We start from the raw sequence: 72089 nt of genomic DNA, 5'->3' as shown, positions 1-72089 counted from the left end.
AACGCCAGCCAATAGCCTATTAATGAGGGTGAATAGGTCAACTGGTCGATTATTAGCGGGATCATCAATAATAAGATAAGATGCGCAATTTGCTGCTGACCACGGCTAACTTTAATGGACCAGCTGTGTATGCAGATCAGAGATGTCTGACCCCGGCTTTAAATAGTAACTTTACTGGCATTTTGCATTATCGATATGCAACTGTTTGGCTACTGCGTTTTCATGAAAGAGAAGATAGTGCAATTCAACGTGTAACGTGACAGCAGTTGAGATGAAGCCTATAAGAGTTGAATGTCAGGTGAGAAGTAAGAAAATCGAGCTAATTGGCCGCGCGATACGAGCCGTGTAGCTAATATCTTTTATTTGGGAGATGGTGGGTTCAGACCTCACTTTAGGCATCGCAAAAGATGGTTTCCGGTTTGTAGACCAGGCAAATTCTGGGGATGTACCTCAATTAAGATGACGGTGGCTTCCTTTCAGTTCCTAGCCATGGTCATTAAAAGAATTGTCTGATCCGGCGAGACAAAAGTAGTATCAGTTAGTGAAATTGAATGATTAGCGAATATTTCGGGCACGACATTTTGTTCAATGCATTTAGGCCACCGAAATATCAGTCTCAGATATCTGGGTCAAGCCTTTTTGGTCAAAGCGCTATACGAGTCTTTACATATCGATCACAGCAATGGTCAATGTGCCGTCGTTCCCTGAACACAACATATTATTTTAATGTAACATTTATAACGGAAATGAATAATAATTATAAACAGATATTCATGACACTCTTTTACTCACACAATTTTTGATTAATCAAAATTCATTGCATGAGATTTTTGTGACTGTTAATTTTCTTCGCTGTCATCCTCATCAGTGATTTTCAGTTTGTAGGCTACTACCCGTAAGGTAATATCTATTTGATCACCGTTCCTATACTGCTAGTATTTTTATACTACGACCAACACTTAATTAATGGTCGTATCACGTTCCTCTAGCTCATCAAGCAGCCAGATTATATCTTCTTCCTTATCATGTTGTCGAGCATCAAAAAGCGGTTACAGATAGAGATGTAACGAAAGGACACAAATTTTTGACCTTTGTTATGCTTACAAAAAAGGGACATCAGAACGCACGATACACCTCAAACAGCAACACAACACTTTGATAAAAAAAAAAGCCTGACTGAAAATAGTTCGATGTTCGATTCACCAAGATGTTGCAGTCACAGAAATAACTTATGTCCAAAAACATGCGTTGCTTATAAAGAAAGACCGAATCAGCTTGTAAAGAATCGAATCAAGATAGAGAAGACCTAATTAAGGGGGTTTGCAGTTGCGATCAACGACATTCTGTAAGAAGAAAAAATATTTTTACATTGCTCTGTTTCTCGACGCAATTTTTTGTACGTGAGTGAAATCTGAGTGGACATAGGATATATTAGAATGTAACAAAAATGTTTGCACGTCGGAACAAGAGGAACTCGACTGTTGACCAACTCGATTCTGCTTATAAATCAGTTTCTGTCGTCGGCATACGAGAGTCGAATAAAGGAGAATGGGTCACATAGGAGAGTAATTGACTTGAATTTGGAGGATCAGAAAAGCAAAGGGACACCAAATCAACGATGAATAGACTCACTTTTCAATGGTTTAAAGTTGAAATGTGGCTGGAGAGTTGCTTGCAAATGGAGAAATATTCTAAACTGAGTAAATTTCTGGATTTTTCTTCCTAATTTCTCAGTTCAGAATAGGAGTTTCTCATATTAAGGTATCAATAAATATCATCACCTCGACGGGCCAAACATCGACAATCCTTGTCTCATAATGCTACTTGTTTGCGTTCCATCGTGAAAGAAGATCGTTATATGTTATATTACATTTTTCTTTACCTGCTCACTGTTAACAATCCATTGGAATAAAAGTAGTTAACTCGCGTCCTCATTTCGAGGTGGTGCAGTTCTTTCCAGCACGCCTCAATGGAGGGGAGCTGCGTGTACCATTTGAACCACATACCAGTCCTTCTGCCATTCTTTAATTTCTGGCAGAACCCGGGCCCCGATTTCGGCAGCTAATAATGAAACTAACCGTTACGCATCCATTCATCATTATACTTACAGTGCAGTGCTCTCCATAGCTGTGAGTATATTCTGACGTGTATCATACAACTAAATGTGTAAGGTGATTCTCCAGAACTGATATCACTCCACGTTATGAAGCAGAAACACCCTTAAAGTTTAATTGAAGTGATTTCTCCCATCCTAACGAAAAGGAAGCTAAACTCGCCGACAAAAGAATTTATCACCCAGAATGAATGGTACAATTTCAAAATATCGTGATTGCGCCTGTCTGTGATAAAAATGAAGCCGGGCTGAGTGGCTCATACGGTTGAGGCGCTGGTCTTCTCACCCCAGATTGGAGCCTCGATCCTGGTTCAGTCCGGTGGAATTTCAAGGTGCTCATAAACGTCAGCCTCGTATCGGTAGATTTACTGGCACTTGAAAGAGCTCCAGCGGGACTAAATACCGGTACCTCGGCGTCTCCGGAAACCATAAAGGTAGTTAGTGGGACGTAAAGCAAATAATGTTTTGAACTGTAGAATTCTTTACCGTTTGTCTATAGTAAGTACTCTTGTTCGTCGTTAGATGCCTCACCTTCAATTAAGATGTTCCTTGTTCCATCGTATGCGAACTAAACAGCAAGGTCATCAGAGGAATCAGGGACAATGCGGCAGAAGAAACATTAAATATAATGATAATGAAATGAAATGTAAAATAAAGTGCATCGAAATACCGAATGGATAGAAGAATAGAATAGAGCTGAAGATGGAAAGTGAAGTGTGTAGCACAAAAAAGTCACCTTGTTTGCTGACATGACAAAAGCCCAAAGACCTCTTGGTAGATTATAATGATGCTCTTATCCGTGATACTGTGACATTGGCCACCAACAACGGTACTAACAAACACAGAAACAAACATACAATGAAACAGAAAAACAATTCTGTTGAAGACACTTTTGCTAGCGGGACGTTAAACCACCACCACTACCACTGTCTTAGGCTCCGTAACCAAGAGAAGTCGGCGCTCTGCCGGAATCTCTTGAAAAATGAGATCGACTACTTGGTACCTTTCATTCTTCGTGATACGATTGTAAAATGGGGATAATTACAACTAATCTAGACTGCTTATTAAAAGTACGATATATTAGTGATTAAAAACACACTATTTTCAGTACCGGTCTCGATCTGTATCGATCATCCTCAGCTGCATTAAGAACATGAGAGAAAAAACATGTACAAATCATTGGACATTTCTCAGTTTAAGAATGTGATTAAAAATCATGATGAAGAAAATTAACGACAATTTAAAATAAATAAAATTTGAATTGCCTCCGTAGTTCCCTTATAGTGTCTCTTATACCTGTTGTAGTTCGGTCTTCTTCATAGTTCCCTTATAGCGTCTCTTATACCTGTTGTAGTTCGGTCTTCTTCATAGTTCCCTTATAGTGTCTCTTATACCTGTTGTAGTTCGGTCTTCTTCATAGTTCCCTTATAGCGTCTCTTATACCTGTTGTAGTTCGGTCTTCTTCATAGTTCCCTTATAGTGTCTCTTATACCTGTTGTAGTTCGGTCTTCTTCATAGTTCCCTTATAGCGTCTCTTATACCTGTTGTAGTTCGGTCGTCTTCATAGTTCCCTTATAGCGTCTCTTATACCTGTTGTAGTTCGGTCTTCTTCATAGTTCCCTTATAGTGTCTCTTATACCTGTTGTAGTTCGGTCGTCTTCATAGTTCCCTTATAGCGTCTCTTATACCTGTTGTAGTTCGGTCTTCTTCATAGTTCCCTTATAGTGTCTCTTATACCTGTTGTAGTTCGGTCGTCTTCATAGTTCCCTTATAGCGTCTCTTATACCTGTTGTAGTTCGGTCTTCTTCATAGTTCCCTTATAGCGTCTCTTATACCTGTTGTAGTTCGGTCTTCTTCATAGTTCCCTTATAGCGTCTCTTATACCTGTTGTAGTTCGGTCTTCTTCATAGTTCCCTTATAGCGTCTCTTATACCTGTTGTAGTTCGGTCGTCTTCATAGTTCCGTTATAGCGTTTCTTATACCTGTTGTAGTTCGGTCGTCTTCATAGTTCCGTTATAGCGTTTCTTATACCTGTTGTAGTTCGGTCTTCTTCATAGTTCCCTTATAGCGTCTCTTATACCTGTTGTAGTTCGGTCGTCTTCATAGTTCAGATGCACTCAAAAGTCCGGCTGTGTTGCTACTTGAACACTTCGTATCTTGTGTGATACTTATTCTGATGAGGTGCAAGCTTGTCAAATATGGTGCTAAGATATATTGCATTTTGTGCTGGCAGGCCTGTCTTGAAGTCAAAATGAGTTAAGCTGGCCTTGACTAATCTTCAAATTTGCTTGTGGAGATTGATGTCATGTTCTTTCAGTTTGTTGTACATATTGTGGAATAGGTGGAATAATCTATGGGATAGTAGTAGAGTCTAAATGGGAAATAGGAAATATTGCTGATATGCGATATGTGATTCGTAATATGTTCGGAGCTTCCTTTGCTTGAATTCGGCACAGTGCATTTTGATTAGTAACATAGTCAAACAGTAGCATTCTTAGTAAGTAATTGTTGTAAACAAGGTTGGGTTTACAAAAACACAACTTCTTTATTTGCTTCACATGTAAAATTACAATATTTACACTAACAAAACTGAAAGTTATCTCGAAGCAAAATGAACTATGAATTTGGAGAAAGAGTCTGTCTTTTGTACACTATACACGTTGGAGTATTCACATTCACTACTATCTCGGAAAGATAGTCCTTGTGACATGAAAAGTTCTTGATAGTCGAAAACTATCAGAAGCACTGACGTAAATATCTCAGAGAATCCTTCCTTGTTGAAGTGTCTGAGTTCATTAACGTAAGTTCAATGACTGAAGAGTTCCTACTTAGCGAAACTAAGTTGATAATGGGAGCTTGCATTAGCTAGGGAATGATAGTGGCATATAATGGTAAGACTGGACATGGACAGTGGAACAAGCAAGAGGAGCGGTGACCCGAGGTGAGACCTCTTACTGCCAGAAATTCAGTCCACCTGGCCGAAGCACATTTTCAAGAGGAGTAGCCTCCGTGCTCGACGTAGGGTGTATTCTGGAGCTGGACACCGGGGTCAGTGGGCCTGGACAGGCTAGGAGCTCCTTTTTATAGCACACACAACGTTCCAGGCACGCGCACTGAGGGCTGCGCGTCGAGTCTCGAAGAATAACACACTGGCACGCGTGTAGCTGGCTGGCGGATCGAGAAGGGCGCGACGGACATACAACACCCTCCCCTCCTAAATACGCCGGTACGACGGGAAACGGCGGCGGCGCTGACGGCGGCTGCGATGCTGAGCCGGAGCTGCTGATGCCTCTGTTGTATTGTCCGGAGCTGGGACTGGGCGGAGTGGCGCTGCCTCGTCCTGAAAGGAACCCATGGTTATTAAATGGTCTAAAGCTCGTTCAGCAATAGATTTATCTGGCTTAGCAATAGAATAGCAATAGCCGGCTGGACATGGGCGGTAGCGCAGACGTATCTGGTCTTGATGGCGGCAGATACGTTTCTCCGTAGTCTGTATCTCGTATAGACGATGACCCAACGATCTGCAGATGACTCCAGGTATCCAGAGTGGGTTTGACTTGAATGTTCTGGTGTAGACCTTGTCGTTGACGGAGAACTTCGTTGGTGAGGTCTGAGGCTGGGCCGGAAGAGGCTGCAACAGAGAAAGTAAAGTTCTGTGAGGTCGTTCGTGGAGCTTCTGTGCAGGAGTGATATTATCAGCGCCGGGCAGAGTTCTGTAGTTGCTTAAGAGTTGGAGCAATGCTTGGTCTTTAGTTAAGCCTGAAGAGACAGCTTTTTTCATACTTCTCTTAAATGTTTGTACAAAGCGTTCAGCTTCACCATTAGATTGAGGGTGAAAAGGCGGTGCTAGGATATGACGAATGCCATTATATGTACAAAAGTTCTTAAAAGCAGTAGCTGTAAATTGAGGTCCGTTGTCCGAAATGATTACTTGAGGTAAGCCTTCTGTAGTAAATATTTTCTGAAGAGCACGAATGGTAGCTTCTTTCGTAGTAGTCGAATGCATCTCCACTACATATGGAAAGTGCGATAATGAATCGATGACTATTAACCACATGGAACTGAGGAAAGGACCTGCGAAATCGATGTGAACTCGTTCCCATGGAGTAGTAGCAGGAGGCCATGAAGCTAGATCAGAAGACGGGGCGTTCTGATTCATTTGACATTGTTCACAATGACGGATGAGCTTTTCGATGGCGGCATCAATACCGGGCCAGTAGCAGTGTTGACGTGCTAGTTGCTTTGTTCTGTATATACCCCAATGGCTTTGGTGTAATAATTCGAGAACTTGTTTCTGTAGGCTAAGTGGGATAACCACTCGGAAGATGGTGCCCGTTTCTAGGAGTACGACTCCAGCACGAGTCGTGAGACGATGCTGCATACGATGATAAGGTGCAAGGGTGGCAGGAAGCTTGCTCGGAAGAGGCCAACCGTTGCGGATGTAAGTACGCACAGTAGCAAGTGTACTGTCCTTATCCGTAGCTTTAGCTATGCAGGTAGCATCAATAGGAAAACTGGATACAGTATCTTCAAGTTCTATGTCCAACTGAAGACATTCAGATTCTTGAGAATCGAAGGCAGTATCAGGACCAACTGGTAAGCGTGAGAGGGTATCAGCATTACAATGCTGGAATGTGGCTCGATAGACAATCTGATAGGAATAATCAGAAAGGAACATGGACCATCTTTGAAGCTTTCTGAGGGAATTCTCAGGGATCTTATTACCAGGATGGAATAAGTGTACGAGAGGCTTATGATCAGTAATGATCAGGAAATGGTTGCCATAGAGATATTCATTGAAACGGCGAATACCAAAGATGATGGCTAAAGACTCTTTCTCTATCTGTGAGTATCGACGTTGATGGTCATTAAGTGTTTTCGAAGCGAAGACGATGGGGCGTTCCTGTCCATGACGATGCTTCTGGGAGAGAACGGCACCGACACCGTAGTCTGAAGCGTCAGTAGCTAGCGTGATGATCTTGTCGGGCTGAAAATGAGTGAGTTGTATAGCTTGAATTAAGGCGTTGTTGATGGTTTTCCATGCCTGTGGGCATTGCGGAGTCCACTGAAATTTAACACCTTTTTTACGTAGAGCGTTCAATGGAGCTGCCACTGTAGCGAAGCGGGGAATGAACTTATTATAGTAGTTCGCTTTGCCTATGAATGACTGGAGCTGCTTGAGGTTCTGCGGTGCCGGCATGTTTACGATAGCTGAGACATTCTGTGCACTAGGGCGAATTCCAGTCTGATCAAGTATATGTCCTAGGTAGTGAACTTGAGGCTGAAAGAATGTACATTTAGCGAGATTCGCTCGTAGGCCATTGTCTTTCAATTTCTGGAGAAGGAGGCGTAGATTGGTTAGATGTTCCTGATGATCTTTTCCAGTAACAATAATATCATCCAGGTAGTTAGCACAACCGGGAATGGAGGCGGTGATTTGAGCTAAATAGCGCTGAAAAATAGCCGCTGAGGATGAAACACCGAATGGGAGCCGCTGGAGCTGGAGCAGTCCGAGAGGAGTGTTGAGTGTGAGAAATTTCTTAGATTCTTCGTCTAAAAGTAGCTGGAGATATGCTTCTTTAAGATCAACTCGAGAGAAGAATTGTCCACCAGAGAGACGACGGAATAAGTCTTCTGGACGTGGAATAGGAAAGATATCTGTGTCGATTTGTGCGTTGACGGTAGATCGAAAATCTCCACAAAGTCGAACATTACCATCAGGTTTCTTGATGACCACTAGTGGAGTAGCCCATTGACTAGAAGTAACTGGTACCACAATTCCAGTTTGTATCCATCTGTCTAATTCATTCGTGACCTGGTCTTGAAGTGCGAGGGGTACTGGACGTGCTTTGAGGAAGCGAGGCTTAGCTCCGGATTTCAGCTGTATGTGAGCTGTATAGGCTTTTGCTGTTCCGAGCTGAGAGTCGAAGACTTCAGGAAACTGCTCCAGGAGAGCGGTAACGTCAGAAGTAGGATGCAATGTAGATACGACGTTAATGTTGTCATGTATCCGGAAACCAAATAAGTTAAATAGATCCATGCCCATAATGTTGGATGCAGTGTAGTTGTTAACTACGAGAAGAGGAATGGCCTTCTGAATTCCTTTATAACTAGCCTGAAGCTTGATTTGACCTTTAATGTCAATTTTCCTTTTGTTAAATGTCACGAGCTGGATGTCAGCCGGAGAGCATGAAGGTGAACCTAAGTCGTGGTATGTAGCCAGGTGAATAATAGAGACAGGTGATCCAGTGTCTAATTGAAAATCGACAGATCGATCAGAGAATGAGAGAGGAACGATGATCTTGTGAGAATTCTTTGTGGGAAGAATAAGATTGATCTGATCAACTTCCATGTCTTGGCGGGGCTGTAGATGCTGCCGGCGTGCTGCAGGAGTCTTAGCAGGGCGGAGCGAACTCTGACATACAGTCTTAATGTGTCCAAGTTTATTACATCGTTCACAAGTGGCTTTGAAAAAACGACAGTCACGACGTTCATGATGCTTGAAACAGCCTCGGCAGGAAGGCAGGAGTTTCGAGTTGCTTTTAGAATTGGGTTTCCTTGTAGAATGACGAGAGGGAACCGTGCGAGAATGCTTGGTAGAGAGCGCCTTGTCTGCGCGGTTCACTGTAGCAGAGGACTTGCGGGCCTGAGTCGAGACTTGAGCAACTTCGTGTGGAGAAGCTATGGCTGCGGCAGTCTTGGTAATAAGCTCATAAACCGTAGCAATACGCTGGACGTCTTCTAAAGAAGGGTTACTCTTCTTGACAGCGTCAAAACGTATTTTGTCCTCAGGAGTATGTAAAATTACCATGTCCCGAATGAGAGAATCAGTGTAGGGTGAACCACAACCGTCCTTGGAGCATATGAACTGGCAGGGTTTAGCTAGACCACGCAATTCAGTTATCCATTCAGTATGTGTCTGATGGGGTTGCTTTCTGCTCTGAAAAAATTTATAGCGAGCAGCCACTATGTGAGGAGCTTTGGCGTAGTGTTCAGTGAGACGGGCCAAGAGCTGTGCGAATGGTACCTCAGATAGGTTTTCTTCTGGACTTAATTTACGTAGTAATTCACACGTAGCATTGCCAACCGAACTAAGAAATAGTGCTCGGCGGCGTTGATCATCTGTGACAGAATGGCAGATGAAATGCTGTTGTAAGCGGGCTAAATAAACGGACCATTCTTCCTTAGCCGGATCAAAAGCAGAGAACGGAGGAATAGCTGATGGCTGTGTAGAGACAGAAATAGCTTGAATAGCCTGAATTAATGCTGCCTGTTGTTGTTGCATAAACTGTTGTTGTTGCTGCTGTAAGGCCTGGAATACTGTAGCGAGTTGCTCAGCTGTAGCCATTGCGAGATGCGTGCAATAAAGAGCAAGTATAGCTGTGTGTCAGAACTGGTTGTAGGCGAGACCTTGACCGGTATAGCTGGGAGTGAGAGAGAGAGCAAGCAAACACACTGGAGCGTGCCACACAGGTGGAGCGCACGACAGAGAGCTGTGGAATGTCGGTTGACGTTCCGTAGTGTGAAGAAGTCTAATAGCTTCACTGGAGAAAAGCGGAGTGCTGTGATAGGCCGTACTGGTGCCAATGTGGAAGGATGATAGTTACGTAGGATAATGTCACTGCGCCCATGAGTGGACAATATCCCGCAAGCGTTTGTTGGTCTGTTGCAAATGAGTTGATAACCGAATGGACACAGGTTTGCACTTTGTGTCGACTGAGTGGGCGACACACTGAGCACTGATTGACTTCGTTGCCAATGTATAAGTGGCTGAGGGCACGGAGTTTGCTGTACCTCGTGGTGAATGAGTGGATGACGGGGCCTATAAAGTTCGTGCTGTTTCTCGTCACCACCGAATGTCGATTGGGGCAGATGAATTGCAAGTTTGTTATCCCGTCGCCACAGAGTTGGCGACTGGGGCCGATGAATTGTAGTTTTGTGTTTTTTTTTACCTCGTCGCCACATATTTGTGTTGTAAACAAGGTTTGGTTTACAAAAACACAACTTCTTTATTTGCTTCACATGTAAAATTACAATATTTACACTAACAAAACTGAAAGTTATCTCGAAGCAAAATGAACTATGAATTTGGAGAAAGAGTCTGTCTTTTGTACACTATACACGTTGGAGTATTCACATTCACTACTATCTCGGAAAGATAGTCCTTGTGACATGAAAAGTTCTTGATAGTCGAAAACTATCAGAAGCACGGACGTAAATATCTCAGAGAATCCTTCCTTGTTGAAGTGTCTGAGTTCATTAACGTAAGTTCAATGACTGAAGAGTTCCTACTTAGCGAAACTAAGTTGATAATGGGAGCTTGCATTACCTAGGGAATGATAGTGGCATATAATGGTAAGACTGGACATGGACAGTGGAACAAGCAAGAGGAGCGGTGACCCGAGGTGAGACCTCTTACTGCCAGAAATTCAGTCCACCTGGCCGAAGCACATTTTCAAGAGGAGTAGCCTCCGTGCTCGACGTAGGGTGTATTCTGGAGCTGGACACCGGGGTCAGTGGGCCTGGACAGGCTAGGAGCTCCTTTTTATAGCACATACAACGTTCCAGGCACGCGCTCTGAGGGCTGCGCGTCGAGGCTCGAAGAATAACACACTGGCACGCGTGTAGCTGGCTGGCGGATCGAGAAGGGCGCGACGGACGTACAACAGTAATGATATTTAACTTAAATAAAAGTATATTCATTTTTTTAATTGATGAGATTGTTCGAAAAGCATCTACATAAAAAACGGGACTAGGTGGCTCACATCGATTTAATTTTAAGTTAATTGTCAGGAGAAATTCTGTAGAAAAAAAAAGGTAGCAGTAAATTCAGTAAATATATTCTGAATGCCTTTCTCTTACAGCGTTCTTCAATATGGAATGATATTGTTGAAACACTGTTGTCGGATTACTGAATTTTTATTTCTCCAGGTAAAAGTACTCCGCATTATAACAAAATCAGCTCTGACTATCAACTTCAGGCCACTCTTTATAATATTGTTTGCCGTGACTGTAGTGAACACATAGTAAATTTATATCGCATTCCATACGGTATATAGACAAACCGATAAAATCACTCGAATTGATGTTCACTGACCAAGTTGATAAATATTTCTATACGCTAAAAAGAGACAATTAAAGACTAGTCATCGTTCAGGTTTAAAGCAACTACCATTCAGTAGTTCCGACGACAACTTAAAAAAGGCATGAATAATCCATTCATTTTACTCAGCGCAGAAATACTTGGAAATTAGTGATTTTCATGACATCTCAGGTATAAATGCCCTCAGAGAATTCTGCGACCAAGCGAGCTGGCCGTGCGGTTATGGTCGCGGAGCTGGGAGGTAGTGGGTTCGATTCCTACTATCGTCGGGAGCCCTGAGGATGGTTTTCCGAGGTTTATCATTTTCACACCAGGCAAATGCTGGGGTTTTACCTTGATTAAGGCCACGGCTGCTACGTTACTAATCCTAGGCATTTCCCATCCCTCCGTCGCCGAAAACCCCTTCGATGTGTTAGTGGGACGTTAAACATGTATAGCGAAAAAAACCGGAATTCTACTTTCGCTGTATCTTACCGAGTTTCGAATAAGCCTCTTCAGTATGGTCCATTTCTTCTTCTTGTTCTTCTTCTTCTAGTTTAAATCTGAGCCACCTTGACCGTCCACAATCTGTCTTCTGTGCAATCCTCTGAGCCAGGTTCCCTATCTGTCGCAACTAAGCACTGACCAAATGCTAATGTTTTATTTAGGTCACCTGTATTAGTCTCCTTTCACATTACACAGTTTCGACCGTACGGCGAAAAAACTGCACGGCTCTTTGCCATGGAGATGTTGCTTTCACACTACGATGTTTTTTTCTTTTTTGACGTGGGAAGCTCAGTGCATGTTTTGACACTAGTCATACAAGAGAGTCTTGGAATGGATCGTGAACAAATTATTGCTTTATGGATATTTGATCGTCGCCAAAAGAGATAAAAACGAAATCCTTGTCTGAGGGTGCATCCTATCAATCAGAGGAGAGAGGAAGTGGGATTATTTTACACACTTTTTGAAGATCTGAGGAATGACGAAAATGCATTTTTAACTACTGTCGTATGTCAATTGCATCCTATAACGAATTACATGGCAATGTTCTTCAACGTCAAAACACGCAATTTAGAAATTGTACAGGCCTGGCCGTAACGTTGTGGTAAGTAAAAAATCAATGTAATTAATTTGTTTAAAAAATATTTGTTTTCATTTCGTGCTCACGACATTGAGTTTCATTATATTAGTAAGTTGTGAGTAGAACATTTTTTAAATATTCGTCAATTTTAATCTGCTGTTAATATACTGTTACCATTTTGCATGTAATATAATTGCACAGGAAGTATTGATTTAGTATCCTTTTAAAGGTGTCGTGTTAAGTACCGTCGCAAAAGAAATGTAGTACTCGCACCTTCCTTAAGGCCATAAACATTGTTTCAAATCATGATAGAGACAGTGTTAGGAGATTTATGAACGACTGAGAATTGTGTAATTAACATTTTATTGGTGAATGAAACATTACAACACCAAGTGGAAACATCTGCATTTTAAAATTCGCTATTTACTTAAATTGTTTGACATTACACTGAAGAAGAAAGTAAGATGATAACGGGTGGCCAATACATTATTAATTACCGGTACGTAAGTCAATATTATCAGCATTTGAAGATTCTGCTGAAACTGTAGAACGACTGTGCAACACGTCACTGTCTGGAGAGGTGCATTGGCCGAACTGCTGGAAGTATTGCACTGTTGACAGTAGGTGTTGATTAGCATGTATCTCATTAATGCGGAATGGCATTTGGTTTGGTTGTGGTGGTGCTGCATGTTGAGTTACAATCACTGGTCGATGGGATAAGTACGAGGAAGGCTGCTTAGAGGTTGCTATTTGGGAGGGAAATGAAGGGGGTAGACCTGAACAAATTTGGTTTTGAAGGAAAAAAGTAGATGGACGATTAGAAAATTGGTAAGGTTGAGATGAAGGCTGAGTCGGAAATTGCTGATGGGCGGCCATGGGAGTTGAGTAGTGAAAAAGTGTATGAGGTTGAGCAACCATTACCTTCCTTCTTTCATTAATTCTTTCAATAACTTTAAGTACTTCTATTTGATACTGAAGAACGTCTTGTTCATCAAATGTATCCAAATGAGTCATCAGACTTCGTTAAAATGACATTTTTCTGCAAGTACTGCCTGATTATAGAGCATTCAAAACTCGCATTTCGACCTCATCTGGTTTTATGCGTTTTCTGCCTTTTATTTGAGGTAGTCGCTTTGGATTACCGGTACTCTCCTATAACGTGGAAGCTTGCTGCTCTGTACATTCTCCAGTCCTACATCATCTTCTGATTCCAAGCTACCCACCGTCTCCCGAGCATGATATAGTTTGTCTAAAAGCTGCATTTCGTCAGAAAATACATACGGTCTAAAATATTTGCCTTCGCGCCACTTTTCTTGATGTCATTAAACTTTTTTTTTGGACTTGGCAAAGGAGTCGCGGAGAGTGGTTCACCTCCGTATTACTTCTTTTCCTAAAAAGGGGAAGAAACCATTGTAACAAGGTTTATTATACTAGTTTATTACTTATTCTCTTACTTTCTTTTGGGCAGAAACTGACTTAATGATTTACTGTATTTTCAGAAATCTGGCAAGTGGTTGTACGTTTACTGACTGATCTGGTCACTTATACGAGAAGACTGCATCCCGACACACGCATCAAAGATATGGGAGTCAATCGCTTCTGGATTTGAAAATCCCGCTAACTTCCCCCACTGCTTAGGAGCAGTGGATGGCAAACATATACGTGTTAGGTATCCATTTGACAGTGGATTAATGTATTTTAATTACGAATATTATTTCTCTTTGGTTCTAATGGCTGTAGCAGACTCCAGATACCGATTTGTCTTTGTTGACGTTGGAAGCTATGGTAAAGACTGTGACTCTTCAATATTTAAGAAATCCAGGCTGTGGCAGTCAATAGAAAACAACAGTCAATAACTACCCGAAGAAAAATCTTTACCAGGAAGTCCAAACGTTCCGTACTTTTTCGTCAGAGATGAAGCATTTGGACTAACAAACATTTATTACGGCCTTTTCGGGGAACACATTCAACAGTTGAGAGAATAATATTCAGTTATCGATTGTGCAGGGCACGGCGGTATGTTGAATGCGATACTGGTAATCTCACCAATAAGTGCGTGTATTTCACCGACCTATTAATGCAGAACCAGATTTTGCCGTCATCATTGTCAACGCTTGCATTGTGTTACACAATTTTGTACGTGAAAGAGATGGATTTATAGTTTAAAATACCACATCAGTCACAGGTTTAGAAGATTTGCCACTAGAGAACGCCACAAGTGGAGGTATGGCAGCAAATAATGTTAGAAATACACTTTGTAATTATTTTGTGTCAAATGTCGGAAGCAGATATAAATTATGGGTAGGTATTAATTTCAGACAGAAAATGTAAACAAGTGTTCACTTTTGTTAACTAATGAGTATCCTGCTATTTAACATAAAAGCTTGTCTATAATAATACAAGCTGTAAAGATTGTTCATTATTTCAACTCTTTAATATTCATTTTAATAATAGGATGATTTCCTAATATTAGCATTTTGTGGCTAAAAATAAAATTGTGAAATTTTATCCTAAGTAACTTTTTTGTGAATCTGTATTGTGTAATAATACTGTATAACTGACACTACACATAACAAACACATTTTTTCTTTGTCTTCATTTACTTAAAAATCTGGTTTTAGTTCTAAGCAAACTTGACGCCAGGCTTTTCTTGTCGCATTCCGATTTTTATAAATGTCTAGAGTTTTGTCCCACAACACAGAGTAATCAGAATTTATGAATCCACGCCAGCCATTTCACAAAACCAACGTTAAATCCTACAAAGCAATGACCTTAACACTTCACCAATAAACCAGTAAACACTACGATATTAATGCGTATAAACTAAACTAGAAATAAGTTATCTCTCGCATTGTCTCCCATACAGCTGACTGACAGCAATCGTACGATTTAAAAACCGTACGGCGTGAAAGCATGCATGTAGCTGCGTGCACCACTGAGTCAACGGCAGCTGTCAATTCCAGTTGAAAGGCCCGGCCGTTACTCAGCACGGCAATGTAAAAGGTGTGATGCTCTCCTTCATGCCACCAAAGGAATGTGGCCGTACGGTTATTTTGCCGTATGGTCAAAACCGTGTAATGTGAAAGGAGCCTTAGTTTCTTTATTATCCCTCCACGTGCCCTCTCATAGTACCGGAATGATGACCCTCTTCCTACTTCCTCCTTTCTCTTACCCAAAGGTACACGTATTCCTGCCATGTATAATACCTTATCTATTTGCGCAGAAAGTATGTGCGGTCGAGTTTAAACAGTAATAAAATTTAAACCCCGTCCACCAATCTAAAATATAATCGCACCTGCGTAATATTTGCTTTATTCTGCGTTCTTTGGTAGTATGTTCATATTTTATTGTATTTCTTCTGACAGTTATATGAGGCGGAATGCAAAGAGCACCTATTTCCTTGCCTGTTTCTTCGTAAACAACAACTTTGTAGTATCATTACAGAAAATGCACTGTCCGATTTTCATGAAATTTAGGTGGATTATAGAATGCACAATTATAAATATACTTCTGAAGTTTAATTACTTAACACACTTTGGCAAGCAAGTTGTTATTGTATTTATAAACGGCTGTCCGTTTGATATTCGGTATTTAATACCGATTTTTACTTGAAAGCGAGTGACAGGCGTAGTACAACTAACAGATAAGGCCAGTTAGCGTAAGCTTGAACGTGTTCACTTATATTCCAGCGCTCACGTGTTACGTTAGCGAAAGTTTCTAATTGACATGTCGCATATTTACAGTTTTTACATTTTCCATCAGCCTTTCATATGAGGGCTTTGGACCTCCAACGGCAGCTTTGAAGGTTATTTTTTAATATATATATTTTCGTATTTTATAGATTTAGAATATTATGTACAATGTATACACAGTACTGTATAACGGTTACATCTGTAAGCATCTGTTTGCATGCCATTTATTTATCTACATCTGCCAGGCATATTTAACCATGTGATTTTGACCGCACCAAGTCTCATCTGTGTAATACACTTTTTACCCACTTTTTCTCTGAGTCGTCGTATTTTTCTTAAAAATGTATGCCGTGAAGCATCAACAGACACTGATTCCATAAGTGCATTCCATAATTCTAAATTTCATGAAAATCGTACGGTGAGTTTTCATGGAATGGTACCACAAAATTGTTGTTTACAAAAAACGGGCAAGAAAATAGGTACTTTTTGCATTCCGCCTAATTTAACTTTCATAAGAAACATCATTAAAATACCACCAAAGAAGGCAGAATGAAACAAGATTTATGATGGTGTGATTATATTTTAGAATGGTGGACTGGTTTAATTTGATTAGCGTTTAAACTCGACCGCGCCGACTGTAGATATCTTCTTGTCGTATTCTTCCTCATGTCATGACGTTTCTCACATAACTTAACTTCATTTTCCCTTCCGGTTCTTTCCTACATCAAACCCTTTCGCCGCAGAATTCTCTGGCACACAATATTCCTTGGGTGCATAATTAAATTTGAAGTGTCTGATAAATTATTTTTCACGTAGCATAATATGTGAGAGACAACTTACAAAAGTCATTCAATGCACTGGGATACTAAAATAATCCCATTAGAAACAACTTTACACAATCACAAGTTGCGATCGTTCTAAATACTATCAAGAGATATCAGGATGCTGCCAGAAGCGACGTACTGCGGTAATATGACACCCGCAATCAGTGCAAATCTGAGCTCGCTATAATGTCACTTCAACAGATCAAGGTACCTGGCTTGCGACCGCAGCACCAAAAGAGTTAAGTGAATTTTCCTTTGTCTACCTCGTTGTTTATGTAAATGCGTAAAATATAGGATTGTACGGTTTATTTTGTGTATATTTGTGTCGTTTGTAAATGTTAGTATATTTTTATCTTATATTAATGACTATTGCACCCAACACGGATCTTCCTAATTCGGCGTTATGCTGTTGCCGATCCTAAATAAATAAATAAATAAATAAATAAATAAATAAATAAATAAATAAATAAATAAATAAATAAATAAATTACATACTACTATTTGTATGTGAATGTACATTTAATGTTCTATTTTGTTTGAAAATATCCATTGTAGGTAACATAATTATGATGATTATGATGATGACGATGGTTTTCATTTTAAAGGACGTAACACGTAGTTCATCTGCCCGTAACGTATTAAATAACTGAATAATTCTATCATAATCTATTCTACGTGCGAACATACCCCGGCTTCTCCCGCGATATGTTTTCTGGCACCTCTGATACCGACAGCGATGACACAGTGCGGCAAACTATTTGTAACTTCCCTTGTGATTACCAATTTTTTTTAAACATTTCTTAAGGAAATGTGTGTCATTATCGAACTCTCTTCCAGTACCAATATGTTTGTGGTGTCTGGATGACGCTTTCGGCATGGACCTTATAGGTGTATCTCTGGTGATACATGAACGGGATGACCACGGTTTATTTTATTTATTCGTGTCGGAAGTACAAAATATGAAACATGAAAACATAAAAAAGGAGCATGAAATTGACACAAGTACACACACACACACACACACACACACACACACACACACACACACACACACACACACACACACACACACACACACACACACACACACACACACACACACGTGTTCTTCAAGTTACTTCAAACAGTTTCCGCCCAGAACTTAGCCACGTCGAGAGAACTTGAATTAGCTTTAGTCAAATCACGCGTTGTGTATCTGGATGAGCACAGTGGACAACATAAGAGATGTTGTCTTGTTCGAAATTTGCCACAACCACATACAGTACAATTGTCATGGTCGGAATATGCCACTTGTTCATGCAACTTCAGCTCACATTCTGTTCAGGGGCTTCCAAATTGGTCAGTTCTCTGTGTGGCCAGGAGGTAGAGATTCCTCCGGTTCTATCCATTCAAACAAATTAATAGTTCTCTTTCTCCACATGGCAACTCGTGTTATTCCAAATGTTGCTAAACTGTTATTTTATGATGATAATAAAATGAGGTACGGTAGGGTTGAGAGCTTCAGGTACCTCGGTGAGGTTTTCCAAATGAAAACATGTGAAAGGGAAACCAACAAGAGCAAGCGAGAAAAGAGGGTCAGTGTTTTTCGTAGAACTCACTATCTTTATAAGAAGAAAGCAATCTCAACGCAGGAGAAGATTAGATACTGAAGTACTGTAATTACAACGTAATGTCTATATGCCTCCGAATTACTAAGAGACGCTGAGAAGTTGGTCCTTAGCAAGATAATAGGTCTAGAAATTGTAAGTGGGTAATATAAGTTAAGGGGATATCAAGAACTGTATCGAGAAAGTTAACGACTCGTGGAGTCTATTAGCAAAAGAACACGGAAATTCTATGGACACCGCTTCAGAATGGATGGAAAGCGATTGACAAAACAAATCTTTCAGATACGTGATAGTAGATATTAAGTTTCTGACAAGTGGTTTCAGGAGGTGAGAAAGGACTTCAACAAGGATGTACTAAGACGAGAGGATATCTCAGATCAAGCACAGTACCACTTACATGTCAACAACTTCAAGAGCTTCCACGAAGAACAAAAACAGAACAGTGGTTGGACGATGGAAAGACGACTGGCTGCCAAGGAGAGAATGCAGCGATCCTGGGTCACAAACAAATCTTTTTATGAATTTTGGAGTCACCGATATGTCGGAATATTGTTCCCTCGGTTTTTTTACATGGCGATAAATCTGCCGACGATATCACTGGACGGAACCAGGATCGAACCTGCGAAGTCGGGCTCAGAGAGCTAGAGCTCAAGTGTTGTGTGCACGGACAGGTACCCTCTCATAGCAGTAGTGTTGCAGTGGTGAATGGGTGCAGTTTCCTGTCCGGTCACCAACTGAGGGGTGACCACGGTAAAGATCGCTTAACCCTCATTTGGTCTGGTATCCTCTGAAAGGCGAAGATAGGAGTTCCCCCATAACTTTCATGGTGTCTTACTTGAGTGGTCACGTATCTGTGCGGAGTGGAGCAAGGTGAGTGAGTGGTTCGTGAAATTCCTCGATTTAATGTTGATACTGGAATAAGTTACATTTGTCTCGGTTATTGCTTCACTACAGAACGTACACACGTTGCAATGATCTGCAACGTCTAGTACGGGCCCAAGACTGTATAGTCGGGGACATCACGACGATGAGGTTCTTATCAGCCAATTACTGAGCATTAGACAGTCAGCTGAATTTATTTTAATGCGACGATGGGAGAGGAAAGGGCCGGAGTGCGTAGGAAGTGGCCGTGGCTTTAATTAAGGTAGAGCCCCAGCGTTTGCTACTGTGAAAATGGGAAACCGTAGAAAACCATCTTCAGGGCTGCTGACAGTGGGATTCGAACAAGCTGAATTTTAGTCCATTGGTCTGTGTAAGTTTTAACTTATAATTTTCACTCGAGACAGATATTCAAGGAATTGTGCAACAGACTATACAGAGGGAATCATCAAACACTTACACTCCACGAACCTACTACGCTGATATAGCAGGGGGAGAGGTGATACTCCCACGTGGCGCATCCGAGGTAGCGGATAGGAGCTTCCAACTGCCTTGCCGGCGGACTTGAGCGAAATAAAACAACTCACGTGGACCAAATATACAACCCCACTGTGGGTGAGGGACGCAGACGAAGAATACATCTACGGTATCCTCTGCATGTCGTAAGAGGCTACTAATAGGGGCGATCAAGGGATGATCGAATTAGGCCCATGGGACTACTTGTAATTAGTACCATCTTGTGGGGAACACCATGGATCGCCTTTACTTGCGAGTAGTACCACTATGTTAGGTACAAAATGGGTTTGTGATTAGTAGCATCAGAGTGTGAATCAGGGTGGGATTTACATTACCCGTGATTAGTACCACTATATGCTGAACACCACGGGCTTACGTTGCCTGCGATTAGTACCATTATGTGAGAAACGCCACTGGTCTGGGCGTTGCCTATGATTAGTACCCACTATGTGAGGAACACCACGGGGTAGTATGAATCCTTGTCATTAGTACACCTATGTGAGGAACTCCATAGGTTTTGTTGCCTGTAAATGGCTCCGCAATGTGCGAAACACCATAGGTCTGCCTTACATGCGCGTATTACATTACCTGTGAGTTGTACCGTAATGTTTGGAATACCCCTAGTCTACGTTACTTTGGATTAGTACCTCAACATGACAAATAGTATGGTTCTACCTTAATAGCGATATGTATCATTATGAGGGACCGATGACCTGGATTTCGGACCCCTTTAAACAAAAAATATCATTGATCCGGATTGTGCTTTAGAAGCTGTCCCTTGTTCAGTAAGACTATTTCTTTACGATAGTTTCTCGGAATGTAGAGCATTGCGGGTCGGATCCACTGACTGTTTTAAATTCTTATTCACCCATTCGTTTTTCGTCATCACGTTTTGAATTCTTGTCTGTGGATGATTTTGGATTTTAAGTTGTATTAGATTTCGTCTCATTTCGTACTATTAGGGGTCGATGACCTGGATGTTAGGTACTTTATACAACAAGCATCATCATCTTCATCATTAAGACTTACACCGCATGTATATCTGAAATTGTAGGTGTTACTGATATTCTGTTTTCACAGAAATGAAGTGTGACCAAGGACTCATGCATGGATTTTAATAATTATTAGAATGTGTATTATTTTAGATAATTCCAATTTTCAAATGGAACAATACATATCAAAATTAAAAAAGAAGGAAAGGAATAATAAATCGGATTTAACATTAAAATGCAGCAAAATTCTCGTGTTCATGTATGACGAATGTTCAATATGATTTACTTTTGACACAGACTCATCTAATATCTAAATGATTTCGTGTCCGAATCATAAGTTATCACTGTCAATGGTTGCTATTACATCTCTTATCCGAACACGCAGTTCATTTAGAATTGCAGGAAGTGATATAGGGAGCAGTTTGTCTTTAAGAGAGAGAAATCCGAGGGCTTCAGAACCGCTGACCTGTTACGAAAGATTTTTTCTTTACTGTCGACAATGAGAAAACCAACGCCTAAATGGTGGTGTCACTAACAGAAGCGAACAGCCTAAATCAAATCTTGTATTCATAGTCCTAAACAAGAAATAAAATTTCAAATTATCTTCTACGCAGGGATAAAAGAACCCAGAGTAGTCGAATGAAAATGTTTCCCTTGCAAGCCAAATAACGTGACAGTCATATCTGTTTCTAAAATTATTTTCTACTTTATCGATTTCGTGGTGGAAATTCGAACCATTGTCAAGACTGAAATCTTCGTACTAAACAACAAATGACGAAGTTCACGGCGTTTTCAACCACGGGAGTACTCGCAAGTGGACATTATAAAAGAGTAGTGACACCACAGCCCATTCCGGCTTTGGACCGCCAAGACGACTGCTGCCCAGTCTGATCCCCTGCTGCTACTGTTGTGCCATGTATTCAGCCTAACGAAAACCTGAGCCGATATGTTTGGCTTTCTTGACAAGGTTCACTGCCTGTCGTATCAAGTAATTACTCAGGTGGGTCGCACGAAGCTGAGTGTGAACCTTTCCAGCCATTTATCCAGAATTGAAAATCCCTCGACTGGCCGGAAATTTAGCGAGCGACCTCACGGTAAGACTCATGCACGGTACTCCTCCTTCATCACAAGGCTAGGACACCTACGAGGATCGAAATCGCTATATTTGGATCAAAATGATGATTATTACTCGGGTGAACTACACGAGCTTTACATTCCAGGATCTATAATCATCACCATTAGTATTGTAGTCAAATCCACGAAATAAAAGATTTTGGAACAGTAAATTACTCTTCGTTTGAGTAAGAACTTGGGAAAACGCGAGGAACTCGATCAATCGAACAGAAAGTTACGAATGACGAGATGGAAATCGCCGGAAGTTGTTTTCTCCCTTAATTGAACCGTGAACAAACAGCCTTGGGGATTATCTCCCGGTTGAGGGACTAATTGCTGCTTCTGCGAGCAGATAGAATGAGGGAGTGATTGTTATTCTAAATGCGAACTAACGAAGTACTATATTCTCCTAATACACTTCGGATGGTACAGGCGTGGGTGACACACTAGCTTCTCAATCCAGTGTTTCAGATTCGATTACTGACTCTGACTGACTGTATATAATTTCACTTCCAGGCACAAGATTGGATACAAATCATTTACTTACTGGGAGTATGGTACGTACGTCATTCCTCTTTCCATTAAGCTGAAAACGGTAAAAAGTGAAGATATCATGGGATACAAGGGCAGTAGAAAAGAAAAAGCGACAGAGCCTAGGCTACAGGAAAAATGACAGTAGAAATTCATTACATTTTGAACGTACACTGCCGGAGAAAAGAACATGTAACATCCTCAAAGACAAGGTAATTTTATTCACAAGTGATGCGACAGGTAGTCTATATAAAAACAATCGTAATGGCCGTGTGTCTTTACATTGACTATTTTGGCGAAATTTTCGTACAGTTACCCGTTTCAGGTAAAAAATGACCATCTGCATATTCTTAAGCTTTGGTGTCTGTTTGTTTGTCTGTTTGTCTATAACTTGAAAACTACTAGATATATTTCTACCAAACTTCATATTTAGAATCCATCTATCCTTGGGTAGGTTTCAGCTCCAATATTGTTTCTAAATCCTCGAAAACCGAGCTCGATAGCTGCAGTCGCTTAAGTGCGGCCAGTATCCAGTAGTCGGGAGATAGTGGGTTCGAGCCCCACTGTCGGCAGGCCTGAAGACGGTTTTTCGTGGTTTCCCATTTTCACACTAGGCAAATGCGGGGGTTGTACCTTAATTAAGGCCACGGTCGCTTCCTTCAACTTCCTAGGCCTTTTCTATCCCATCTTCGCCATAAGACCTATCTGTGTCGGTGCGACGTAAAGCAAAGTAGCAAACAAAAATCCTTGAAATTACTGGGAGTTTATAAGAAATCAAAGCCGTGATTTTGCACTCCAACAAAATATACACAACCAAACTTAATGGAAATATACCTGCCTTAATGAAAATCACTTCTAAATCTTTTTTTCTCATGTGCATTATTTCAATACGAGGATTAATAAGGGAGATATCATTAACGGATCGTTTTTCGGTACAAGTCCCACCGGACCTAATTCAAGAGCGGGTGCGTGTAAAGCGTATTTCTATATAACTTGAAAACTACTGAAGATATTTCAACCAAACTTTATATTTAGCGTCCACCTGTCTAAAAGCAGATTTTAAGGTCCATACAATTTCTCATTCCTGGAATGGACTGAAAATCGACCAACTTTGATGGACATCCATTTCGAAAATCCTTTTTTTCTCATGTGCATTTTTTCGACAGGAGGATTCCTAAGGAAGATATGAACGGTCGGTTTTTGAGGCTAAGTCCAGGAGACATAGCCCAAAAGGTGTTATACGTGGAGCAAATTCCTTATCTATCCATATAAATAAAATCGTAATGACCATGTGTCTGTGCATTGACTATTTTGGCGAAATTTTCGTACAGCTATCCGTTTAAAGGGTAATAATGTCTATCTGCAAATTTTTTTAGCTATAGTTTCTTGAAAGTCCTAAATTTTACCCCACTGGCCGAAAATAAAAATTGTGGCATAATCTGCCAGATAAGCTAGAAAATTAAAATTAGGCAAAATTATACGTTTGAGCCTGTAACCGAAAAACTTCCAATATCTTTAAATTTTCACTATTTATACCCGAATAATATCGAAATGTGGAGGCAATTTTAATGACGGTCCAAACCTTCATTTTGAACATTTCGCGGCTAAACTGTAAGTCGTATCACAAAACGGATGACACAGTCTCGGTTCAATTTGAAGTGATCTACAACTTTGGTCCTATGACTTTTTGTCGTCTTTCTCTCTCTTGTAGGTAAGATTCGGCTGTATGTCTCGATTGTTCTTAAATTTTATGCTTTTTACGCGTGTAATACATAGCTTGACGCACTTATAGGGAAGATAGAGTTACGCACATTGACCAATGGCTGTACGCGAACCAAATTTCATGATTCTACATAAGTATCTGAAAAATAATATGGTATAGGGTGGTATTTATCTCTCAGTCTTATCTCATCCTGCACGATGTTACACTGTTTATTCCTATTCACCTGGAGAAGAAGGTGCGCCACACTACACGACGACCCCTCCAAAGCCGCTGTGGGAATATATCAATAAGCCAGTATATTATGATCTTCTACCAAATACGATGAGGGACATTTTTAGCCCACAGAACCGCGACCACTCAGTGAGACATCAATGCAGAAAGGTAGCAGAAGGTATCCTGGGGTATCTTATTCCACAGGTGTAACAGCGAATCTTCCTGGCGGTGTACGCGGCGATTGGGTGGTGGTGATATAGCACGAACCCGCTTCACCACGTCGAAGCAAGAATGTTCACTAGGGATCATATCTTGCCTATTTGAGGCTACTGCAATAAAGCAAATACGCTAGCATACTTTTCGAAGACCTTTACAATCCTGGGAGTGCGAAATGGCGCGTTGTCCTGCTGAATGTGGCCACCACCAACAGAGAACGGTTGAACCTGGTTCGCAGTAACGACCAAATATGGACGGCTGTAAGGGATTGGCGTAACAGAATAATCGGTTCCAATGAATCCAATAAAAACGTCCCTCAGACAATTAGACTGCCCTCACCCACCTGTCTCTGTCACGTACCATAGCCTACGATGGTAATTGGCTTACACACGCTCGGCCGTCGGTGGGTTGAATCAGGAACGTTGGGTTCATCGAACCAGGTGACCTTCCAATCACCCATATCAATTGTCGATGATTATTCCCCCACCTTATTACCTGCTCTTGGTGGAGTGCCGACAACATTGACGTACAACTAGGTATTCCACTCCGTGGTCCAATGCACAGCAGTGTTCGCTGAAGCGAGTACTGTGAAATATTGCCCTGCACCACTGTTGTATCTCCGGGCTATTTCACGAACAGATACCCCCGCAGTCACTCTGAATAATGCGCGAGACCCTCTGCTACCCTCTGGAGTCATTGAGACACAGGGCTGGACGACGTGTCGTCCCATCATCGCACCACTTTCGACACGTACTCACAACACGCACAGAGAGCAGCCAACCAACCGCACCATTTCAGAGATCCTGGTACCAAGCGCTTGTACTATCGCAAAGTGACGTCCACCGAATTCGGAGAGATCGACTCCTTTTCCCATTCTGACGCTGGAGACACCTTTAGCAGTTAGATTCTAGAAATATTCTACATATACCATACCATCCATGGAGGGTGAATCACCTAAAATTTGCACCCCAAGTATTTCGGAAAATAGAATGTTATATTTAGAAGCTATTTTCACTGAAGTTTAACCAAGGGATTATAATTGTAGCCCATACACAGATTTTAATAATTATTAGATTTTTTTACAATTGGCTTTACGTCGCACCGACAGAGATAGGTTTTACGGCGACGATGGGATAGGAAAGAGCTAGGATTTGGACGGAAGCGATCGAGGCCTTAATTAAGATACAGCCGAAGAATTTGCCTGGGGTGAAAATGGGTAACCATGGAAAACAATCTTCAGCTCTGCCAACAGTGGAGTTCGAACCACTATCTCCCGAAAGTAAGCTCACAGCTGCACGCCCCTAACCGGATACCAACTCGCTAGGATTATTAGAATGTGTATCTATTTTAGAAAGTTACATTTTCAGTGGAACAAATCCTATTGACATCAACATAATGAAACTAGAGTAAATTAGAATGCCAATGGCGTGTTTTTCAGGATTGTAGTAGAGTACAAGTTATCGTACGAGCTATCGTAGTTTGAAAATTGTAAATACTGACAGTTAGCTGCTCCATGTGTCAGCAAAAACTTAAAAAGATGTGAATAAATACATTCTTTAGATTCTGAAGAAGAAGAAGAAGAAGAAGAAGAAGGAGGAGGAGACTTTACCTTCAATGATTTTGTTCAAATTGACGACCACCACCCTCAATACAAGCTTTTCGTAAGAAATTTCACTGCAGCTAACAGTAATACTTCATCTCATAACATCTTATGTAGTCGACATGTCCCTGTAAATAGGAACTACTAGCTTTCCCCACAGAAAATATGTAAAGGGGTCAAATTAGCACTTTTCAAACTATAATAACTCGTAAATTACTTGCATTAGAAGATTATTCAGTTTGAAAAATGTAATTTTCTGAAATAATACACATAGTAAAAATACGAAGGGTTATCAAAAAGTAAGGTTACAAAGCCTGCAATGAAACGTGTACATTTTATTTTATACAACCAATACAGCCAACTGATAGCATATACATTAGTTTATTTTTTGAAATAGTCTCCATATTAGTTGAGGGACTTGTCGCTTCATGGGATGAATATCAATATTCCCGCCTGTTAAAAATCCTGTCCTTGCGTGGTCAGCCGCGTTGTCCCAATTCTGCCATCATATGCCGTGACGTGATCCTCCTGTTGTCCTGAATCAGCTCCTCCACGCGGGCTGTGATCAAATCTGTTGATACCGTGTTGGGTCGGCCACTGCGATCCTCGTCGGTGACCTTTACTCTACCGGCCACAAATTTTGGACACATTACAGTCTCTCCGTAAACCTCTACCAGCTGCTGATCAATTTCAGCCGCGGATACATGTTTCGCCCACAGAAATCACATTACTGAGCGGATTTCTTCACAAGACCATTTTCCCAACGACATGAAAGATATAGACTGCTAAACATACTCGTTACAGCGCCCCTGGTTGAAGCAGAGCGAACTGACTTTTGCCTGTAACTGTTATGGTGGCTGCCGCTTCTTGGCCCAGTTCGATGAGTTTATGAGATTATATGTTATTGCAAATTAAAGTATTATTTAGAAATAAACACGACATTTTCAAACCTTCCTAATGTTGCATTAATGTTATAATAAAATAAGCTCAGTGAATATGGTAGGTATTTGCTGGTTATAAGAAGAATCACATATGTAGAAGGATGGATAATTCGGCATCATACACTAACAATAAAGTCATGCACTACGGAAAGACATGCTATACGTACAGCAGTTCATTGAGGAATTCACACGCGTGGAGAAAGATACCACTGCCTTTTAATGACATACCGTCAGTGTCATTCTGGTATATTTTTTTTAATTTTGCTTCTTGGTCTAGTTTGTTAGGTTGTATGCGGTTTTGCTACTTATCGCTACATTCTAAGAACTGCCGTGCAATGAACAGCTCATGCTCCCGTTAGTTTGCGGCGTAGAATATCTGTACGCATCTTCTGCCTGCCGTAAGGGGCCACTAAACGGGGTAAGCCCAGATTCTAAACTTGAGACCACCGGTCTCCTAGCTGAGTATATCATTCATTCAACACACGGTATTCTACCAGCTACACCCCTTTCATATCTCTATCGGACCTCGCCTGATTTCATTCTACTGACTTCATAGCCTACATGTATTTATTTATTTATATTTAGTTAGTTTAACATCGCACGCCTTCTCAAAGACTGTACTCCATCACACAACAACTTTTCCACATCCTTTCTATGGCAGGTTCAGAGGAAATCAGCATATGTTTCGCCTTCAGTTGGTATGGCTGCCATTGGTTAAGGTACATTCAAAGATGGCCATCGGATTATCAGTCTATATTTTTAATGACGTTGAGTATTCAAATGAGTCGCCATTTGTGTTAACCTACAACTAACGATGCAAGTGACAGGTGGCTGAAATTCTGCACAGTTGACAATCGCATGTGTTAGAATTTCCGCACACTACTAATTTCTCTAGAGCCTCCGTGGCTCAGACGGCAGCACGTCGGCCTCTCACCGCTGGATACCGTGGTTCAAATCCCGGTCACTCCATGTGAGATTTGTGCTGGACAAACCGGAGGCGAGACAGGTTTTTCTCCGGGTACTCCGGTTTTTCCTGTCATCTTTCATTCCAGCAACACTCTCCATTCTCATTTCATAGCATCTATCAGCCATTAATAAATCACTTTGGGAGTGGCGACCCCATCGTACTAATAGCCTATATCTACTTCATTCATTCCATCCCTGACCCGGTCAATGACTGGAAAACAGGTTGTAGGTTTTCATTTTCACTAATTTCGCTATAACAGATGAAACCTTAGGTTTTGATCATCCCTCGTAATTAAGGTGTGTGCTTGTATGGGCTACATATGATCCCTTTGTTATATTTCATTTACGTCAAAACAGAAATCTATATACGAGTAAATATACCACCTACCATTTCAGTAATATTTAGGGTACTAGTTTTAAGAGATTAACCCTAAAAATATCATGCTGCCACCGCATCACGTGCACTTCCCGGCGCTCCGGTCTTTATAAATATCTCTAGGATCTGGACAGTCAAAATGTAATTGCTTAGTGGTGTATGTCACGTGCTGGTCTTGTGAATCGTTCTCGAATTATTCGAATTCCATTTTCTAGAAATTCGTTGATAGTTGTGCCTCGCATTATGGAACGGTGTAATTTCTTACAAGGCCTGAACATGTATTAAAAAAGAATCAAATCGGTGAGAATGCGTTGGCAAATTCCTTGTGAATTACTGTAATGAAATCACATACAATAAAATCTGCTGTACATTCTGCCCTTAAAATTGCAGTCAACCAGTACGGGTAGAGATAGTATATCTAATTCACCACGGGACGAGTTCGTATTTAGACACAACTCGCTTGTTCCATGATGAAAGAAAATCGATATTTTCATCAAGAATGCCAGTGTATTATTTTATCGCACTGCCGAGCCGAGGAATTCCACCATCAGTAATCTCCTTAAGTGTCTGTACAATACAGCGACACCTGCTTCGTTCAAATTAAGTTCATTTTGTTCCTCAAGTTACAGGAAGGAGTGTTATAATTCCACTTTCTGTAATTAATTTGACAATTGTTTGAAACGACATCTCCATATCGACCTCCTTCACTCCCGCTTCATATTGTCTCCGTTAAAGTTCACTTTCTCCCTCTTTTAATTCAACTGGCTTCTACTGAAATGTTTCAAACTTAAAACTTTTATGTATGCTTCGTTTGATCGGTCGATTTGGTTGAGCTAAGTTCCTTCTCAAGGTCACCACACACTGAAAGCTAAGATAAGCTAAGCTACGCTACGCTTAGCAGTGCTAAGCTATGTTGTGCTCTGTCACGAATAAAAAGATAAGCTAAGCTAAATTATGCTAGGCAGCCATTAAAGATGGCGGATTAATTGAAGAGGAGGCTTTTCTCTTATTGGACGCTGTCGTGAAACGCGAAGAAAGAAACATAGAGCAGAAGATTATGTGCACGTGAATAGCTCGATAGCTGCAGTCGTCTAAGTGCGGGAGACAGTGGGTTCGAACCCCACTGTCGGCAGCCTTGAATATGGTCTTCCGTGGTTTCCCATCTTCATACCAAGAAAATGATGGGGCTGTAACTTGTTAAGGCCACGGCCGCTTTCTTTGCACTCCTAGTCCTTTCTTGTGCTATCGTCGCCATAAGATCTATCTTTTGTCGGTGCGACATAAAACACCTTGAAAAAAGTTCGTGGTGAATTCCATCAAACATCGCGTGGAAATGACGAAGAATAAAAAATTACGTTCGTCTAAATCAGGAAAAGTTCCATGAACTTCCCTCTGTTACTGAGGATGATATTAAGAACAACTGAATATAATGTACCCAAATTGTAGAAAGCAGGGTAAAAATGTATATAAATGGCCCGTACAATCATTTTCCAAAGTTTTATTCCTGTCTTTAATAATTTGACAGACATGTATATTTTTTGTATATCGTCAATCAGTTTTCCTTCCTTTCGTCTGCCCTGCGTAATAATTACCAAACGCGGAAATAATTGAGCAATAAAAGAGCTACTGTATTGAAGTAATTCACAAAAGCCACACACATGCTAGATGCCAGGCAAAAAAGTGATTTGCGTACACCTATGAAAATCGTTTCCTTGGCGATCTGCAAAGTTTAGATTTGCGTTACGTAGGTTAGCGTAGCTTAGCATAGCAGTCTGTGTGTGCCATTCCTTATAACTTAATTGGAACGATTTTCTTTTCGTCAGGTTGCGTAGCATAGCGTAGCTCAGCTTAGATCTCTGTGTGTAGTGGCCTTCAGTATGACGTTAACGCTAACAGGAAATTATGTCAAAAATATCTGTTACAAGCATACAAGTCAACACTTGATACTGCAAACGCTCTATTACCACCAAAGAGAGTGAAGTTGAAGCGTGGGAAAACGACATGGTATCAATACAACACAGAGGCCTCTTTCTCTACCTTCATTCCGTATCTTGCGAGATATGTCAGAAATAAATTAATATAACTTTTTGCTAGCGTTTTAACGTCCCAGTGACGCATGGAAGATTTTTCAGTGACGTAAGGATGGGAAAGGGGTAGGCTTGGCAATGATGGTACCGTGGCCTTTATTTGGGTACAGCTCTAACATTGCCTGGTGTTAAAATGGCAATCCCCGGACATTCTTCTTCAGGGCTGCCGATTGTGGGCTTCGAACCCAATATCTCCCGAATTCAAATACTATATCCTGCCAGTCATGGAAGACCGCTGACTGGAGGGAGGAATAGCATTCATTTATTCTAACCATAAATAATAATAAAGCTCCCCTCCAAGGAAACACGTGGCGCAACAGCCCCTCAGGGCCTTGGCTTACCAAGCGACCGGTGCTCAGCCCGAAGGACTGCAGATTACAAGGTGTCGTGTGGTCAGCATGACGAATCCTCTCGGCCATTATGCTTGGTTTCCTAGACCGGGGTTACCATCTAACCGCCATATACCTCCTCAAAAAATGTCAGCTGAGTGGACCTGGAGCCAGCCTTCAGATCAACGCAAAATCCCTGTCGGGCGGCGAATCCAACCCGGAGCCTCCGAATAAGGGGCAGGAACGCTACCCCTACACCGTGGGGCCAACAATAATAAGGACAGTTGAAAGTAATACAAAATGTGAGAAAACACAAAATACATTTTATTTATCTACGTCATCTACGTTATTTATCTATGTCATTCGAACTTATTGTGAAAAATGGTATTCTAAGCAAACATCTTCCAAAATTGTACTCCTTTATTAATAAGTGTATGACAAAAGAAATAAGTCATAAAACCTAGATCAATGTTTTTGAGAAGTCAGTAGATACTGGATACTCCCCTCTGCTAAATAGAACATCAACACAGCTGTGATTTTCCCAGGTCGCCCTCCCCTTCAAGGCCATACGATGTGTGTCGAGGTCAGTGCACCTGCAGACGGATACGAGTTCTCAATGCAGGTGAAATGGCTTGAAATGTGTGATATGATTTTAATTTATAGTAATAAAACAAGGTCTGGACGAATGAATCGGAAACGTTTTTTCAACCGAAGTCACGTATGTGATCGAGCATTTATCGCTGTCCTTGTAGGACAGAGCTTGACAGATAACGCATAAACGTACTTCCAAACCGGAGTTGAGTACAGGAAATATCCTGTCCTTTAAAACAGCAACAACAACAACAATGAATGAATGAATGAATGAATGAATGAATCATAAATCAATCGATCTATCGATCAATCAATCAACCAATTAGTCAAATAATAATGCCATGAATTCCACACTTACGAGGTCATCATCATCATTGTCATAATCATCATCAGCCTCATCATCGGCAATGACTCGCGAGCGAGTGTCTATTGATGTGTCTTCTGATGGCTGATCGGTATAATCCGTGAGTTAAATACTCTACCACAATGGTGATGAACGCATGTTGAGGAGCCTGTTGGTAGCTGGCCATTTCTCCTCATGCTATCCCTAAGTTTTCTCCAAGCGCACTCTTCCTTTGGAATACGACGTATCTGTTCTTCCAAAACCGCTGCTCCTTGATGGACAGTATTTCTCCAGAACGCGCACTTCCAGGTTGTTGCACTTCTTCAGCCTGGCCTTGATGCAGTCTTTATACTTCTTCATCCGGCCTTCAATATGGCGGTGACCCTTACTTAATTCAGAGCAAACTACTTGGTTTGGGATGCGATGACTGGACATGCGAACTATGTGTCCAACCCACCGTAGTTAATAACGGGCTAGGATCACCTCCATGCTCATACTCCTAACTTCCTCCAGAACGTTGATATTCGTGCGTTTATCCTGCCAGGTAATTTTTAAGATACATCTGAGACATCTTTGTTGGAACTTTTCAAGTATTTTTATGTGGCACCTGTATGCAGTCCACCTCTTACATCCATATAAGAGCGTTAGTACTACTACTTATGAGGTAGGCAACAGTATATTACAAGACAAAATATGCCTATCCTGTTTGTGCGGTTGCAACAAAGACAGCAAAGAAAGAAGTAGGAAAAATTAGGCCAAGAAAATTAGGCAACAAATTTAAGTTCATGCATCAAAACATCAAAATATCCAGCATGTTTGAACCTGGGCATTGAAGGGCCTGTAAATGCTGAGACGGCGAGCAACACGAGCCATAACTAAGTACGTCTATTGTTCTTGTCGATATATCACTGACAAATCCGGAAACATAGTAGACCAAGCACTGAACCTTGGAGTAATCTTGTATTTATTCATTTCAAATTGGAGATAAGCCACATAACACAAAAGAAGGTCTATGTTACTTGGTGATGATATTGTGCTGGTAGATGAGAACAAGAAGAAAATGGAGAAAATGCCGGAACGATGTAGAAGGGTACTTGAAGAATAAGGAAATTATCTGGGGGAACACTGAATACATGTGGTTTATAGCAGAAGATAGTGTTGGAAATGTAAGGATACTAGGGGACAGATTAGCACGAACTGGAGAGTTTATGTATCTTATATCGTACATCGCGAAGAATGGGCGATTCGACTTAGAAATCACTCTGTTTTGAGAAACTGGAAAAAGATGACTGGTAGATTTGAAAAAGGACGAAGAGAAAGGTATGCAAATAGGTTGTGAAACTTCGCCAGTGATGAAAATCCTCGAGACAAAGCTGAATGTGGTGAAAATGAGGAATTTGAGGTAGATGAGGGGAAGGGCACGCATTAACAGGATACGGATTTAGACGGTTCCAGATATTTGTGATGCTGTAGAAGTGTTGAGGTAGATACTTCTATGGTTTGGATAGATCATGAGATTAGAGGCCTATGTGGGAAGGAAGATAAACAGCCTGCGGGTGGTTGGAAGACAAGAAAGGGAGATTGTGGCAGAGCACATGAAGGAAAAAGAACTGCGCGAAGAGGACGCACTTGAAAGGAGGAAATGGAAGAAGTACGTTGGAAACACTGACACCTAATTAAGAATGGGGAAAAGCTGAGGAGGAGGAGGAGGAGCAGGAGGATGAGGAGAAGTAGAACAAGAAAGGGAAGAAGAAGAAGAAAAAAGAAAGGGAGATTTCAACAAGAGCTTCCATTCCAACAAGTTAAAATCCCTATTGAATACGTCAGCATTTACGAATATAGGATTGCCATTTCGTTCGACTTTTCAGTCTCTCTTCTCATCATCCTTACCAGAAGGAGATATAAGTTTGCTATTAGATGCAGTAGATAGGGATTTAAGTAGGGTGCCTTTATCTTTGAGGAAGATTGTATCTCGAATACGAGGTGTTCGTCTCCCCTTCCCCATCGCTCCCTGAAACTGCTCTCACGACCATTGATCCGTGCTGTTTTCTGAGAGTTGCCCCGCGTCCTTACGACCCCAATCACGTCCTTTGCGCTCAGCGAGTTGAAATTAAAGTGATATTTTAAAGAACAGTAACTGTAATCCTACGAATACTACTATGCGTTGCATTTAAGTCGGTAATTCCGTTCGTGCAGAGTTTCAATGTACTTTGTGTGTAATGCATTGTTGGATATTCATTTGAGAACTAGCTTGGCAAATTACATGGGCTTAGATACGAGTTGTTATTTGTACTTTTAACGTTTTGCGGCTTTCTTATGATTTTAGTTCAGCGCTTTAGAGTGCTTTGAAAAAACATAGAATTTCAGTTAATACTGTCAAATAGTTTATGTATTTTCATAATGAATGTATGTCTGGCTCTCTACCCCTTAGGCTAGTCCTCTTTCCTCAGACGTGGTCACGGACTATAAAAAAAATAAAAAAGAATCAATATTAGGTTTCAAATTGATCTACGTCCCACCGACACAGATATGTCTTATGGCGACGGCGTGATAGAAAATGGCTTCGTGTGAAAATGGGAAACCACGTAAAATATTATCAAGTCTGCCCCCAGTGTGGTTTGAATCCACAATCTTCCGAATACAAACTGATAGCTCCGTGACCCACGCCGCACGACTACTTGCTCAGTCACCACCAATGTTAGTGTCGAATGTATAGTTTTTGGAGTCGCTGAGATAAATAGTGACGCTCCGAATGCTATTTAAGTCCATGTTCATCCCCAATTAGCATGAAGGGTGAGAAGGGGTGGAAAAGTCTTGAATGCACAGTTATAGGGTTTCCTAGGCTGATTGGTGACAGTCCAAATGACAGTTCTAGTCGAGTATATCATATCCGTAGTGTGACGCCTATATACATAAAGTAGAGTTTTCACTAATTTTTATTATTTATTTGAAAGTATGAACTAATTTCCAGACAATCTGGACCGCCACAAGGACAAGGTTTAACTTGATACCGAATAATTTAAAACTAAAATATAATATTAAACACATAACAGTAACTCTCTCTATATATTTTTCAAAAGACATCAGTTCACAAAGCGTGAATGACCACTAGGATACTGATTTTTCACTATTTAGGCGATGATAACTGAAAATATTACAAATATTATACAGGACGGAAAAAATAGATGATTTATCATTTAGGAGTAGTAGAAGTGATGATTTAGGATTGTCATCAAATCTTTTAAAATGTTCACCATAATATTTACCAAGTCGTGTGTTGGATTCCAAACTTTTTCAATATATCGCACGTATACTTATGTACACTGCCTCTCCATCCAAATAGCAGTCCCATCATGGACCATTTCTCTGGGCGAGTGTTATGTCTCTCACTCAGATATGGGTTGCATGTTTCATAAATGCTCATATTTTCCTGGTCAACTTCCTTGTCATTGGATAAGTCTCTTTCCAACCAGATGGTTGGATCAAGAATAACAGCTGTTCAATTTTGCTGGTGGATGGCAAAAGCATCTGCTCTTCTCTTGGACCCCGTGAAAGAGATACAGTGTACTTCTTCATAAACTCTCCACTTCAAATCTCTCAGTGAAGAGGCTAAGCCTGCTCTCACTCTGTGATGACGGGTCTTCCTGAGCAATTCTCCTTTGAGGCAGTATCCTAACAAATGACCAAGAGTTTCATTCTCACCGCAGTGTGGATGACGGCAGCGGATTTTGCCAAGACATCTACCAGGAACTGCTCGAATCACCGAGATGTTGTTCGACATTTTGAGAGCATTTGTCCAATCAGAGTTTGACAGTCCTTTTCTGTTACTTATCCAGACGTTTGCTTTAGTGTTATCGGCATAAAATTCAACGCCTTTTCCTCTTAAAGAGTGTCCACGTGGGGATGTTTAGTCCCCGCAGTACTTTACGAATTTGCCGACCAATCAATGGATTATTAGTATCATCAATATCTAAGTTCTTAAAGTATAAATCAATGTGGCAATAAAGAAATCTACAAAAAATCCCCACACACATATATAATTAATAAATAATACAATTACTGAACGTAACTTTAAAAATCTACCCGGGCGGCACCGAGTACTACAGGTAGTAAAATTACTAAAAGTGAAAGGCAATAACTACAATTTGTTTTACGTCGCACTGACGAAGATGAGTCTTGTTGCGGGATGTGATGGGAGTGTGCTAGGAGTGGAAAGGAAGTAGCCGTGGCCTTAATTAAGGTAGAGACCCAGCTTTTTCTGGCGTGAAAATGGGAAAACACGGAAAATCCTCTTCAGGGCTGCCGACAGTGTGGTTCGAACCCACTATCTCCTGACCCAAGTCCCGCAGCCAGTAGCTCGGTAGAGGCAATAAGAATAGTAAATGAATTATACAGGACTGGCGGAATGTACGTGAACCGGTAATGCCCGGTTTCTGGAATGGTGAGATATCTGTCCCATAGCTACTGATTTGTTGGTTTGTCGACTCGATAAATCTTCGCTGCGTTGCACAGCGCAATAGCAGCTAACTTATCGAACTTCTAACTATTGGCTCATTGATACTAGATGCCACCCCTGGCAAAGCTTTGTTTTTGTGCTTGAGATGTGTTCTCTAGACTGTCAGGCGTACGCGCACAAGTAATGTATCGCATTTAAGCTTCCCATGCTGCTCCTATTATCTCCAATTTGCCATGGAGCGAGAAATTGGTCTTCGACTCGTTCTTGCAGGCGTCGGTGACAGTTTTATAGTATTTAAGGACTGTCAGAAGAATTTGACGTTCTTTGAGGATTTGTAATGAAGTATGCACACCAGCAGAAGTAAGCCTTATGAATATACTGTGTCTGTTCCCTGTTATTCCAATATATGAACATTGCTTGACCACAATGTAACGACAAATACCGGGTAATTAACATAATTATATAACCTGTTAGTTCCTTGTAATGTAATACCGTTAATTATAAACAATTCCACAATAAAGGTATATGATCAGTGCCAATGAAAGTAGCCCTACTCGATAAATGTGTAATTATCTGTTATACTCCGTTACTGCTACCAGTGCTTTTGCGGACACGAATGCAGTAACAGCTATAAATATGATAAGACCCAATACTGTTAAAGGCTATCGTAATTAATATTTGATTAACAGAGGAAAATGGAGAATTATTTGTCACAGGACGCAAATTGTCGCCCATAGCCTCAACCAAACCTATGACGGTGTATTCGTTTAGCCTGAATCTGTATTTGAATTCAGTTTCTCAATACTTCTTTACAATATTAGGCCGATATGTTGAACATTTCTATAATATCTACGTCAGAAGATGAGAAAGCCATAGAAAATATTAGGAAACACAATATTAGTCGATACTGAAGTACGGCGCACGCGTCCATCAAGTTAACAAATAGATATCTCCTGTTCAGGGCCCTCTAAGTTAGCAGGCGATTTATCGAACCGGTAGATTTATCTTACGTTCATGCAACGCCAAAACACATGTTAACCACTCGATACCGCTATAGGTTCGATATCTCACGTTCTAGAAACTGGGCATTAGAGGGTTAATCACATTGATGAATGGTTTAAAAATTCGATATCTCGCGCCGTTGTCATTTGATTAGCTGCTGAAGGTACGCAAGAACCTCGTTTATCCGTGTACCGGGAGGTACACCCCAACGCCGCGCATTTATATCTTGCGCCTAAAAGAACTCCTCTACCGGAGAAACCGTGAACTTGAAACTAGACCTACTTAAAACTTTACTCACTAGATGTCACCACTAATATCTGATGGAATTTTCTTATTTTGAATTTTCCTGGACTGTGTGAATTTCTACTTGTTTTGTTAACCATTCATCACGAAGTTTGAACATTCTTCCATAGATGTCACTGCTGAAAAATTATGATCATGCACCCTAGTGCGAAGTGAAAGAACTTTTGATTTAAAGAAGTTTTGTATCCATAAGTTTTTTTTACTAATTGATGCTCATTTATTTTTGGGTTGGAAATATTTATCTTTTCTTTCCGCCAGTTTTGAATCTAGTCAATCCTAAATTTCTATCATTAATTTTCAACCTATCACAGCCTTCTTCTTCGATCCACCAATAAAATTGGGAGGGTGTGACTGGTTTATTCGTGAAAGGTCTCGAACTTTCCCCGAGGGTTTATAAACTGCGGATTTTCACGTCTCTTGACCAATTCATCGTCATCCTAGTGAGTGCGTGTGTCAAGCAGGAGGCGGGAGGCCTCTTCGTCAGCTGCTAGAACTTCTACCAGGTAATGGCCACATCACATCATTATTTATTTCTAGCTCCACAGTTTAACCCGAAGGAAAGATCTTAAACTTTAACTATGTAACCTTCTTTTCTAAAAATGTTACTTTCTGCCGGCTTATGTAATAACTCCATAAAATCTTTCCTGTAAATCGGGGATAGAGAGTGATGTGCCCTCTCGAGCTCCCCTTCATATTGGTCTGAGGTGACTACGTTTTGTAACTGGTTTTCTTCCCTTTGTTCTAATTTATTCTTATACGAGTCACCTCCATAGTTTGGGAATAGGCCCTGTTTCATCGGCCTAGTGCCCTTTAGATTTTAAGTGTTCATATCTAGGAGTGCAAGCATCCGCCTTCTTTCATTTTGCGTTCGGTCCATTTATTTAACCGTTTTTCCTTTTACATGAAGGCCCAGTAGGTTGGGTATTAAATACCTCTGTATAATCACTTTCCTATTGTCAGTTGTGCCTTCAGAGGCCAGATTTTGTAAGCTGGTGTTGCCTTCATCAGGCTTGGGAAACTGAGAGCCTGTTAGCTCTTGTTCAACGTAGGATTACTGTATGCCTCTTGGAGGCTAGATGTTGAATTTTGGGAGCAAGTGCTCCATGAATTTAGGGGTATCTGCCCTTTGGACAAATTTGTGCTCGTTTGTAAATTTGAGCTGGGAGCTCAAAAATTGTAAAACTAGGGGCTTGAAGCCCAAGAGTGTTAAAGTTCTGACATATTGGATTCTTCTTTTCTTCCTATTTTGTATCTGAAACGGCATTGCTATCTCACAAAGTGAAAAGTTGTTAAGTTTGTTGCTTTTTTTTTTCAAAAATATAACCTTCAGTTTAAGTTTTAAATTCTTTTCTTGATATTGTAGTTAGACCCATTCATCCCGGCACCTCCTTTCACCTCTGTTGGTCCACGAAAACCCCGGAACAATCCGGATTAAGTGGGACTAGAACTGATACGGATTATCGAAAATCCGGATAATCCGGAAAAGCTAAAAAATACAGTACATGTTATATGATATATTAACTTATGTTGTACAGTAATACCTTTTCTCAATTGTACAGCAAAGTATAAGAACACTTTACTTACATTTACGACTCTGTTTTATGCACTAAAATAATGTCAGCTTTCTCTATTTTACATTTTACATAGCGTTTGCGCGCAGCACGATCACGGAGATGTTTTACTAACATCAGTTCTACGGGTGTGGTTTCAGTCTGGAATTCTAAATAGGCCATCAGTTTATCCAGCTGCATTGTTTCATCTCTATGAGTCGTCGTTTATTCTGACGGAGCGCTGGTTTCATTTTCGAATTCACCATCGCCTCGTCATTACCTGCGGAGGAACAAGAGGCAATAAGTTTTTCATCTGTCATTATACGGTAGCCTGAACTACAGTCATTTTTCAACCAGTCATTTACGTCGTTCACATCTACATCCGAGCATCCGGGAATGCGTGAAAATGTGTCAAGGAACTCAGAAGTGTCCACGGTTTCCCATTCTTAATTCCAGGTGAATGCCGGGACGGTACCTTTGATAGACCACGGCCGACTTACTTCTAATTCCTGACCTTAACTCTCCTTGGCGGGAAAGACATTCAAGAAGAATCGACCTCGTAAAAGAAATACTGTACAAGTAAAAATAATTTTTTTTTAATTTTCGATCCGAATAAACCAGAGATCCGGATTAATGAGGGCCAGATAAAGGAGGTTATTGTGTAGCTTACATCATGACTTCGCGAGAGAATTCAAATGGGCTTTGCGAGGCGGTGTTGCTAAAGCTGCACGTGGCTTAACCCCTCTTGAGAACACCAATCGAAGAAAAAACTTCTCCAGGGGAGGTTATTGAACATGCAGCTGACAAGATCGTTCCATACCACGTTACACCGGTTGAAAGCCAAAGTGAGTTTGTGTTGGATGCTGATTTCTCCGCATGGCCCTCAAGCTGGTCTTAAGCCTCGCTCATAATTTGCAACACCACCTTGCAACACCCATTTGAATTTGCCCGAGAAGCGATTTGATTGGCTAACTTGAGCAGGTGATTAAATTACCATGACACGAGATATGGAATCGTTTATCAGCATGATCAACCCTCTAAAATTCATATACACGGGTCAAGTTGTTTCCGACGACCCTGTAGGTATAAAGATTTTGACGGAAAATTGTAAATGTTAGGTTCACCTAACAGCGTGAATCATCGGGAGTTAAAATCTCCTTTGTTGAACTTAGGTTTAGTTCGCAAGACACATAATTATATTTTAAAACATAACAAAGTGCAGTTTTATGAAGTTCCCTTTAATTTTAGCACAATTATGTTAACGTTGCGAACAATGTTATTCTCCTCTGGTTTGTGTAACGAAGCACATTAAAACTCCACTAACTGTACAACAAAGTTGGTAGTAATGAGTCTTTGTAGGCCTATAGTCAGGTCTACGAACAATCGGGAAACTGGCGGTATTGTTTGAGAGCAACACAATACGACAACGAGTGCAGTAATTACAACTGTTTTCACCCAGTATCAGATTGATAATCTCACAGTGGACAATAGAGTATCATAATTCGTTCTGATAATACTGTTTACACGCACCGCAGTAATTTCCAGATAGGATGGCATTCTGGTGTCATGATTGGTGCTACATCATATGAACGAGTTGGAATACGAAACAAGAAGTATAAAAACTGAGTTGGTTCTTGTTCGAATGAATGAGTTTCAAACCTCGTTGACCTCGTACCCTGTCATTAATTAATTTTATTTATTCATTCATTTATTTATTTATTTATTTATTTATTTATTTATTTATTTATTTATTTATTTATTTATTGCCTTCGTTTGTGGTGAAGTTAGGGCTCACGGCCGTCTCTTAAACTTAACCTCACAATAATGAATATAAACTTCGCAAAAATGCGATAATTAAGTAAGCTAAAATCCTAACCACATTCATTTTGACATTCACACAATCTTGTTATATATTTAATTGGTAATGTAGGCCATACCGCTTAAAAGTAGCTAAATAGGTGCAATTCCTAACACTAACTCGAAGGGAAATCCATTATTTTGCACCAGGCACTTGAAAGAAGTGGTTATATATTGTTGAACGATTCACAATTATTCAGAGCGTACAAGTCTATCGTGTGTTATGCTTATGAGAGGAGGAGAGTAAATTAAACTTTGAGGATAATTACTGAAATTTTCATTCACTCATAAGACGAAATACGAGAGTTTTAATGTGAAGATATCGTAGCTTGCCGCTTTTCAACAAGGAAAATATTTTATAATAGGCGTTGAAAATTTAACTAAAAATATAATTCTAATACAGGAGTTCATTGACTTCACTCCATTGTGTCAGCTTTGGCCATTATAAGATTGGAGAAGTCTGAATTATTTCAATTTCTCTTGATATGGTATTCTTAATTGGTTATATTATTTATCTATTTATTAATAGAGAAATGTACACTCAAGTTTGAAAATTAAATAAATTTCACATTTCAGTCTTTGCTATAGTCTGTAATTGTCCTGGTTCTTTTCGTGCATGTTATGATGTGATATCTACTACACTTCTGTCCCCACAAAATGCACTTACAATCTTCGTCTGGCTCATGGAACTTCTGGTTTACGCATATCTTATGGTGAAACCCATGTATGGAGAGTCGTGTTATCACGTGGCGTTGTGCGTTGCACTCTCTAGTCCATCTATCGTCCGTCATCGCTGGTGAGGCGTAGAAGTCGAGGTCGATTTCACTTTTCTTCCTTTCCCTGATGTTTACTAGTGCCCTGCTTGCTTCCGTTGATTGTAGGTAGAATTGTGATCGTATGTCTTCTATAGAATACGTCTCCCGCATCATTTCGTATACCATCCGGGATGGCGCTGTCTTTCTGACTCGGGTAATCCTCTTCATGAACATTGCTTTTATTCTTTCTATTCTCATATCTCATCTATGTATTTTAATTAATTATTTCTTTATTACTTCACGTATTTATTTATTTATTTATTTATTTATTTATTTATTTACTTATTTATTTATTTCGATTATGATAGGACACACAACATGAGCGTTTACAAATGTTAGCATTTACAGGTATCTACATAAAAATATGTGTCATAAACTGATCGTTTTCAGAGCAATGGGGAGTCATAACTAAGGTAAGTATTTTAAGGACTCATAACTTCGAATGCAAACGTATTTAGCCAAGGCGCAAGTGTATTCTACTCGCACAATGCTTCTGCTGAGATTTGATAGTGATCTCAACCATCAGAATCCCTAAAGTTTATGCAACTCACATACATAATTTTAGAGTGGCTAGTTGACAATTGCGCCTTGTTCAAATACGTTTGCATTCCAACCTATTAATGGCTAACAATCGTTTCCCTAGCCATAAAATAAAATCCAAACTTTCCAGCCACCGCACAGTCTGTTTAGGCCTCACGAAGTCCTCTGTAGACTCTGAAAATGATCTCTTACGACAATCGTTTACTGTTACGGATTTTTCTATCACAAGATATTTCTTTTAATCAAACTTTGGAATAAATCACACTTTGTTAAACGTTATTTCTTTCTTAATCTGTTTACCCTCCAGGGTTGCTTTTCCCCTCGGAGTCAGCGAGGGATCCCACCTCTACCGCCTCAGGGGCAGTGTCCTGGAGTTTCAGACTCTGGGTGAGGGTATACAACTGGGGGATGACCAGTGCCTCGCCCAGGCGGCCTCACCTGCTATGCTGAAGAGGGGCCTTGATGGGGAATGGGAAGATTGGAAGGAATAGACAAGGAAGAGGGACGGAAGCGGCCGTGGCCCTAGTTAGGTACCATGCCGGCATTTGCCTGGAGGAGAAGTGGGAAACCACGGAAAACCAGTTCCAGGATGGCTGAGGTGGGAATCGAACCCACCTCTACTCAGATGACCTCCCGACGCTGATTGGACCACGTTCCAGACCTCGTACCACTTTTGAAATTTCGTGGCAGAGCCGGGAATCGAACCCGGACCTCCGCGGGTGGAAGCTAATTACACTAACCACTACACCGCACTTTTTAAACTGCGAGATAAGTATTTCTTATTTTCTGATTCGCATCACCACAATTACACATAGGGAAAGGCCACATGCCCAATTTTCCTAGTAACCTTCGATGTTAGGCCCCTTAAAACAACAAGCATGATCACATCATCCATGAATTGTACGAATTCTACTGAGGGCAACCATTGTCCTCTTCCCTTTGAAGGGTGCTGAGCGTTAAACAGAGATTGCATTCCTGAAAAGTCTTCCTTCGCCATTCAATTGCCGTACTGAAATCTCTGGAGGTCAGTTCTTGTGCTGTTCGGTCTGCTGCAGATCTAGATTTCAGTCACTGAAATCCTGCAGTTATATCACCGTGAATGGGAAAAGCTCAATTCAATTATATTTTACCATAAACTTGCACCAGATTGATTAGTCTTGTCAACCTAAGGATACTATGCGGCACAGCATAGGCAGTCAGCGAAGAAGGGTACAGTGAACGGTGGAATGAAATGAAATGGCGTATGGTTTTTAGTGCCGGGAGTGTCCGAGGAAAAGTTCGATCCGTCAGATCCAGGTCTTTTTCATTTGACTCCCGCAGGCGACCTGTGTGCCGTAATTAGGATGAAATGATGATGAAGACGACACATACACCCAGTCTCTGTGCCAGCGAAATTAACCAATTATTGTTAAAATTTCCGACCCTGCCGGGAATTGAACCCGGGACCGCGGTGATTTAAGGCCAGCACGCTAACCATTTAGCTACAGAGCCGGACGATTGAGCAATGCCAGTGACGATGTGCATGGTCTGGATCAGGGCTATGACAATCACGTTCACAGTCAGTCAGTTCTACAAGTGAGTGATGTGTCCTCTTGGAGTCTGCGACTCACATAAGTGTTTAATAGTTTATTCCACACACAGCGAACTTCAGCAGTATTCTTTCAGTTTATTCCGGAGTTCTAACGGTCTGGTGATCATCCTCTTCGTCTGTATCTGTCTCTTGCACTCCATTCAAGAGCATCCTTGGTCCATCTACCGTACTTTCTTTGCCCTACCAACTGCCATTTCAAGGTGGTCACACTGCTGGTGATGTCACTAATCTTTGTCACTGCTCTTATATCACCAGCTTTCTCTCTATCTTTTCTTGAAAATCCATGCCCCTTTGGACTATTCTTTTTTTCCGTTTGATAAATTCATTCACTGTCCATGTCTCACAGCCACAAGTGATTACAGGGAGAATACACTTTTTTTAAAAAAAGTACATTTTGGCATTTGGTCCGTAAGACCGTGCTGCCAGCTCTGTACATTTAGAAAACAGGAAAGTCAAAGACAACATGGGACCGTTCATGGCATTATGACTAATTGGTGATGGAAAGCCACGGTACAGGAACTTTGGTTGGATGAGAACCGTTTAACTACAGACTACAGAACAAACTTATCACAATGTTAAATTAGCTTCACTTAAAAATTTGGCTATTGCTTGATATATACGGATGCCATAGCTGCTGAACAACGACGAAACGGAAGTGGGAAGTGGAACTTTCAGTTGTATAAGCGTTTGATATAAGTTGGTCACTTGTGGTTTGGGAGAATACACTGGTCATGAACTTTTTTCTACAGATTTACTGGTATGTTGGACTTGAAGATGGTGAAATATCTCCCAATAATTTAATTCTTCAGAAGATCTCATATTAAGCAACTGACCAAAGTAAATGTAGGCTATTCACTGACATTTTCAAGAATGTTACCTTATATGATCACGTTTCCTGCAGTAACCATTCATTTTGCATAGTTTATGACTTGGTCAGGTTCATTTAAATTTAATTCAAGTTTCGCTGCTGGAAACCTACATTTTTTCATTTTGAGAACCAAAGGCAAGCATTTGCAGCAGTAGAGAAATGTAATATATTATATAGCGCACTATGAGTCCGCTGTGCTTCAAAGGAGGTTCGCAGCCTATGACAGAACCTCAAAACTATCTCTTCTCCACAACACAGCAGGGTCAGCATTCACATTTTATCTGCTCTCATGTTTAATTCATCTTGATATAACTTTTCACATTTAAGTGTATGTACTTGTGCGTCACAATTATCGCAATTCTGTTAACGCAATTACTATGAAATATCTCATCTAGATATTCAATCAATCTTTCCCCATATTTCTCCACTGTGCATCAATACAACAGTGAAATGTATTGCCTATGTCTATGTATGCTGTCTGTACATTATGTTAATTTATGGATTTTGCCTTATATCTTGTTTTCGATTACACTATGAAATAATAAGTGTGTTTTCTTGTCCTGGTTTGAAGCCTGCTTGCTCTGGGGGTATTGGCGGAAGAAGATGGTACTTGAAGCGACCTTGTGTGTTACTTAACATAAACTTTCTTGTGTGTTTATTAGTGAGATTGTTTTGCAATTTGCACAATGTTGTTTTGATCCTCCCACTCATTTGGCCAGTTGAATTTAATCCAGATTTTATTGCAAATACGTAACAATATGTCAGTCCCGGGCTCCCCTGCTGTTTTAATCATTTCCACTACTATTCCATCTAGCGTATGTCAGCAACATTAACACGTTCGCGGCCGATGACGACACATATGCGTCATGACTCCACTTCTACTCAGTGCCGATGACGACACACATGCGTCACACTCCGCGCCAAATATTAAAGCTCGTATTTCCGCCAATATCTATGTAAACAAACAGACCTCTCATCTGTGCATTGTTAAGGTGTTATTAAACATATGTGCCATCCGGGCATCAGATCAATTGTTAGTTACAATCTCTGTAGCCATTACAAGTCGGCATACCATTCTGCGAAGTCAAGAGAGAATAGTGAAGTTTCAGAAACATCTCTCCGGAAGAAACCCCGTCTTAGCGGGATAAACATGCGATTTGCAATTAATGATGATAGTCTGGAAGCTCTCCTGAACGCCAGTGACAGTGACAGCATTGATAGTGACGACAGTGATGACAGTGTGAAAAGTGACTGTAGACACCTGACTGAGAATCGTAAACGCGGATGTGTGTGTCCCTGTTCTCACATTACAGAAGATGAGGAAGAAGTAAGTAATATCTCATCTCCTTATCTCCCGCCAAATAATATGTGCAATATTTCAGGGGTCATTTCTTGGAGTTCAGATTCGTCCTCAATGAAACAAATAAACTTTATTGGTTGGCCGGAAATGAAGGTTTCACTGCCAAGTGACGCGAAACCTATTGATTATTTTCGCTTGCTTGCAGATGACAACTTGCTGAATAACATTGTAACTGAATGTAACGCATTTGCAGAAGAGTTATTTTTGCGAGGAAATGTCACTGAAATGTAGCACACTGTATTGACTAGTTACATTGCACAGCTTATGGAGTAGGCCTAATGTAAGTATACATTGTTCACACAGCAATAATAAGATTCTACTGCACAGTATATTTGTGTGAAATGTTCAAAAACTTATTTTCTGCTGTAAAGAAGTTCTACATTCGAGTTAAACATTATTTTCCTCGTTCCACTCCATTACCAGTCATGACGCACACGATGCGTCAAACGGCACCGCAGGCGAAAAACTCATCGGTAGTGCCGCTGACGCAGCGTGTGCGTCATGGCTCGTATGCACATAAATAATATTGAAATAATTAAAATAATAATCTAAAATGCATAAGGACACAGAAATGAAGTCCTTTAAGCAAAAAAGTATTGCGGTACCACGGTAATGGTTGCCGATATCCGAGCGGCCGCGAACGTGTTAAATACCACCAGACTGACTGAGGATCGATCTTGGGTTCACAATGCCAACGCTCGACTGTCTGAGTCAATCAATTACTTTTCCCCATGGTTTTCAAAAATTACAGTTTAATAATTTGAATATTAAGTGTGATTGATTTTTCATCTACATCTTATCCGTTCGTAATTAAAGACCGAGCAAGTTCGCTTCACAGTTACATTCACGACATGGTGTGCTCGAAGTCCACTGCCAGCAGCCCTGAAGACGGATTTTCGTGCTTTCCTAATTTTACACCAGACAAAACCTTAATTAGGTTTCCTTCTTAGCCCTAGATCTGATCTGTCCCATCCCCACCTTAAAATCCTTCTGAGTCGGATGGGACTAAAAATGATAAAAATAATGTTCCCATTTATGCTATTTAATTTGTACAAATATTTTGAGACGAACCAGTTCAGTAATTATCGTCACCTTCCTTTCCACCGACTTCATTATTTCGTTCCTAATATACCGTGCGTTATTAGAAATATTACTTTGATTAGTACTAACCTTGCGTCGTGCTCTAAATAGCTGGTGACACTGTGTCTACTCGGCGTCACGTCTTGAGGGCAGATTCTATTTGGAGCGCCGTGAGTCACCCGCGCGTTGATCCCCAGTGAGACGGGTCCTCTAACCTGGAGGAGGTAACACGCGCTCGAGGGAGTACTGAAGAGCCCATCAACTTTATACAGGCTTCCCTTTAAAGCCCCGGATATCTTCATTTTCTTTTCGCCGTAAAGTTAAATCCATTATCATTATGTTACTTTTTTAACGATATCTTAATAGTTATTGATTTTAGTAAATTTCTAGATGTGGACGATTGGCCCTCAGGAGTTCGTTATAATGCCAAATGGTGACGCCAAGAAAGGGGGTCGCACTCACGGTTTAGGGAATAGGACGACTAGACCAATTATGCCATTGAGGTCACCTTCCTCAATATTTATTATGCAACTAAATAATTCGAAGCATTAACTTGTATAAATAGGTTGTGGCTGCATACTTCCGTCGTGGCTAGGCTCTATAACAAAATGCGCTATTCATAACTGCAGTGTGTTGTTCCTTGGGTAATATTGTGGTTAAGGTAGCGGGCGCACGGAATGTGTTTACACCTTTGGTCAAGGTGTATAAGTTTATTTTCGTTTATGCCTTCAATGTGGTAAATATAGATCACTTGACCCTCTATAAAATTTAACCAGACTCTTAATTATATTTTTGGATGATTTATGACTGTCATAGGCGACGATTATGATAAAATTACAAAAGTAAACTCGTGCCTTCATCTCGAGGTGGAGTAGCACTTTCCAGGTACACACCCGAATGGATGTGAACTGCATGCACCTGTTTAACCACATAGCAGCCCTCCTGCCATTTTAATATCTTTGGAAGAATCAAACCCGAGTCTCTGAGGATGGTAGATAATATTGCTAACCGTTACACTCCGGGTGAGGTCATGATAAAGATGATAATGATGATAATGATGATTCAGGAAATAGGGGTTTGATATTCAATTTGGAGTGAATCATAACATGATTATTTATTATTTTGAGAGAGGTAGCCTCGTGGTCTAGGGGCAGCGTACCTACGTCTTACCGTGAGATCTTGTGTTCGATTACGGGACAGTAGAATTGGAAGGGGTTCATTCAGCCTGCTGAGACCAACTGAGAACCTGGCTGAACTCGGTCACGAAAACCAAGTAATACGACTCAGGATGCGTTCACGCTGACATGTCAATCCAGTATCTGCAGATCATCCGAATAGGCAGCAGTTGTCTTGGCAATTCAAGGCCCTTGTGAGCCATGTAAGTTCTGACTGGGGCAACGAACTACCCATTGCGTCATTGAGGTAGGCAGTTTTGATAATATCCAGAACATCCTAGCTATTTAAACTTGCGGGTCTCTTTCTATCTAACTTGACATGGGAAAACATATTTTGTACACATATCCGGTAACGTAGTGAGTGAGATTTCAGGAATGTTTGAGGCAGCTCATACACTCTGTGTTCGAGCCGATGGGAATCGAATCTGGGGCTCTGAAAGAACAAAGGCGAAGATGCTCACCACTCAACAATGGAGCCGGAACTACTTTTTAAAAATAGGTTTTACGTAACACCGCCCGCCTGGTGGCCATGATGGTTAAGGCATCAAGTTCATATGGTCTGACGCCGTAGTTCTCCGGTTCGAGTCCCGTTAGTTGAGAAAGGTTTCACCATCAGAATGTTGGCCAACAGGGTAGGGTGGTATACAATTTCTGATCACTATATTGCATGCCTAACGTCTGGATTAAATTCCAGTCCTCTTCGCCCTGTTCATATACAGTGGGGGCATATAATATTCTTGATGGTGATTCGTTCGTCGGATGGCGACGTTAAGCTTTGTGCAGTCCCCTTGGCGTTATTCGACATGAGTAAGTTATGTACCGGCAACGGGTTTTACCCTCTACCTACCCAATTATCACCATCATCACTCCACATGCAAACGCGCAAGTCACCCAATGGAGTCAAACAGAAAGATCTGCACCAGGTGAACCGAATATGTCTTCGTACACTCCCGGCACTAAAAGCCATACGATACAGATAGATACATGACACCGATTCAGTTAGGTTTCTATGACTGTGATGGATCGGAGAGTGCTGACTGCAAAACAAGCGACCGCGGTATTTATTAATTAATTAATGCGTGGTGTCAGAATGGTAATCAACAGAAAACCATCTTCGTGGCTACCGACAGTGTGGCTTGAACCCACCATCTCCCGAATGAAATCTCACAGTGACGAGACACAATCCGCGCAGCATGTTGCACAGCCGTACGTAAATAAAGTCTAATGAAATGAGTTCTGTAAGGTTCAGGCATTAGGGCATTTGGGACATTTGCTTAAAAGTTTAAAAAGCGCCGTGTTGAAGCTAATCTCCTGATCTCTACAGTATGTGTTTCAATTTCCCGTGACATCTCCTGTTTTAAGTGGGGCAGGTAATGTATGGGATGATGCTGTCTGCAAATGGAAGCCGGGTCCTGAAATTGCGCCTCTGCCGTAAATGTGTTAAAGGAAGCCTGTGTGTTATTAAACTATTTACGTCTCCCGTCGTGTATACTGCGAGGACCAAGTGACAATCTTGCTGATTAAGCTCCTGCCTGCCTTCTCTGACATTCTAACACCTCGCAGAATTATTGCTGCAGGAAGCATGGCTCGTACAGTAAACCTCGCGGATTGTCAGCGTTACAATTATAACACGTACAATTTGTGGCCAATATGTGACATGTTTTAGAAATTCGTTTCATTACGACAATGAAGTGCATACATTACAATATAAAGACCTTAGTGCGTGAAATGTTGGTAGCTTTTTTAAGTTGAAATTCCCATCATATTGCATTATTTCCCTCAACTACCAGATAGTTCCCATAACTCTAATAATTCTAAATATGAGGCTATGCTTCACATCTCCAGGATATTAAAAAGAAAACAAACAAAAATACAAAAAGTAGTGATTCGAAAGACACAAGAAAACTAGAAAGAAATAGTGATTGCTATAACGTACAAGAGTTATTCTCCCACTTCCTCAGGCGATAATAAACCCCGAATCCTCGTTCACTTTTTAGGCGGGATATTTAATTCGCACATGATATTGATGATAATCGCAAAAACTTCACTCTTAATAATTGGGCTGCTGCAATAAGCACTACATTTCCGTGGTTTCCCATTTTCACACCAGGCAAATGCTGGGGCTGCACCTTAATTAAGTGCACGGCCGCTTCCTTCCCACTCCTAGCCATTTCCTGTCCCATCGTCACCGTAAGACCTATCTGTGTCGATGCGACGTAAAGCAACTAGCAAAATAAAAAAAATAAGCACTACAAATTACTACTGACAAGCCGGAGCACTGGAACATTCACGGCGATACTTGCCGAAATACCCGAAGTTCCTTACAGAGTGAATTATTTCATTTCATTACTTGTTTACCCTCCCAGGCTCAGTGAGGAACCTCACCACCACTGCCTCAAGAGGAGTGTCCTAGAGCGTGAAACATTTGGTCTGGGATACAACTGTGGGAGGAGGACCAGTACCTCGCCCAGACACCCTCACCTGCCATGCTGAACAGGGGCCTTGTGGGAGGATGGGAAGTTTGGAATGGATAGGCAAGAAAGAGGGAAGGAAGCAGCCGTGGCCTTAATTTAGGTACCATCTTGGCATTTTCCTAGAGAAGATGTGGGAAACCACTGAAGGCCACTTCGAGGATGACTGAGGTGGGTATCGAACGCCCTCTACTCAGTTGACCTCCCGAGGCTGAGTGGACCCTCGTGCCAGTTTTGAAATTTCGTGACAGAGCCGGGAACGTGGGCCTCCGGGACTGGCAGCTAATCACACTAACCACTACACCACAGAGACAGACGGACTTTAATTTACTTAGTAATATTTATTTATTTATTTATTTATTTATTTATTTATTTATTTATTTATTTATTTATTTATTTATTTATTTATTTGTTTGTTTACTTATTTATTTATTTATTTATTTATTTATTTATTTATTTATTTATTTATTTATTTATTTATTTATTTATTTAGCATATGAAGATAAGTTACACAGATATCTACAAATATACATACGTACATAAAGAGAAACAAGAATATTATGGCCTTATGTCAAATTTTAGGGCCCAGGTCCTTGATCAACTATTGAGCTTCAAATGTTGGTTCCGCCGGGCTGAGTGGCTCAGACGGTTGAGGCGCTGGCTTTCTGACCCCAACTTGGCATGTTCGATCCTGGCTCAGTCCGGTGGTATTTGAAGGTGCTCAAATACGTCAGCCTCGTGTCGGTAGATTTACTGGCACGTAAAAGAACTCCTGTGGGACTAAATTACGGCACCTCGGCGTCTCCGAAAATCAAAAGAGTAGTTGGTGGACGTAAAGCCAGTAACATTATTATTATTATTATTATTATTATTATTATTATTATTATTATTATTATTATTATTATTATTATTATTATTATTATGTTGGTTCCAGAAAGTCGCATCAACTACCTGGATAGCACCACAACCTTCACTCAATATGTGGAGAAGTGTTTGTCTTGGCCGCCACAGTCATATTCTGGCGTTGAATATATGGTAATTCCACCTGTAGAGAGAGTCCTTGCATCTTCCATATTTTGTTCTCACTCGATGCATGTTACTGTCTATGCTATTAAACATGATATATGTACATTCATTTAAAATATTATTGATAAGTAACGCAAAACTTTAAACGTTTAGTAGTAACAACCTATTGTTGAGCTACTGATTACAATATTTAATGGCTTGAGCAAAAGTAGGTTGCATCAAAATATACTATAATATACCATACATAACGAAAGTGTCTCTCATTTCAAGAGGGTGGTTCATTTGTTCAAACTTATAAAGGAGCGGTATAATATTGTATGTAAGTAGGGTACGGCAATGTTAAATTACCCATGTTTTTTGAGATAATCTTGAAAATTGTCCCTTTACATCACAATTCCTTAACAACGTCCATTTTTCCCAATTCCATGGAAAATTTCGTTCAATCTGACAACTGTAACGGTTCAAATCCCGTTACAAGATAATATCTTTATTATTATTATTATTATTATTATTATTATTATTATTATTATTATTATTATTATTATTATTATTATGTCAGTAGTATTATTATGATGTTATCTGTGATATTGTTACTATTATTGTAATTATCAGTCTTATTCAATTCGATTTTGCAATGCCTGTTGCTTGCAGGATTGTACTTAGATGTATGCATATATACGTATGTGTAGAATAACACTCAATACCTGTACTGTGAGAATTGTTGTATATATCACAGATTGGATGTTACGTTGGTACATTGTGCAATATTGCTGGCATTTCTGCCAAGTCATTGCCAAGTCATGGCTACGTCATCGTGAGCTTTTAGAATATTCGCTCAGAGAGTCGGCCGCCCCAGGGGATTTCACCACTATATGTAATATTTGCCGCGTTGTGGGAGTATGTCATTGTTATTTCTGGAGATTGCGTAGGTGTGTCAACCAATGGTTATAAATACGAGGACCAGCGCCTTATAGCGTCAGTCTACGGGAAGGAGAGGCCTCAGTCGGTCATAAGTCATTATTTAAACGGAAGCAGTACAGTGAACAAGTCTACTAGATGAAGAGGCCTCAGTCGGTCAGTCAACGGGTGTGAACGAGAGATGGAGAAGACTCAGTGAGCCATTAATTATTGGTCATTGAGAGAGTGAGGCCAAAGTTGGCCCGTCACTTAGTGGAAGACACGGACGCAAGGGCTTACCATGGAGTCAGAGAGGGCAACCCTGGACCTGCCAAGAGGTAATACCATATTGACTTACAAAGAAGTCAGATGATATGGAGAAGAAGCAGTCACAAGGATGTATCACCAAGCTAGGCGTGACACATCTACAGTAAACACCATATCGAAGGAATACGTCGTAATTACACTAAAAGTGTTGAAGGTACAGTCAAGTGAATCAGTGAGGGAAATATTTCGTATAAATTGTTAAATGTCCGGTCAAGAAGAATTCAAATTCATGCCTAGTTTCTTTCAGTTGCAATGTCATAATTTCATATTCTCATCTGTTTTATCGCAACAAGACTCACTATTTTTGATATATTATTTAAAGAATATATATTGTTCTATCAAACGAATTCATAGTTTTATTTCATTAACAGTAAAATATCTTAACCTCAAAATTAATGGGGGAAACCGAACGCCAATCTCCTTTTCGCAGAACTTATATGGCATGTTGTCAAAAGTAAGCTTATTACCCCACACCCTAGAGATAGTCAAGAGTCTCATTCTATTATTGATGCACTGAGTGGCAGCTGGCGCCCTTCAAATAACGTATGTGTAAGTAAGCAGGTAACAAGTAAGTGTGAGTATAAGGTCCGACGTGTGTGTGTGTTATTGAATGAATATTAATTTTCAGATTTTCCATTTTAAATGCAGATATTTCAGATTTTTCAATATAAATGCAGATTTATATGTTTGTAAATTTTGTCAGACAGTTAGGAAAGTTACACAACACTGAGTGCGAACAAGAGGAGAGTATAATGCGAAAATTGATATTAAGAGTCAGTTTTTAAATTTAACTTTATTTTAAAATAAGTTTTCATTCTCCACCCTGAGGGTGTGGGGCGGGCCACCTAGTGGGCAACACCCTCTCTCTGATCAAGGGATGCGGGTGGGTTTAGGAGATGTGATGGAAAAGGGAGGTGGGTAAAGGATGTGAAAAACGAAGGAGATGGCAAGGGATTTTAATGTATTTATAACAAAGTAGAACCAAGAAAAGTTCTTCACCATACAGTGGTTTCTTGTCGGTGAAACTGGAAGTGCGTGTTTAACCCGGAGAGGGCGCGTCACGGCCTTTTCGAATGGGTTCAGAGGTAAATATTTATAGTTCTTAACGTAGCGGGCCTCCAGCTTCCATCCTCACAGTACCTTGCATTTGACTCGCGCTCTTTTACCCCTCACGCTGCTCATTTTCAGCCGGAGTGCACTGTTTGGCGAACCCTGTCTAAAACTCCTGACGCGCCCCATGACGTATGCGTGTTTATGAGTTAAGTTGTATTTTATTTTTGCAGTTCATACAGTAAGAATGTGTCAGTTTTGTTTGATTTTCGTGTGCAATAGTGCTTTCGTATATACTGAAGTTCAGTCACCATGTATAGAAATAGGGAGAGAGAAATCGTAAGACTTATAGCCTACAGAACGTTACTCAGTTTCACGCAGAAGCAGCCGTTGGCCAAAGCATGTGAAAGGTAACTTTGATATTCAAAGACGTAATTATGTGAAAGAACTAAGCCAACAGCTATGCGTGAGATATTTGCTAAAACGCAATGCTATTCAAACTCTCCCTACGGGGCTAAAAAGGGAACATTCCCCAAATGTTAGGATTGCCTGAAGAAGAGCAGCCCTCATCAGATCCACAAGGACTAGAAGGACCTGGAAGATGCGCCTACTGCAACTAGAGAAACAACAAGAATAGATGCTGTGTATGCCAGCGACATATCTGCAAAGAGCACTCGGCAGTGACATGTGTTCGGTGCGGTACGGAATGTCAAGAATCTAGTGATGACGCAGAATGAACGCCAATTGACCGAGCTCGACAGCTGCAGTCGCTTAAGTGTGGCCAGTATTCGGGAGATAGAGGGTTCGAACCCCAATGTCAACAACCCTGAAGATAGTTTTCCCGTGGTTTCCGATTTTCACAAGTTAAGACCACGGCGGCTTCTTTTCCACTCCTATCCCTTTTCTGTCCTATCGTCGCCTTAAGACCTATCTGTATCGGTGCGACGCAAAGCGACTTGTAAAAAGACGTCAATTGTTTACTATCCAATTTCTGTATTGTAAAAAATCCTTTGAACATTATTTACAATTTGGTGGAAAAATATAGTTCTGTATCTTAAAAAAATGTTTGCTTAATTTGTGATATATTTTCCTGACCCGGTCTAAAACACCGTGCGCCCTTGCTGACGGGGTTAACTATACGCGCCCCCTTTAGGGTTAAGCCGGTGCGAATTGCTTGAAAATGCAGACTTAATGCCTGATTGGCTGCGGCTTGGAGGTGAGAAATAATAAAGAGACGGTGCTATGGGAGAATACTCACCAAAGGTAGGGTGAGGAACCTGGTGATATCTACTGTGATTGGGGGGAGGGGATATATGGAGTCTTTTGCAGGTGAGATGGGGTCTATTGTTCTGATGGAGACTAAAAGATCAGGGCAGTTTGGGAGATGGGGTTGGGAGAGCCTTACACTGTCTTGAGCAATTTTTATGAAGTAATCCACAAGTTTGGCACTGCGGAAGTGCTCACTTATTAGAGCATTCAGAAAAGTTGCTGAATTTCATTTTGTTGCTATAAAGCAATCTCTTATATGTGTATTATAATGCTATGTAAGAATTTTATTATATTTATATTAGAAGTATTCGAAAATAAATATTATTATAAGCTTGTACTTGTATAAGAATCTGTGTAACCTTTCATACTGATGAGTGTACAGTGTTCTGCTTTTATATTTCGCGGTAAGTTTTGAGTGTATGAGTGCTCTTCTGTTGTGACACCTATGATCGATGTTGGTAACTAGATTCTCTATAAGACAACTGTCGCTGAATAAGCCACAACTGTTTGGTGATATCCTTGATACACTTTCATACATAACAGTTCAAAGTCCTGAGCAAGTATTTAGCTATATTTCTATTTACCATGTAGTTTAGAGTTGAATATTATACGACTATCAGATGGAAAATACGTATTTATTACACAGAATAGTATTCCTATTCATACGCCTCTTTGGTTAGTGCAGATTTCTTTGTGTAATAGGCGTATGCAGGCTACTTTAAATCTAGTGTTGTCAAAGGTTATGTTTTATTAGAGCTGCTGAAAACAGTAAATTCACTTTTCACATAAATATGCCTTAGAGCTTGGCGTAATTCAAAACTTTGTGCAACGAAATAGTGATATCTGAAGCCATCTATTTTAAGTTTTGACGTAAGTTTTCATGTAAGTGAATAAACATTTCTGTTTACCTCTGTTTAAACTCTTAGGAACTAGAAATCTGGAGCTTATGTTAATCATGGCCACTTTTCTCTTCTCTCTAGCATAGAATATTCACTTCTAAGTATTTTAGTATCATTTGATTGAACCTGATGTTGTTCTCTCAAGAATGAAAGTTGTTTCTTTTTTATGTATGATACTGTTACATGTTCCAATTTTCAGGTAGTTCACAAATTTTATACTCAAAATTAGTTTCGGCAGACTGAAAAACCTAAGTTATTTTGAGAAAAATTCTTTGTGTGAGCATTACGTGATGGAGAATATAAACTGTTGTTTAATCAGGTGCATTTTCAACAATAATTAGTGAGTACAAAAGTATCCGCATAAATCCTTATACAATCGACATAAAATCATCATAAACGGGTGTTTTAATGATGAAAAGTACGATATTTCATAGTTTGAATATATGCGAATTAGGAGGAGACTAAAGAAATAAAAATTTGATTTCTGAAATGTTAAGGTAAAAGAAGTATAGGCTAGATTTTCGTAGAATTATACAAAAATAAGTTTGAAAATAAGAAGCAAATTGCCTCAAATTTGGCATTTATTTAGCATAATAGTAAAATACACTAAAAATCGTAAGCTTTTAGTACAAAATTTAAAATCTTTGAGGAATTCGTAATTCTTACTCATGAAGAGAATGTTCCTAAGAACAGTCAACCGTTTAATGAAAATGTTCGCCACAGTCACGAAGTTCAATTTATGTTTTGTTTCCTGATTGTGGACATGCATAATTGCATTGTAGTTCAGTTTTGCTCGGGTAATGGTACTGCGCAGTTAAGTTTTAAATCTCCTCAAGGCGGAAAAAGAACATTCTGATGTGCAGTACATGTAAAATGGTGGGGGATAAAGAAATACAAATTGGGTCTCTGAAATCTTAAGGTAAAATAAATATAATAGTCTAGTTTTGTCGTAGAATGATAAAAAAACTGAGTTTAAAAATAAAGAGATACTTAACTACCTCTGGAATCAATCACCGTTTATGAAGTTTCGGATGAATCATATCTAATGAATAAAACAAAGTAGCCACATAACGCACTTGTGATTGAGAATAAAGGATACAAAAGCTCCTTATTATGAATATAGGGATTTTTTTTGCTATTTTGCTTTACGTCACACTGACACAGATAGGTCTTATGGCGAAGATGGGATATGAAAGCCCTAGGAATGGGAAGGAAACGGACATGGCCTTAGTTAAGGTACAGCCCCAGCATTTGCCTGGTGTGAAAATGGAAAACCACGTGAAACCATCTTCAGGGCTGCCGATAATGGGATTCGAACCTACTATCTCCCGGATGCAAGCCCCTAACCGCACGGCCAACTCGTCCGGTATATATAGGACTGTTGATAATGTAGGGACAAAATTACCTTGGTGTTGTTAGGGTTAAGAACTATAGCAAAATTCCCCTGTTTTCTTTCTTTTCTCTTTTTTTTTCACTTTTTCTTTTCCCTGTATGTGCGGAGGGAGGCGCACCCACTAAATATTTGGATGGTGCTCGAGCACCGTAGCACTCACGGAGTTGGTACCCCTGTACGTAATATATTGAAATATTTAATTCGCTTTAGAGTGACAATACAAACATTAACAATCTCTTCTTTGATACGTATTGTGAATTATGGGCCACCTTGTCGTATGTGCCCCTACACTTACCTGACAGAGCAGCTGACTGCAGGAGGGCGATCACTGTGTGTACTTTCTTTATGGGATTATCAGAGACGAGTCTGGGTGCACAAGGAGATTATCCTAATAGAGCAGGGGATGGCAGGTGACTGTACGCCCTCTGGGAAGAGCGGAAGAAAGAGAGAGAAACTTTCTGCAAAATAAAACCAAGATTAAAAGACATATGAAGACAGAATATGGGAAGCCGCAAAAAGGAGGGTTGAAGTAAACTACGAAACTGGTGAAAGGGAAACAGATAAGCCGATAGGAGGAGAAAGCTTTCGCTGTTGAAGAGTATGAGGGGATGGAATCTCGTGGGGATCCCACGTGTCGTGTGAAAAGTAGCGGGCTTTAGAATTGTAAGTGCACAGGTAACACTGGATTTTAATGCTTCCTGCAAATTCTCATATTTATGTACTGTAATAGAGAGATTTATAAATTCAATGATACGACACTTACTGTGTAATTCAGTATCACAGCCAGCGTTCAAATCTCGGTCACTGCATGTATGATATACGAACAAGTATTTTCTGGTATCTGCGATTATTTTCTATAAGTTACCTTTCAACAACAGTCCTCAAACTTCCTCTGTGGAGTAGAGCAGAGCCTTTGAAATTCAAGATCTGTGGTACTTCATGCGATGGTTTTTATTTTATTTCTTGCCCCCAATGTGCTATGGAGACGTGCACGAAAATTCAGGGGATTTTCTAAATTTTCTGTAATTTGGACATTATTTGAGTTAGAATCATGAAAAATTTCACACGGGTTAAAATATGTTATTCTTAGATATAAACATTAATCAGTTAAATTAGGAGAAATGTTTTCGAAAAATATTCTGTTTTAAATTTGAATTTTGTGAATATTTATGCACTTCTTGGAGTTTAATTCTAAACATTTGATGATTTATTGCCTGCAGTAATTTTTAATTTCAAGCCTATTCCGATTTTTAAAAATAAATTAAGTTTTCAATTTAAAAACGGCAAACTATGCATATATCTGACAAATTCTAAAATCCAAAAATAACATATCTGGTAATTCCCCTACATGAAAATATATAAAAGCACTTATCCTGCCTGTCTGTCAAGTTTCAGATTGATACCTTTAGTTGTTCCAGAGAAAAAGGTATATTTGTCATTGAAAAATGAAGTCTAGGAAATGACGATTCAGTTTCACAACACTCGCACTGTATATCTCAAGTCAGAATAAAATTTCCGCGGTAATCGCCATGCTTGACCAACTTGAAATGTCGCTTCATAGCTTTCTTCAATGTTTCTAAGTGTGATACCGTCAACTGACAGACAAAACAGACGTCAAGAGTTCAGCGAAAATGAAAGAAAAGCGTTGTATGAAAAAAGTGGGTGTGCCACTTGACGTTAGGAATTTAGTGTACTTAGGCATTGGATTTATCTAAATCCTTCGGGGAATTGATTCGCTTCATAATAAGCTAATGATTTCAACAAAAATTAGTTGATAGTTTTGAAGGATTTTATGTACGCTTCCCCTTAACTTCTCTGTACAGAGATACAGCAGCCACTGGGAAGATACAATATAAACAGTTTCAGCAGCTTCGAATGTGGGCTGGAGCCCTCAGGGATGTGTCCTCTCTCCACTACTTTTCAATCTCTATGGTGAATATGTAATGAGAACTGCACTGGGATAAGGGATTTTCCATTGGGTATCTAAGATGAACAACGTGAGCATCAGCTGAAAAGGAGTTGACACGGCTGATCAAGAGAGTGGATGAAGAAAGCCTAGACAATGACAGAAAACCAAGGTCATGATTATTGATTGTTAAGAAGAACAAGAATCCACATATCCAGCAGATTGGAGGACGTGAGTTTGGAAATCAGTATGTACATCTAGGCTCCTTATTGTCCAATTCTGATGCTCGAAAGGATGAAATAAAGTATCGAAATAGCAAAGGTAGCAATGATCCGTCTGCGAATGATTTAAAAAATGATTGGAGCACCCTCAATACAAAAAAATAAGTTCTTTTAATCTTTCCTTCTCAGTCTTATTGTTTAGCGCAGGAATGTGGATCATTCTACAATGTAATCGTGCACGAATAGAAAGTTTCGAAAAGTGGTGCTGAAGAAAAACGCGGTGGATTCCTTGAACACCTCATGACACGAACATGTCGTTTCTAAACCAACTTTAGATAAAAATTCGCCAGTAATGCAACGCGACTCAGCCGTTCATACGCTACTTTCTTCATACAACGCGCCAAGAAGGTGCTCTTCAAAAGTTGATTGTTAAGAGCAAAGTTCTAGGAACCAGACCACCTTGAGGGACCAACAAGGTGAAGAAACACTTACCGAGTTCTCTGCGACAGACTTTGGTTCATCATTATGATAGACCAGATATCTCAGCCATGAGGTAAATGAAGAAAAAAAAAAGTATTTTATATTTTTGGCCATGGTGGTGTAGGAATGAGCTTAGACTAAGAATATTATTTATTTATTTATTTATTTATTTATTTATTTATTTATTTATTTATTTATTTATTTATTTATTTATTTATTTATTTATTTATTTATTTATTTATTTATTTAATTTATTTATTTATTTATCTAATGTACGTTTAGTTGGCCTCTCTCACACGTAGCCTGTAAATTACAGGATAAGAAAAATATACTATTGCATTAAGCATTAAAACAATAACTGAGGAAAATAAAAGACTTGGAGAATGTGCAGTGAAGAAAAAAAAGCAATGCTTAACAAACAAAAGAAAATAAATACAAAGCATAAAAGTTAAAATAGAGCGATAATACATCACAATAAATTATAAGCAAAATACAAACTGAGAATATTGGCGAATGCATTAACAGGACAAAATACATAATAACGCAAAGGGAAAACAAGTGGGCAATAAACAGCGATATTAATTAAAATCTATGTGCATGAGGCAAAAGATAAATATGATGTACATTTGCACTTTAACAAAAGTAATCTAATATTACTTATAAAATAAACAGTATGCTTCAGCTGTACAGTAATGTCAATATTACTAGCCTACACACCACAATCACACAACCTATCGTACGTACAGGAGGTATTCATGAGATAATCTCTGAATGCATGCATATATTGGCCATGTTAACTGTTTGAGATATAATTCCGGAATATTCCTGATGTATGAAAATTGTGAACAAGGTTATAGGTATCAATTTGTAGGACAGCATCAAAATTAATCGCCATGTACAAAAGTCTTGAGAATTTGACAATTGCCAATTACATCAAGACTTCTAGAATTCAGTGCTTGTATATGTTTTTCTATATGGCGGTTTTGGTTATGATTTCCAACGACACGACAAAATAAATTATTTCAAGACTGTTATTTCATAGGACCTCTAGTGATGTGTTTATAGTGTGTCCTGTAAACTGTATACGTTTGTTTTCAAGGCTTAACAAGGCCCATTGGGGTCGAAATATGCACCTATGATGGGAAAAATTTCCTTTTAAGCCACATTATATTTTATCGACCAAGGTGGAATAATTACATATTTTTGTTTACTGTACTCTCAATAAGAAATAAGTCACATACAAGAGTCCTATATTGCAATTCATTAGTAGTTGTCAGCATCTTCTTAATTTAGCTCTGCACCTTCATATTATGGTTTCTAGAATGTTGTCTGTGGAGCAGATCGTGATTAAATATTCGTACACAAAAGTCCCTAGTGCGCAGCTCGCTGCTTGTCCCGAGCAAGTAGTTATGACTTCTTCTATGGGACACGGCTTGATTTCAGAGTCTAGTTGCTAGATAAATTACTACTCATTACTTAAACCGAGTTCTTGACCACAGCTGCTGCACGTGGCGTTTAGAAATGATTTTGATTATTATGTTTTTGTACCGCTCACCTTTTCAGGCATGATTCAGGAACTGTAAACCTATTAACGTCGAAATATTTTTATCAAATTGTAACTCATATCACAAGACCACGGTGTACGTGGATTGGCTGTTTTATTCTTCCTCCGGTGTATTAAAACACCAAGTACTTTGTCTGCCGTTTACTATTTCCCTAGCAGATAAATTTGGAGACAAAGCTACTGATTTACAACTTTTGATACTGTAGACGAAATCCCAGCGAAGAGAACATACATCACCAGGCCGCCGTAGCTCAATACTAGAGCATTAGATGCAAAATATACACATTGTGGGTTACACTCCCACCAGTTTACATCTTTTTTGTTGTTGATATAAATATGTCTTATGGGTAGGGTTCATCCGAAAATGTACGTAACGTGTCACGACAAAAAGTGTGACGGAAGTGTGACCCTAGCAACCATGCAGTTAGTGATCGATGGATCGTCAGACAATTTTACCCAATAACCATCCAGGTTATGTCTTATTGCTGGTTGCCATCTGAAATTAGCAGCCATTGATGAATGGCCATAACCAGCAACATATTTATGATCATTTGATTTTCCAAACTTTCTTCGCTATTATCATTTCACCTTCCTTCCTTTGATTGGTTTTTAGTATTTTATTTACACGTTTGACTTCCACATGATTTTTCGGATGTAGATTCAATACTGTAGTTGCCTTCAGGTCTATGAAAACCTGTGTACATATTTCAGAAAAAAAGGCATGCTATGCATGTCAAATAGTCATTGAATGAGTTAGCAATAATGTTGTTTTCTGTTCTGAACTGGGATGTACTGCATATTTTCGCCACAACTTAATAAGCTTAAGGTCTATTTAAAGACCATCAATTTCTCACTTACCATGGCAGAGAGGGAGAGAGCGTATAGGTAAAGGACTAGATAGCGCGTTGTCGAGGCAAAACGCTCCGTTAGTACTCTCTTGAATATTGCTTGAGCTATAGGTAGAAGTGGAATATATTTCAGTTACCATAAGCCTATGGATGAAAATAAAATTACATTTTCTTCTAAACTGTTTCTTATTTCAAATTAGGTACACAGAATTCAGGCAATTAGTTGTCAATGAAATCACCTAGAATATTTCCCTAGAAAATTCCTTCAGCTTCTTTCTCGACCATCGGGAATTTCCTACGGCTCAGTACGAAAGGCTGCGAAAATAAATTAAAATGCTATACGTTTGTTGTACTTCTAAAACATAAACCTTTTGATCCTCAATGTAGGGTTACAGTATGTGATTTTATAATTATGTGCATGATAAATTTAGTAATCCCTATCCCATTCTGGTTTCTGGAGAATGGCTGTTCAACTTACACGGTTACGTCTACGTGAAAAACTTCCGATACAGGCATTATTTATTTTCTTTCTCTGTTCTTGATTTCAGGTAAGGAGAGTAATCTGGATATTTACGAGCAGTATAGTCATTCCTCACTTTATTTTCGTAAGGTAGCTGCCTCTGTGGATCCGTGGTAGAGTGTCGGCCTCCGGATCCCAAGATAGCGGGTTCAAACCCGGCAGAGGTAGTCGGATTTTTGAAGGGCTGAAAAAAGTCCAATCGACACTCCATGTCGTACGATGTCGGCATGTAAAAGATCTCTGGTGATACATTTGGTATTTACCCGACAAAATTAATTAAATCTCAGCCATAGACGCCCAAGAGAGGTCCGGTTTACTCTAGGTCCGCTAGATGGCAGACAGAGTAAACCGGAACGTCGAAATTGACGAGCAGACAGCCAGATGGCGTCAAATCGAAATGTCTGCAAACGGTAGCTGAGGCCATACGATTATTATTATTATTATTTATTATTTTCGTAAGGTGAGTTATTTATTATTATTATTATTATTATTATTATTATTATCATATAATAACTCTTATATCTGTTGTTGTCGAGTTTTTGCAAAGGTAAGAAAGGTAATTTCATAATACTTTCAGCAATAGCACAGTCTAGTGGAGACGAGTGGACACTTAAACTAAATACAACCGGTCTGTAAGCCATTCTTATTTATCATTGTTTCGAAGCCTCCGGTAGGCATTAAGAACACTTCGTCCAATACTTTTAAAACAGCCTGCCATTAAATTCTTCCCAACTGCATAGATTCAACTTGAATGTATGTGTGAATGAAATCAAATATTATAAATTAAATATATCTTCAATTGTTCCTTCAATGGTTCACTGAGTCTTAATAAGATATTCTCCGTGTAATATAGCCAACGGCCGAAGCCATGTTGAAACACCGGATCCCGTGAGATCTCCGAAGTTAGGCAATATTGGGCGTGGTCAAGATTTGTATGGTTTGCAACGCGCTGTTGCTGGCCAATCCGAAGCCCGAAACGAAGTCGTCCATACTTTCGCTCCTCCTTTTATTGCTCTCAACTTATATGGCAGAGGGGTAGCCTGCCACTCCATCTCCAAATGGGACATAACCAAATGTCTCAGCTGAGAGCGAATATCACTGGCTGGTACCTTGTAAGGCAAGGGGGGCAGTGTAACAGCCACCTTGAAAGCATAATCCGCTAACTCGCTTCTCTCTACACCCATGTGGGTTGGGAGCCATATAAATGTGATTCTGGTCCAGGCATCCGTTGCACCAGAGAGTGCCGAGGGAAACGTCGTAATGGACTGTAGCGAGCTTAAGGAGTTGGTACACAGCAGAAAGTGTCGGCGCTCTTCGGACTGCGTGTACCGCAGAGCTTCACAAATAGCATAGAGCTCTGCTATGTACACACTACAGGCTTCCGGGAGAGGAAAAATAAACCTGTTATTGTCGACGACAATCCTGCCATTGAACCATTCGTGTAAACAACGACTGAATCAGGATACCGACGATCAGCGAACAAGGAGAGTCTCCGATAAATGAACGGGTCCGTGTTCTCCTCCAGTCCGGCGTGCAAATCTAGAATTATATCAGGGTGTCTTATTATCTACGAAGGTATCCAACTTGGTCGTTCGACAAGACAAGGAACCGAGGGTATATCAAGCAATCTGTGACTGCCATCCAAGCGTATTCCAACCTGCCGCGTTGCTCGAGGATAAGCAGCGTTCAGCCGACGGTTTCCATTTTGGAATACGCAGGAATAGTTTGGGTGACGTAACATATGTCGAAAATCAGCAGCATTGGGCAGGAGCATTTGCTGGTGCCTCAGGTGTAAAGAATGCAGGCTAGCAATGGCGCTTGTATGAAAACTGACTTCGCTGTGGTGGATGCGACGTTTTGCCTTGCTGATCCATATGCTACACTGCTGTAGTCTAAACTGGATAAAATAAGTGCCGAATGAAAACGTAGATGCACTGTGCAGTCTGCCCCCTCCCCCTCCCCCAAGTAGTGCCGCTAAGACATTTATATTCAGCTTGTTAGCGCAGTTGGCTTTTAACTGCCGCACGTATTGCACTCACGATAATTTTATATCGAAAATATGCCCAAGGAATCGATAATTGTCGACTACACGAAGAGTTACATCCCCTAAATAAATCTCAGGATGGGAGTGAAGAGTGCGCTTCCCGAATAAGTGTACAACAGATGCCTTTGCGTTTGAAAAACGAAAGCCACGTTCTAATGTCCACTGTTCCATTTTCCTAATTTCTTGCTGTATTTGTCGCTCGGCAACTGCCATATTACGCGAGCTATATAGCATATAGCGATGGCATCACTGCTGAACCAGCATCAGCGACAATATCGTGTATGGCAATAGCGCACACAGTGACACTGAGAACCTATCCCTGTGGAACACCATTTTCTTGAACGTTATATTTCGAATATGCCCTCCCTGCTCGGATAGGAAATAGACGGGAGGAAAAAATTCTCAATAAAAACCGTTAAGTTACGTCGGAAATTCCATTGATGCAGGACCGAAAGGATGCCTTTCCTTTGTCAAAGAAAACAGCCAGCAAACGCTGTTATCGGAGAAACGTGTCCTCGATAGAACTCTTCAGGCGGACCAAGTGGCCAGTGGTCGAACGAACGGCTCGAAAACCACATTGGTACTCGGACAAAAGTGCTCTTTTCTGTAGGCACCACACGAGTTGATGATCCACCATTTTCTCAAATAGCACACGCAAACAGTTTGTAAGACAAGTAGGTCTTTCACTTCCTGCATACTTAGGATTTTTGTCAGAACTGAAGACAGGAACTGGCATTCCCTCTCGCCACTGTGACGGAAACTCACCCTCCGCCCAGATTCGGTTGAAAACACGAAGTAGATATAAGAGACTGTCCTCACTAAGGTGTTTCAACATCTGGTTATGGATATCATCTGGTCCGGGAGCCGTGTCCTTGCAAAGCACCAAGTCGCTGCGGAGTTCTCACTCCGTAAAAGGAACGATATAGTCCTCTGAAGATCGAGCGGCAAAAGTGAGTTCATTACGTTCTGTCTCTCCTTCAAAGCTAGAAAGTCGCGATGGTAATTACCGGAACCAGACGCATCTCTCCCATGAAGCTTTTTTTTACTCTGTCTAAAAAGAACTCGCGCCTTAGCGCGGAGTTTTAAAATGGTACCATTTTTTCCGCACTAGGTTGCATACGATACAGTTGATGAGCGCGACGTCGTTGTTTTATAGCTGCAGCAATTTCGCTGTTCCACCAACGAACTATTTTTGTCGAGGAATCCCTTAAAACAATGGAATGGGCTCTTCAGCAGCAGCAGCAGGAAGAGTAAGTTGTGTGATATACTGTAAGTTATATCATCGTCTATGCTCCGGCTATTCGTCCATGCGCGAGTAAGTGCCGTGCACCGCGCTGAAATGCGTTGTTTACCCTAAATTCAAAATGCATAAATCCAGCTCTCTTATTAATCTTTCCAACTCCCTTCCTTTGGGGCAAGGCATTGTCAGAGATCCATAAAGGATAATGGACGTTAAAATCGCCTAATAACAGGTATGCCCGTGGAAGCTGATATATATGATTAATTACGTCATTTGTGTTAAGAGGCAAGCCTAGTTTAAAATAAATATTACAGACTGTTGCTATGACAGGCAACGGAACTCTTACCGCAACCACCTCCAACGGGGTTCTTAGTGGATCTCCTTTTATGCAGGTATCAGAAGGAACGAAAATACCAACACCACCAGAAGCCCAATTGGCATAATATAGTTCTGTCCAGTATAGTCTGAAATTTTTCAAGGCCATATACAGACAATGCTCGCCGCGAACTGACTTATTAACTGGCGCAGCTCAGTAATATCCCTACCATAACCGTTACATTTCCACTATAACAGTGCCATAGTGTGGACTGAAAAGTGAGAGTGTTAAGTTATAAGCGGCGAGATGATTTCAAACCTAAACACTAACACCAATATCTACATCCTTAGATTTACATGAAAGCTCGACGTCCATGCCGCCATCAACAGACGAGGGCACTGACACCCAGAACTTCGACATATTTTGAGGCGGTGTTTCTTCCTACGAGGGGAGAACTCAGGTTTTGTAGCAGGCGTACCTGCTGGTGCTGATTGATACCCTCCAGATGGAGGGCATGATTTCCCTATAGCAGGAGAATTGCGGGAGCGTCTGGTAAAGACGTTCGTCTTCTCCAATTTCTTTTCTTGTTTAGACGGGCTGGGATATATTTTCCAAGCCCTGGTCGACGATGCCGCATCCGACGGCTTGGGTACGGTTTTCGCCGACCTATTTGAGGAGGGAGAATTGTGCTTCTTGCTCCCCCCTCTGCTGTGAGAGACTTGTTAAGAGCCAACAATTAGTGAGTGTGGTCATTTATGGTAGAACAGAATTATATGTGTGTGTGCATTTATTGGGTCATCCTGAAATAAATTAGAGTATTTAAACAGACGGTGTTTTATTCGTAACAGTATCGTAACAGATCGTAACAGATCGTAGCAGTATCATAACAGTACCGTAACAGTATGTACAGTATATCCGAGAAATAAATGTAAAACGTAATTCACGTAGGTTGCAAATATGATTCTCAGGTACCCCGTATGATCAAGGTATAACACTCTTTCACCCTGGCGAGACGGTTTATAATTCCATGACATTATTTCGGTGCTTATAGTTACTTCAGGGCTTAATTCCTTCTTCTGTTGGGAAAAACGTTCAGATTGATTCTCATTTGGGACACATCAAGATGACGTTAACGAAATGCCAAACAAAATGCAATGAGAAGTAGAAACTCAGTTGGGAGAAGATCAGTTTTCTAAAGAAAATCAATTTGCTCACTACAAGCATGAATATAGAAATTAGAAAGATGTTTTTAAGAATTTTGCATTGAGCGTGGCATTGTATAGAAGCGAATCATGGACAATAACTAACTAGCCAAGAAAGAAAGAAAATATAAGTTTTTGAAATGCAGTGTTACAGAAGAATGCTGAAACTGATATGGGCAGACGGAATGAAGAGATACTGAATCTAATTTGTAGGAGGAGACTGATTTGGCTAAATTTGATGAGAAGAAGAGAAAGAAAGTATGAGAGAACGCATCTTAAGACACCCAGGACTTGTTCAGTTGGTTGCTGAAGGAAGTGCGAGTGGTAAGAACGGTAGGGACAAGCTAATATATGAATATGACAAGCAGATTAGAGTAGATGTAAGATACAATAGTTAGGTAGAAGTGAAAAAAACTAGCACAGGATGGGGTGGCATGGAGGGCTGCATCATACCAGTATATGGACTGATGACTGAAATAACAATCTAAATATATACGTGGTGGCATCCTTGCCTGTTACCTGCTAGATGCTGCCTGTTGTCAATTCTTGACGGATTCATATTTCTGGATCTGTTTCTTGGCATTGGCTGGAGCGGGTTGCAGTTTCCATCGAAGTCCCAGTCTCATTCGTGGTGATGAAAATATGGAAGTTGCAGAGCTTTTGGTGGTTTATTTAATCATATGGTGATTTTATACAATATATATTCAAGGCAAAATCAAACTTTAAAAGTCCACCCTTCTCAGCCATTCAGATGAACCGGGTGTGAGAGCGAACAAATCATCAGGAGTGCCAGGGTACGAAAGAAGAGGACTGCGTTGTGCCAAGTGCTCAATTGTCTGTTCTTCCAGATTACAATCACACATTGGTGAACTGATCCAACTCCACTTATACCTGAAATAATTGCAAAAACCATGTCCAGTCCTTAATCTGTTGATACGGCACCAGAGGTTTCTCGGTAGGTGAAAACCGGTTGGCTTCTTTGTGGGATCGAGATGGTTGGCACTTGTTGCCAGTCTTTTTGTTGACCACTCATGTTTCCAGCTTTCATTTAGGTGAAATCCATCCGCAATGAGTTGATGGTACTGAATATTGACATAACTCTTAAGGCCTGTTGCAATACGATAGCACTTTCTGGTCTAGTGAGTAAAGCAACGGCAAATCACGTAACTCCTCAGTTTTAAGCCAACATTTGTTCTTGTGTTTCTCCACATAACCGAATAACCTGTAGTGGTGTTATTTGGCAGTTCAACTATTCAAAAGGTAGCCCAAACAGATGATTTAAGAAATCTAGGCAACAGTTTAAATTATTGGAGAAAAATTGTCGTGTTAGTTCGTTAAGCTTCTTCGTATTCAATGAATGAAGGCTGAAATGTTACCGTACACGACATTAAATCGGATAACAGGTTTCATCACGTCTGAGATTACACTTCCCGACCTCCTCCACCAAGCTCCAAATGAAGTCATCACAAGAGCCATTTGGCTCGCGTTCTGCGTTTTACACCCATAATCACTTCCTGGGCATAACGAAGCATCTCTAACTGTAGCACGTAATAGGCCACAAGTTAGCAGAAAATGAATTGAGCCGTTCATCATTCCAGAGATGAACGCAGCTATTTCTTGCTTACTGTGAATTTGAGGCTCCGAATAATATGACACTAACAACCAGCGCCACATTAGCAGAAATTAGAATAGAGCATCCTCATCAGCTTAAGTCGTCGGTATATTCAAAACGATTATAGCTGTAATTAATTATTTTCTTCTTTCTTTCTTTCTTTCTTTCTTTCTTTCTTTCTTTCTTTCTTTTTTATCTTTTAGGGTCTTCTAGGGACGAATTTCAATGCTTTCACCCTTTGCACCCTTTCACACGGCCAAACAGCACTGCTCCTTCTTGCTACTCTGACACATAATTATTTCTACCCATTTTAACGTACACTGTGTGTTTGAAACATCAATGTCTCACTGATCGCTACTCCCATATGCTCACGTGGATACAGTGCGCGTGCAGTTGAGCACAGAACTCGTTCGCTGCGCCATCTGTACAGGCTTAGCCGTGCATCTCGGCGTGCGCACTAGGGGACTATTTTTTTGTCCAGTGAGCTTATAATTCATCTACCTTGTAGATACAAACTCTTTGGATACCCACAATATTACTGTATCAATCGAGACCGTACATAATTTGAATGAGTTCGCACGGGATGCAATTTGTCTAAAAGCGCGGCTGTAATAAAAAATGTAGTTGATCCATTACTAAATTTCTATCCATTCTAACTACAACAGGCATGCAGAAGATCCTCATTCCCGTTAAAGCAATGACCTGCATCTGTTCTACAACAAAATGGAAATTTATGAGGATGGGAGATGAGAGAATCATGCGAGTTCGAAGGAAACAATAATGCGGTTTAAAAACGAAAATGATTACTCTGATAGGGCAGAGCAGAAGAACGATCAATATTATCGCTTAATTCCTGCAGTAATTCTTAACAGACGTCCATGGAGATACAATTGCCTGTTCTAAACCTCGACATTTATTCCAAGACAGTTTTGAGACGTTAATTGTTGACAATTTCAAACAATAAAAAATCGAGCGTTTTCACTACCTGATTTGAGTTCTCATGTGTAAGCCTCATCAATGATTTCAACTCTTTCTAATCCTAACTTTTCAGTAGGTTGGGCTGTCCTCGGACACTCCCAGCACTAAAAGCCATACGCCATTTCATTTCAGTAGCTTGGGAAAATGTGTGTAGGAGGTACAACAGTAAATTGATTGCAACACAACATATCAAGTTCCCTATCACAAAAATACAAAATCGGACCTCAGGAAGTTGAACTACTATTTAGTAACCTATTTGCATGTCATTCAGAACGTCAACCTTTCAGTGCATTTACGTGAAGTCTTACTTCAGCTGCTGGACCCTGAGATTCTCCCACGAATATACAAACCATTTTATATCCAGCTGGTACGCGTTTCAAAGGAGACTGCCAAGTCAAAAGGTGGAATATGTGTCCTTGGTTTATTCCGAAGGACATAGGTTTCTGGCAACATAACCATTTGAGAAAGAGGAAAGACATACAACCCAGAGGTTCTCTCAGCCTACTTGAGATACGAGTACTGGGTTAATTTCTGGAGGGAAATCTGACTGACCATTGAGCTAACCGTGGAGTTTATAGCATTCATATTTGTATTTCATGCAGACCTAATGATGAGAGTTATGTTTTCTTCTTCTTATCCTTCTCCTCCTCCTTCCGAATTTGATCTTCTGGCTTAACAGATTATCCCTTTTCCCCTTCTAGAAATTGTTCATACTATCACTGATGTTCCTCCTCCTTTCTTCTGAACAGGTGGTCTTCACCTATGCACGTTGCTCCTAGAAGTACTTCAATTTTACGACCTTAGTTTCAAACACTGCGCGATTCTAGATCCCATTTGTACAGATCACAATTGTATCCACATATTTTCTTGTCACCTGAACTCTTTTTGTGATCACCTTTACTTTGCGATGCAGTTGAACATTTCTTCCGTCGGCCTACCCTCACTCATTCTCATAAGGTAAATCAATCTTCTCTTGTGTATTGTATGTGTAATCAACTCTACATATCTCTACTTAAATTCCCACTTCCACCTCTTCCTTTAACTGGGCCTAGGACTTTTCTTTGCTTCTTGCTTTCCTTATCTTTCTTCTCTAACTCATCGATTTATTCTTCCTACTTCTTGATTTACTTGCACTGTCCGGCTCCATAGCTAAATGGTTAGCGTGCTGGCCTTTGGTCACAGGGGTCCCGGGTTCGATTCCCGGCAGGGTCGGGAATTTTAACCATCATTGGTTAATTTCACTGGCACTGGGGCTGGGTGTATGTGTCGTCTTCATCATCATTTCATCCTCATCACGACACGCAGGTCACCTACGGGTGTCAAATCGAAAGACCTGCACCTGGCGAGCCGAACATGTCCTCGGACACTCCCGGCACTAAAAGCCATACGCCATTTCATTTTTTCATTTACT

This window comes from Anabrus simplex, chromosome 4, assembly GCF_040414725.1.
Source record: "Anabrus simplex isolate iqAnaSimp1 chromosome 4, ASM4041472v1, whole genome shotgun sequence".
NCBI classification, from domain to species: Eukaryota; Metazoa; Arthropoda; class Insecta; order Orthoptera; family Tettigoniidae; genus Anabrus; species Anabrus simplex.
Note: the sequence above shows the minus strand (reverse complement) of the source record.